This window comes from Talpa europaea, assembly GCF_964194135.1.
Source record: "Talpa europaea genome assembly, chromosome: 4".
Classification (NCBI taxonomy): Eukaryota; Metazoa; Chordata; class Mammalia; order Eulipotyphla; family Talpidae; genus Talpa; species Talpa europaea.
The window spans coordinates 52603441-52675529 of NC_140070.1; the positions used below are offsets into that span (position 1 = coordinate 52603441).

The 72089-nt window shown below is 42.3% G+C and overlaps 1 protein-coding gene across 1 annotated transcript; it reads left to right on the plus strand.

Moving 5' to 3' along the window:
* Window positions 1–9081: 9081 nt before the first annotated feature.
* GRK7 (G protein-coupled receptor kinase 7) lies at window positions 9082–42190 on the plus strand (the record flags this gene model as incomplete). The annotated part of the gene is made up of 4 exons (XM_084231390.1): window positions 9082–9693; window positions 11004–11441; window positions 33811–34085; window positions 41854–42190. The coding sequence occupies 4 exons, from the start codon at window positions 9082–9084 to the stop codon at window positions 42188–42190; spliced, it is 1662 nt and encodes a 553-aa protein (XP_084087516.1).
* Window positions 42191–72089: the final 29899 nt, after the last annotated feature.

The window sequence follows — 72089 nt, forward strand, 5'->3', positions numbered from 1 at the left end:
AGGAGAGGTCTGCGCGCCACGTGGGACCCTCCTCCGGTGGCCGGGGAGCAGCCCGGGATCGAACCGGTGCTGCAGAGGCTGCGGGCAGCTTCACAACCCAGCGCTCAACCGCTGCGCCACTGGGGAGGCCCAACTAATAAACAATTTTAAGATAAGCTAAACTGGACGGGATATTAAAGAAGTGCCTAAATCTCAAGGCTTATCACATGAAAGTTTATTTCTGGGTATTAGGTAATACTAAGGAATTATTGGTAATTGTGTTAGGGTGAAAATGGTCTGATGGTTATGCTATTTGTTCTCAGATATTTCCTCTGACTTTGCCCTCTCTGTTGTAACGCAGGGCACTCACTTCCCTGCATCCCTGACAGTACAAGTTGGCTCAGGCTGCCATCACAAAACATCATAGACTGAGCAGTTTAAATGACAGAAATTTGTTTTCTCAGAGTTCTGGAGACTGGGAGTGATATCAATTTCAGCATGGTGGGGCTCTGATGAGAGCTCCTTCCTGGCTTGGAGATGGCCACCCTCTTGCTATGTCCTCACATGGGGAGGGAGTGGGAAAGAGAGCGTCCTCTTTTTATACGGCCATTGACCCTTTCAGGGCCCACCCTTATGATTCCATTTGACCTTAATTACCTTATAACACTCCATCTCCAAATACTGTAACACTGGGGTTAGGGCTTCAACATGTGGATTTGGAGAGTGGAGGTGGAGAGGGGACACAATTCAGCCCATAGCACTTGCCTTCTGGTTTCTAGGGAGCTTCTGCCAATGGATACAGGAGGCCAGGACACTCCTCCCCTCCACTGCGTGTGGTATCTGGCAGTTCTCCCATGTTTCAGCTCCCACTAGATGACTTTGCCTGCCCTTGCTCCAGCTACTGCCAAACAAGTCTGAAATTATATTTTGTGGCAAAATTTAGGGTCCACCCCAGTGGAGTATGACCTCATCTTAACTTGATTATGTCTGCAATGTCCTTATTTCCAAATAAGGTCACATCACAGGTACTGGGGTTTAGGACTTGAACCAACTATTGACCCCATCATGGCACAATACTGGTTCCACCTGACCACAAGCTAGGTGACTTAAAACTGTGACATATTCTTTCACAGTTTAGGCAGCCAGAAGTCCAAAGTCAAGGTGACAGCAGAGTTGTTACTTCTGTAGGCTCTGAGGGAGCGTCTGTTTCATGTCTCTCTCCCAACCACTGGGGTGTTGGTTGTGAGAATCCTTGATATTCCCTGGTTGCTGGATGCCTCACCGCAATCTCCATTTCCATCTTCACATCACCTGCTTTCTGTGTCTTCCGTATCTCTGCATTCAAATCTCTCCTTTTTCTCATAAAGACACGCCAGTCTTGGGCCTCCCTGGTGGTGCAAGGGGTTAAGTCTCAGCACTATGAAGCTATCAGTAGCCACTGAAACATGAGTTCGATCCCCCATCAGAGAGGTGACCCACATGGTGCAGCAGACCTCTCCTGTCTCGCTCACTGTGCCCCTCAGCAATGTATTTCAGTAGATCCATCTGTCCTGCCCCTGACTCTGTCTCTGGCAAATCCTTTCATCCCCTGAATCTCTGGCCTGCACCCTAACTCTTGTATGTATAAATAAATAAATAAATCTTAAAAAAAAAAGACACACCAGTCTTTATCATTGGATTTAGGGTCCACCCCAGTGGAGTATGACCTCATCTTAACTTGATTATGTCTGCAATGTCCTTATATCAAAATAAGTTCACCTTACAGGCACTGGGGTTTAGGACTTGAACATAACACTCAACCAACTACAGGCCCCATCATGACAACATAATGGCTCTGCCTGACCATACACCTCCTTCTCCCTCTGTCCCTCCAACCCAAGGGATGGGAGCAACATTCTGCTACAGCTAATCTCGCTGCCTCACTAACCCATTTGTTTCTATTATATAAAATATAAAAGTGGGGCCTCCCCAGTGTCACAGCAGGTTGAGCACAGTGCTGTGAAGCTGTCCACAGCCTCTGCAGCACCGGTTCAATTCCCGGCCAGCCAGGGAGATTCCCACATGGCGTGGCAGACCTCTCCTGTCTTACCTGCTGCTCCCCTCAGCAGTGCATTTCAGTCCTTCTGCCTGTTCTGCTCCCTACTCTGTCTCTGGTGAATTCTCTCACCCTCCTGCGCCTCTGGCCTGCACGCCAGTGTTTGTATAAATAAATATATCTTTAAAATTTTTTTAAATAAAATATAAATGTGCATGTATGTATGTGTATCTATGAATATTTGTAATGCCAAAGTAATTATAGATGCAATAACATGGGATTTTCTTTAAAATACTACAATAGGGAGTCCGGGAATATGGTAGCAGAGTGAAGATGCCAGACTCAACCCTTCCAGATACAACTATATGGTAGTAAAACAAAGAGGAAAAAAAAAACTCCTGAGGGAGAAACAGACAATCACAGCACAAACTAGGAGCAACAGCCTGGTGAAAAGGGGTAGGGAAAGCTTTATGTGAACTTTGCTTGTAGTGATAAATGGGTAGTGTAACCACACAGCAGGGGGCGGCTGCTGTGCATGGTCCTTTCCAGCTGTTGACTCAGGACATCAGGACCCCTGGGACCTGGCACTGTACTGGATAAGGGGATGCATGAGTTGACAGCCAGGATGGAGGGTGCATAGTTGGAGTGTTGCAAGGGTGGGCTACAGAGTAAGGATTACTGGCTCGAGCCTGAGGCTTTCAGTGTATAATAGCTGGAGCCTCCATCAGCCAGAAGCAAGTCAAATCACCTGGATCTCCTCACAGGGGAGGTTATAATTCAATATCATTTGATAAGATTCAGGATCCTTTTATGATTAAAACCTGTAAACAAAATGGGACTAGAAGGAAATTCCTTCAGTACAATAAAGCTCGTCATATATCACGAGCCAATAGCCAATGCTCAATGTTGAAGGACTGAAAGCTCTCCCCTTAAGATCAGGAATGAGACGAAGATGCCCACTCTTATCATTCATATTTAACTTAATATTAGTGGTTTTGGCCAGAGCTATCAGACAAAAACAGGAAATACAGGGATCCCAAATCAGAAAAGAAGTGAAACTATCACTATTTGCAGGTGATGTATATAGCAAAGCTTAAAGATACCTTTAAAAGTTTACTAGAGGGCCTCCCCTGGTGGCGCAGCGGTTGAGCTTTGGGCTGCAAAGCTGCCCGCAGCCTCTGCAGCGCTCGTTCGATCCCCGGCCCCCAGTGAGGGTTCCCACATGGCGTGCAGACCTCTCCTGCCGCGCCCGCTGCTCCACTCAGCAGTGTATTTCGTCGGTCTGTCTGTTCCATTCCCTGCTCTGGCTCTGGTGAATTCTCTCACCCTCCCATGCTTCTGACTATACCCAGTGCTTGTATAAATGAATAAATAAATCTTTAAAAAAAAATAAAATGTCCTATAAATTATTATTATTAAAAAGGTTACTAGAAACAATAAATGATACAATCCCTATGGCAAGGGAATTAAAAACAGAAATAAACAATTGGGATTACCTCAAGTCAAAAAGCTTCTATACAAAGAAAGAAAATACAAGATGATTAAAAAGTGACCCTATTGAACTGGAAAAAAAATATACAATGTGTAACTGATAAGAGATTAATATCCAAAATATATACAATTCATACAATTCAATGAATTGAAAAATAAAGGACCCAATTAATAAATGGGTAGCAAATATAAACAGACAATTCACCAAACATCATATCCAGAGGGTCAAAAGTTGTAATGAGAAAATATTCATTTTTGCTTCGAATAAAGGAGATGCAGGTTAAAACTACAATGAGATACTCACATTCATGAGAATGGCACATATTAAAAAGAGCTTCAACAAGTGTGGGGGGGATATGGAAAAAATGAACCCTAGTACACTGCTTGCTGGGGGAAAGGTAAACTTATGCAACCATATAGAAAGCAATCTGGATTTGTGTTAAAAAAAGGTGGGGTAAAATTCCAAATGACCCCCCAATCCCCATCTTGGGCATATATTCAAAGTTATGAAACCATCAACAGAAAAATCCATATGTTCCACAATTTTCATAGCAGCATTATTTATAATAACTAAGACATGGAAGCAGCCTAAATGCCCATCATCAAACAACTGGACACCATGGAATATTCCACAGCTATAAAAAAGGATGAAATACAGTCATTTTTGAGAAAATTATGTGTAGCAAAGAAGTCAGAATAATAAAAACAAATACCGCACATTTACATAGCAGACAATTTGATAACTTAAAATATTTTTTTAAAATAGTGGATATCAATAAACATCCTCTGAAGTTAAGGTAGATGAAAGAGTAGATGAAAATGAAAGAAAATTGGCAAAATGATGATAATGTTGATAATAAAATTGGGTGATGAACATATATATAGAAGCTCATTTTATTATTCTCTCTACTTGTACGTATGTCTGAGATTTTTCATAAGAGAAAGAGATCTCAAAAGGGTATGATAAAATGGTGAGCTTTACCCCCTGTATGATTTTTTTTTAAATAATAAATTTTATTTTTATATTCCCCATACAATTGCAACCCCCCCATTCTGACCCCAATCCCTCCCCTCCCGCCCCCCACCCCCCAAAAAGTGTCTCTGGTTCATAGTTTTTTGTTGATTTTGATTTTCACTTTCTTATAGTTATTCATTTTCCTGGTCCCTTATTTAAGTTTTCTAGATTCCTGCTATGAGTGAGACCATCCGGTATTTTTCTTTTTCTTTCCGGCTTATTTCGCTGAGCATGATCCCTTCCAGCGCCATCCATGTTGCTGCAAATTGCATGTGTTTATCTTTTTTGAATGCTGAGTAATATTCCATGGTATATATGTACCACATCTTCTTGATCCTGCATGATTTTTATACTTACATCTCTTAAAATATCCAGGATAGCATTCTTTTCTAATTTCACTCAGAAAACCTCAATGGTCTCTAGGACGCTATTGAAATATATTGACAGAACCACCCATTGGTCTCAATATCCAGTATTTCAATAATAAAGACAAAGTGCTTGTAAACTAAATTTTTGTGGGGAAGTTCTGTGACTAAGTTGAAACAATAGTGTAAAATTTATCCAGCTCCATCTCTTTTCTCTGTTTAGTATTAAACAAATTTTAGCCAACAAAATATCCTTGATGTCTTCAAATTATTAAAATGAAGTGTGGCCAGCTATTGTTGGAAAGAAAGCTCCTTGTGTTCTTCCTTTCAGTCGAGGGTTTGTACTAAAGGAAAGACGCAAAATCTTCAATCAGGAGCTGAAAAATAAACTGGGTTTGCTAATGCTAAGATATTTTTTACTTCAGATCTTCCACTGCTCAAAGTATCTTGTTTTTAAGCCATATAATATCAATTGTATTACTCATAATTTCTGATCCTCAAAGAGGTGTGCTATTGGAGCATGCACAGAATTGTGTATTGTAAAGGAAGATCATGTTCTTACTAGGAATATTTTTCTTATCCTAGGATCTATTTTCAAATTAAAAATCCTTAGAGAAGCAAACCAAGGATACTCTATTATTAATCACTTAGCCTAAACTTTTTTTGTTGTTGTGTTTCAAGTGTGTCACATCAGAGCATTTTAAAATTTAAGACCATTAACACCATCAATAATGTTTTAAACTACACGATGAAAACTGTAATGGACCTGGATAAAGAACATTTTTTCTTTTCTCTAGGTTACAAAATTAGTCTAAAAAAACTCCTTTGATGTTTATTCCTATCAGAAAGTTGAAGTTTCTTTTAAAATGAAATATTTCCTCCTTCCACATGACAGCGCTTAGTCTACTTTTTTATGGCAGGATAGTGTAAACCATTTAGCTGCAGTAGTTTATTATTAGAGATCCTGCATATCACTTAATAAATCTGATCTAGGGCCTCTCCGGTGGTACAGTGGTTGAGTGCTGGGTTGCGAAGCTGCCCGCGGCCTCTGCAGCGCTGGTTCAATCCCCGGTTGCCCAGCGAGGATCCCGCATGGGGCGCAGACCTCTCCTGCCGCCCGCTGCTCCCCTCAGCGGTGTCTTTCGTCAGTCTGCCCGTTCTGCTCTCCGCTCTGGCTCTGGTGAATTCTCTCACCCTCCTGTGCTTCTGACTGTATCCCAGTGCTTATATAAATAAATAAATAAATCTTTAAAAATAAATAAATAAATAAATAAATAAATAGATCTGATCTACCTGTCTTCAAGTTCCAGCAGACTCAGTGGCTTTCCAAGGTCATATGAAACCCTGAATTTGTTGCTCAATGCCCAGAGGGCACTGTACACAGGAAGCCACCTTCTTCTACATCCTTTCAATCTCTCCTGCCTCCAGTCTACATATTAGAAAAGCATAATTTTGGATCAGATTTTTATATTGCTAGTCATCATTTAAAAGCTGTGCTTTTTGATGACTTCTTTGTGTCAGGCACTATTTGGCATTTAATTCTCTCAAACTTATGCAAGAATCCACATTTATTATCTGTTTTCAGATAATGAGACTAAGTCTCAGAAAGGTTAAGTAACCCGCTGAAGTCACACCGCTAGGATTTGCTAGAGCCAGGATTCAGTTTTCTCAAGTGGTGTTGGAAAATGCACGTAAGCATTAGGCCACATTCCTTCCAAACTCTCTGGTGTATTCCTTCCTTGGCTAAGGGTATCCTGTATGTGTACAGCACTTGGCTTTGCTTCTAAGTTAAGGATTCAGCGCTATTTTTTAATTGGATATTCAATTATTATTTCATCAAACTGGGAAAAACTCCAGACTCTGATTGTTAGACCATAAAGTGTTCCATTTTAAATAAATTTTTCATGCTGGTAAAACTTTTTTAAAAATTATATTCTCCTTGGCATTGTCAGTGGGCAATGTAGAGTGGTTTGATAACTTCTAAACTTTGTGTTCATCTAAATTCTGTTCTCATTAGTCAGATAATTTTTAATTAACAAGAGAGTGTTGTTGTTGTTGTTTTATCCCAGATAGTCTATTGTATTGATAAGGAAAAAAATATGTTTTCACTTCCTCTTACTTACGAATGACAAAACTACCTCAAGAAGGGTCAGTTTTGAGCTGCCCAGTAAGGTAGTCACTGGCCAAAGGTAGTTACTGAGTATTTGAAATGTGGCTAGTTTGAATTGAGTATAAAATACACATCAGATTATTAAAACTCAGAAGACAAAAGGATGTAAAATTAGCATTTTATATCAATTACAGGTTGAAATGAATGTTTTTGAGATATTGAAGTTAATAAAAGATATTGTTAAACTTAATTTCATTGCTTTCTTTTTACTTCTTAAATGCAGCTGCTCAAAAATCTTACATTACACGTGACTTTGTATATTTCATTGGACAATCCTGGGCTTCGTGATAACTCGGGGGTAAAAGAAAGTATTAGAATGAAGGAAATCAAGCAGTTCACAGCATATATAGTTATCAGCGAAAAGCATTCTTTTTTCAATATCAATGTGATGACAATTCTACCATTTTCTCAGAGCTCTGCCCTGTTAGATTGCTACTGTTTTCATAAGACCCATGGGGAAAGGCATTTCCTCTTCAGGAGAGATTTATTCTCAGACTGATTTTTCACTCTCAGAAATCTGGATGCAGGATGACATAACAAGAACAAAAAAAAAAGCACCAACGTTTCTTGCATGGTTTTCAGAGCAGAAGGCTTGGTTCCCGGCAGCGGGCCCACGTGCAGCGCACCCCTCTCTGACATAGGGGTGATGGTTTACAGCACAGCAGTGCAAAGGCAAAGGGCACCCACGAGTTCCTTACATAATTCTTGGTAGCGTGAAGCCAAGTGTGTATCTGCTCTGGGGAATGGTCGGCAAGCTCTGACAGGCAGACCGAGGCCATCCTGACGATGTTTTGACACTGTGTGCTAAAGGTTGTTTGTTTGGAAAAAGCCTAACCAGCCTCGTCCTCCCTCCTCCACCCTCTCTCTCTTTTCTCTTTTAAACACTCTGGCATATTACTGAATGACTTTGTTTTTAAACTGCCTTTGCCTTGCTTTGTGAAGAAAAAGCTTGAGTATTCTTTCCCTGTAGGACACAAGTATTATTTTTGGAGCAGAGGTTCTTAGCTTGATTTCTGTCTAAATCAATTTCTGTTTGCTGTGAGGTCGTGGTCTGGACGGCTCTGAGTGAGCTCTGTGGGGGAAGGCTTCCTAGCCACCTGAGGGAGCGTGGGCAAAGATGTAAGGGCCACACCTAAAACTTCTCTGCTTGGGTCTCAATACAAGCATCCTTTGCATTCAGATTCTACTTGTTCAATTGTGCCCTTGGAGCAGCGCCACGTGCTGTGAAGTGGTGTGTTTTCACTGCTCTTATCACCTCCTGGGATGTCCAGAATCAAGCTGACGTCTCCCCCCGTTCCCCCGCGGCCCCCCCCCCCCACTTTCTTAACCTAAGTATTTTAGGTCAGCCTCCTCCAAGCTATGAAAGCCGTATCTGAAGGATCTCTGCTAGCTGCACGGGGTACAGCTCGCTGTGGGAAGTCACAGCCCCCCGAGGACAACTGCTTGAGTCCTAAGGGCCTCCGTGAAAGTGTCTCAGAACTCAAAATTCAGAGCATCCCCTCCTGTAACCTACTCTGTTGTCAGGTTGCTAGACTCAAGGAAGAAAACCTCACCAGCTTCTCACAATTCCTCTTTCTGTTCTGTTATTCCCTCAGAGTTTATATAGCTTGATCTTGTAGGAAATGTAAAATTAGAATAGTTTATAATTTAAACAGTTTTTTAAAAATTCCTTTTTTTTTTTTTAATTTTCTATGTGTTTGGGGGAGCAGGAATGTGTGGAGAAAGACCCTGGTGGTGAACAAGTAGACCTGCAGGTGGCCCAGGCAGCTTTCCCTTTGGTGACCTTTGGTGTGCCCTTCCCTGGCTGGCTATACATAGCCAGCAAAGCTTCTTACAAGAGAAACCTCCTTCTGCCCCCTCCAACAATCTCACCCTTGGGCGAAGGGACTCCCTGCAAATCCCTGGGAAGTTACTGAATCTTAGAAGAGCATCAGCCAACTGGCCCTGAACCTGACCGCGTCCCTGTCGGGCTGCAGCCCTCCCATTCATCCTTTTCTTGCCCTGGGGTGTACCTCTGTGCTCAGGCATGGTTGACATGGGGGGCCTCGACAACCTGATCGCCAACACGGCCTACCTGCAAGCCCGACAGTCTTCAGACAGAGACAGCAGGGATCTGCAGCGCCGGTGCAGGGGCCTGAAGCTGCCTGGGCTGCAGTGCTGCGCCCAGCTCCGCCAGGCCCTACCCCAGGACTTCGACAGCCTGTGTGAGCAGCAGCCCATCGGCCGCCGCCTCTTCCGGGACTTCCTAGCAACTGTACCCACTTACGGAGAGGCCGTGGCCTTTCTTGAGGAGGTGCAGAGCTGGGAGCTGGCTGAGGAGGGCCTGGACAAAAGCAGTGTGCTGCAGGGGCTCATGGCCACCTGTGTGGCCACCCCAGCCCCGGGGCACCCACACACTTTCCTCAGCCCTGCTCTGGTCACCAAATGTCAAGCAGCCACCACTGAGGAAGAGCAAGTGGCCCTGGTGGCACTGGCCAAAACTGAGGCCATGGCCTTCTTGCAGGACCAGCCCTTCCAGGATTTCCTAGCCAGCCCCTTCTATGACAAGTTTCTGCAGTGGAAAGTGTTTGAGATGCAACCGGTGTCAGACAAGTACTTTACCGAGTTCCGGGTGTTGGGGAAAGGCGGCTTTGGAGAGGTAAGTGTCTCTGAACGGCCAGGTTGAGGGGTGAAGTATACACCATGAAAGAATTTTGTTTTGCCTCTTTCCCCTCTTAATCTCAAGGGAACTAATTTATGTAGAAATAATTTCAGTGCCAATGTTCATTCCTCCCTCCTGTCACAGTGAGAATTGAAATGAGGATGGCACAGCGGAGTAAGTGTGGGAGTCACTAAGCACTTTCATCGTGGGGTCTACACCGGGAACACACTGAGATGTTCTGGGAACTTTGGACTATGATAACAACATAGATGGGGGACCTCCCATTCCTCTTATTTGTGGTAATGGAGGAAATTTGAGAAAAACTTCAGATGTTTAAGAAAAAACTCTTCTTGACTGACGTTTTACACTACTGCTATGCCCAGGTCTTTGTTTCTCTAAGTAGAAAAAATATTTTTTGAGGTAAAAGTCACATAAAATTATCCATTAAGCATTTAAAGTGTCCATACTGTTTTGGAGGTTCGTCCACATTGCAATAGATACCAGCACTTCATTTCTTTTTATGACTGAATAATATTCTATTGTATGACTGTTCTATGTGTCATTTATCCGTTCATCTTTTGATGGACCCAGGGTGTTTCCACTTTTGACTATTGTGAATAGTGCAGCTATGAACAAACATTCATGTACAAGTATTTGTTTGAAGACCTGTTTTCTCATTCTCTTTTAAATGCTCAAGAGTGGAATTGCTGGGTCATATGGCAATTCTCTTTTAAACTTTTTGAGGAACCACCACATTCTTCCACATTTTACATTCCCACCCAGAAATGCATGAAGGTTTGAGATCTCCACTTCCTTGCCAACAATTTTCTTTTGTAATACTGCACCTTGTGAGAACAGAGTGGTACCTGGTTGTGATCCTAGCTTCTTCTTGAGAATCTTTCCTTCTTAGAACATCTCTTTTCTCAGAAGCTGTGTCTTTTAGGCCTCCTTGGTGGCCTAGGGGTTAAGTCTCAGCACTATCACTGCTATGGCATGAGTTTAAAGCCCAGGCAGGGAGCTAAACCACATATGGTGCAGCAGACCTCTCCTGTCTCAAATGCTGCTCCCCTCAGCAGTGTATTTCAGCAAATCCATCTGTTCTGCTCCCCACTCTGTCTCTGATGAATCCTGTCACTCCCTCCCTACACCTCTGTCCTATACCCCAATTCTTCTACTCAAAAAAAAAAGCCTGCATGTTTTTCCCCTTGCCTGATTTCTCCCCCTTTTACCCCCTTTATCATCCACTCTTCACCTCCTTTCCAGTGCATTCTACTTCAGTCTTCCTCTCCCTTTCTTTCTTTCCTAAGGTATGTGCCGTCCAAGTGAAAAACACTGGTAAGATGTATGCCTGTAAGAAATTGGACAAAAAACGACTGAAGAAGAAAAATGGTGAGAAAATGGCTCTCTCTGAAAAGGAAATCTTGGAGAAAATCAGCAGTCCGTTCATTGTCTCTCTGGCCTATGCCTTCGAAAGCAAATCCCATCTCTGCCTGGTCATGAGCTTGATGAATGGGGGTGACCTCAAGTTCCACATCTACCATGTGGGTGTGCGGGGCCTGACCATGAGCAGGGTGGTCTTCTACTCGGCCCAGATGACCTGCGGTGTGCTGCACCTCCACTCCCTTGGCATCGTCTACAGGGATCTGAAGCCGGAGAATGTGCTTCTGGATGATGTCGGCAACTGCAGGCTGTCTGATCTGGGGCTGGCTGTGCAGGTGCAGGAAGGCAAGCCCATCAACCAGAGGGTAAGTGACTCTATCTGCCTCAAGTGTGAGAGAAGGGAAGCGCTGTTCTATTCCCCGGGCGAACAGAGCCTTACATGCAATTCCTCTATGTTCTTTTTCCTAAAGCCCTTAAGTTGTCATCTTGCCTTCAGTGGAGTGGTGTAAGAGGATTACCTTAGTCGGTTATTTGGGGGCTAATTTGCTCTTCTCTCATTGGAGCCTTCTTTGTGAGCTGGAAATGGTCTGTGCTGAGCCACAGTCAAGGTCTAGGCAGCTTCCACTAATAACCATCTCCCAGGTGCCATGTTCCTGAGGCAGTAAAGCCTTAATTGGATAAGAAAAAGAAGTAAGCCTTAACACTTAGCATATTAAAGTAAATATCTCCTGTTGAATGTGGAATGGGAATTAATATTGGATAAAGCTGAAATTTCAAAAGAAAATATATAAAAAAATACAAAGGCAACTAATGTTAATTTGATTAATTTGTCCCCAAGTGACTTGTAGAGAATTCTTTTTTTTTTTAAAGTGAATTATTAAAGTAGGGAGGGAACTCAATGGATTATAGTGGAAGGTTATTTGTGCTTTGGTTGTGTGATTTGGTAATAATATCTGAAAGGGATCATGATTTTATACTTCTAAAACACAAAGTTATAAAGCAGAGTTACTTCAGTTAAAAAATTTTTAAAAATCATAATTTCTCAATTATGTTAAGTGAACAACACAAAAACTTTGGAACTCTGACAGTTCATTACTATGAGTTTCTGTACACAAAATTGAGAGCTTCCCCAGGAAGACAAAGGCCCAAGTCAGGTTCTTAAATATTCACATAAAACTTTATTTTTATACTGTTTTGAAACTTGCAAGGCAAAAAGAACAGTCAGAAAAGGAAGTGAGAAAATTCATGGCAAATTTGGGAACTGTAAGAATTTTAGACAGCTGTAATATAAAGGATGTTGACAAGATTTGTGGCAGGCAGATCATGTGAAGGCATGGAATACTTTCTTGTGGGGGACAAGGAGCCCTTGAAGGGTTTTAAGAATAGGACTGACATGAGTAAATTTGCGTTTTGAAGGTAGATGGGAGGCAGAGAAGCTAGTTAGTAGGCTAAGGAGTAGTCCAGTGTCATATGATGATGGTGGCCCATCACATCAAACAGCAGGATTGAAGAAGTAGGAGTAAATTAGAGCATTTGAAAGGAGATTTGATGGGACTTCAGGACAGCTGGGTATGAGGTTAAAGGAAAGAGAAGGTCTCTAGCTCCAGTGCCCTGAAGGAGGAACAGAAATTGGCAAGTGATTGTATTGTACATGAAGATCCTGAACAACAAACAGGTAGAGATGGTCAGTGGACTTTTAAACTTATGGTTCCAGTGCCATGGAGAAAGGTCTGGGTTACACAAAGGGAGTTGCAATCATCATGACTTGGGGAAGCAGCTGGTAGCATTGAGTCCCTTGGAAAGCTGTGTTAAGAAACATCAAGCTGGAGGCATGTGCCTTGAAGAGGTTAAAAAAGTAGAATGAGGGACAGGAGTGGCATAGTCATAGGGGTTGCATCAGCTAAGGGTTGATTTCAGCATCATATCATAGAAAACCCAAATTACAGTGGATCAAGACAAACATTTATTCCTGTTGAGTAGTGAGTAGTGTAAAAATAAGCAGTGGCCAGCAGTGGCCAGCAGTGGGGAGGATGGTCACGAGAAGTGAAACCAGGGAAGAAAATGGAGTGAAATAAATTTGGTGCTGAGGCCAAAAACAAGAGGGAGAGTATTGATTCTCTAGGAAAGAAAGAGGGTAACAGATGGGGCAGTAACCAAGGAAGAGGGGCGACCAGATGGAGGACTTCAGTAACACGATCTCCTAAGTGGGTGGACAAGTAGGTTGGGAAGGAGGCAGAGTGTTTACCTCCTTGGTACATCACTGTGGAGCAGGAGTCTTGTGAATCCATGCCTGTTTATGCATGGATTCATGCTGTTTAGGTTTTACATTGTCAACCATGCAGAATAAAAATGTTTCTCCTAAAGTGTCCCTTATGCTAATTAGTGATATAGCGCCACCTTGATGGTGGCTGAGGAGACATAGTGTCATCTCTCCTTTATTAATCCCTTCTCAGAGAAAATTTTTAAGGACATTTCTTCCTGTGCTGTTTAAGAGCAGGTGCCTATGTGTACCTGTTTTGGAACCTGTGGGAATCTTTCAGGAGTCTTGATATTGTCCACTCTAACAAATGTGTTTGGTAGAGAAGTTTATTGTTTAGAAACTTCTGGCCCTTTCGCCTTTCCTGAGTCCCTCTCATCCCCTGAGACCAAACTTCAGGGTTTAGACCAATTGCCCCAATTCAAAAAGTTTTATCAGTCCCCGGGCCTGCCACTATAACCCAGGGGACCAGCAGGAATAGTTGGGGGAGAGGGAGTAGAGTCAAAGAGCAAGATTGGAAGCCATGAAAAGAAAGACAATTGAAAGGAAAGCTTCTCTTGACTGCTTACCCCTCCACAAAGCTAAAGAATTCCCTACTTATTGTAGCTACCACATAAAAAATTGGGTTCAAAAGTGGATTTAAGGTTAATATATTCACAGTATTTCATAGAAGAAATGAAAAATGACATATTCACAGGACTTCTGTAACCCCTAACATTCATTTCTGGTGTCAAGACACAGGCACACCTCACAAATTTTGCAGGTTTGTTTCCAGACCACCCCAGCAAAGCAGTGCCACAAGAAAATGAATTTTTTGGTCTCCTGGTGTGTATGTTTATATTGTACTGTAGTCTATTAAGTATAATAAGTGTGATAGCATTATGTGAAGGAAAAAAATGTATTTACCTTAATTTAAAAATACCCTATTGCTAAAAAAAAAAAATGCCAACCATCGTCTGAGGCTTCAATAAGTCATAATCTTTTTGCTGGTGGAGGGTCTTGCCTCAGTGGTGATAATAGCTGAGTAGTCAGGCTGGTAGTTGCTGAAAGTTGGGAAGGATGTGGCAATTTCTTAAAATAAAGACAGTGATGAAGTTTGCCAAGTCCACTGGTTCTTTCTTTTACTACAGATTTCTCTAAAGCATGTGATGGTGTTTGATAGTATTTTAGCCACAGTAAAGATTCAGTATTAGAGTGAAATTTCTCCACCCTTGCTCTAATCAATTAAATTTATGTAATATCCTAATCCCTTGTTGTCATTTCCACAATGCTCACAGCATATTCACCGGGAGTAGATTCCATGTCGAAAAACCACTTTCTTTACTCATCCATAAGGAACAATTCCTCATTTGTTAAAATTTTTGATGAGATTACAGCAATTCAGTTACCTCTATAGGCTGCACTTCTAAATTCTAGTTGTCTTGCTGTTTCCAGCAGCTCTGCAATTACTCCCTCACTGAAGTCCTGAACCCCTCAAAGTCATCCAGGAGGGTGGAATCAACTTCTTCCAAACTGTTGTTAATGATGATACTTTGACTTCCTCTCATGAATCAGAAAAGTCCTTATGGGCTTCTAGAATGGTGAATCCTTTCCAGAAGGGTTTCAATAGACTTTGCCCAGGTCCATAGGAAGGATCACTACCTATGGCAGCTACGTCTAACAAAAAAACGCATTTCTTAAATAAGTCTTCAAAATTGAAATTATTTCCTGATTTTTGTGCTGCAGGATGGCAGTTGGATTAGCAGGCAGGAAAACGACATTCATCTCCTCACACATCTCCATCAGAGCTCTTGAGTGAACAAGTGCATTTTCAATGAGCAGTAATATTTTGAAAGGAATCTTGTTTTATGAATGGATTGTCTCAACAATGGGCTTAAGCTGTTCAGCAAACCATGTGGTAGACAACTGTACTCCCATTCAGGCTTTGTTTTCCCTTTTAAAGAGTACAGGCAGAGAAGATTAGCATAGCTCTCAAGGGACCTAGGATTTCCAGAGTGTACATAAGTATTGGACTCAACTTAAAGTCACAAGCTGCATTAGCCCCTCACAAGAGAGTCAGCCTGCCCTTTGAGGTTTTAAAGTCAAACACTAACATCTCCTCCTTAGCTATGAAAGTCCTAGATGGCATCTTCTTCTATTATGAAGTTGTTTGGTCTACACTGAGAATGATAGTTCAGTGTAGCCACCTTCACCATCATAATACTAGATCTTCTGGAAATCTTGCTGTAGCTTCTCCACCAGCATTTGCTGCTTCACCTTGAACTTTTATGTTATGGAGATGACTTCTTTTCTCAAACTTCATGAACCAATCTCTGCTAGCTTCAAACTTTTCTTCTACGGCTTCCTCATCTCTCTCAGCTTTCATGTAGTTGAAGAAAATTGGGGTCTTGCTCTGGTTCAGATTTTAAGGGAATGTTGTAGCTGCTTTGATCTTCTCTCCAGACCACTAAGACTGTCTCCATATCAGCAATAATGCTGCTTCATTTTCTTAACACTCCTGTGTTCATTGGAATAGTATATCTAAGTTCCTTCTAGAACTTTTTCTTTGCTAACTTTTTGGGATGAGAAGTCTAGCTTTCATTTTATCTCAGCCTCTGACACACATTCTTCACTAAACTAAGTCATTTTTTTTATTTTATATATTTTTACATCATTTTTCATTGTTATACAATGTATATGCATTTTCATCTTGGTTATAGTCCCCATAAAATTCCCACCACCCGTGTTTTGATGCTACTCCCTTTTCTACCCCCACCCCTTGCAGTGTGTCTCTGGTTTATAGTTGCCTATTGATTTTGATTTTTACTTTATTATAATTAATCTTTTTCCTGATCCCTTATTTGGGTTTTCTAAATTCCTGCTGTGAGTGAGACCATCCAGTATGTTTCTTTTTCTTTCTGGCTTATTTCACTGAGCATGATCCCTTCCAGCTCCATCCATGTTGCTGCAAATGGCATGAGTTTATCTTTTTTGATTGCTGAGTAATATTCCATTGTGTGTATGTACCACATCTTCTTGATCCAGTCATCTATTTTTGGGCATTTGGGTTGTTTCCATAGCTTAGCTATTGTAAATAGTGCTGCAATAAACATTGGGGTGCAGGTGTCCTTTTGAATTAATGTTTTTGTGTCCTTTGGGTAGATACCTAGTTGTGGAATTGCTGGATCAGATGGAAGCTCCATTTTTAGCAGATTGAGGAACCTCCACACAGCTTTCCGTAGTGGTTGGACCAATTTGCACTCCCACCAGCAGTGCAGGAGAGTTCCTTCTTCTCCACATCCTCCCCAACATTTCTTGTTGTTAGTTTTTTTTAAGATGTGCCATTCTCACTGGTGTGAGATGGTATCTCATTATAGTTTTGATTTGCATTTCCCTGATTACAAGTGATGTTGAACATTTTTTCATACACCTGTTGGCCATTTGCATTTCCTCTTTGGAGAAGTTTCTTTTTAGCTCTTCTGCCCATTTTTTTTTTTTAAGATTGTTATTTATTTATACAAGCACTGACTACAGTCAGAAGCATGGGAGGGTGAGAGAATTCACCAGAGCCAGAGTGGAGAGCAGGACAGGCAGACTGACGAAGTACACTGCTGAGGGGAGCAGCGGGCACGGCAGGAGAGTTCTGCGCACCATGTGGGACCCTTGCCGGGGGGCTTGGGATCAAACCAGCGCTGCAGAGGCTGCGGGCAGCTTTTCAGCCCAGAGTTCAACTGCTGCGCCACCAGGGGAGGCCCTCTTCTGCCCATTTTTTGACTGGGTTATTTACTTTGCTTTTGTTGAGTCACCTCAGCTCTTTGTAGATTTTTATGATCAATCCTTTATCATTAGTGTTGTGTGCAAAAATTTTCTCCCAATCAGTGGGGTGTAACACTAAGTCATTTCTAACTTTTGATTTAAAGTGAGAAAGGGGCAACTCTACCTTTCACTTAGAGACCACTGAGGCATTACTAATTGGCCTAATTTAAATATTGCCTTATCTCAAGGGATAGAGAGATTCTTGGAGAGGGAGAGAGACAGGGGATTTGCTAATCGGTGTCAGAAATTATTTCTTGATAATAACAGCTATTAACTGTTCCCCAAACAATTACAACAGCAACATGAATGGTCACTAATCACAGATTATCATAAAATAGTGAAAAAGTCTGGAATATTATAAGAATTACCAAAACATGACACAAAAACACAAAGTATGTGGTGCTGGGGAAATGACACCAAAAGACTTGCTCGACATGGGGTTATCACAAATTTTCAATTTGTAAAAAACAAAATATCTGCAAATCACAATAAAGCAGGTGCAGCAAAACAAGGTATGCCTCCAAAGAATTACAGCGAACTTTCTGAAGACGTTAAAAAGGAAACCCGGCTGATCATGAGTTTGCTATCGGCAATGACTTTGTGCAGTCCTTCCAAAGGAGACACAGCAACATGGCTTTGTAGACTTGGCTTGATTCTTATTCAGCTACTCATCAAATCTTGTGTAAGTTAGGATTGCTTTCTGTTGCACATAACAGAAAACTAGATTTTGATAAGGATTCAGCAGCTCCACAATTTTAGGGCCAAAATTCTCTTGACCTCTTCCTCCTGTGACAAAAAGATTTTGCAACTCTAAACATCAAGTCTGCATCACAGGAGAAAAGAAAGTGGGGAAAAGGAGCAATGTCAACAGACTCTGCTTCCTCCCCATTGGCCAGGACCATGGAGCATGTTCACCTCTAGCTGCAAAAGAATGAAAAATAGAAATTTTCATTTCTAGCCTCTGTTTTAGGGGATGGTAAAGGAAAAGGGGAGTGAGATTTGGTACTGGGAATGCCCACAGAACTATCACACCAGCTCCCAGGAAAAGAGGAATATTGATAAGGACTAGGAAATCTGATTCAGCTTCTTAACTCATGCAAGCATTAAAAATAGGAAATAAGACCTCCTTGATGGTGCAAGGAGTTAAGACACAACCTATGAAGCTATCTGCAGCCACTGCAACATGAGTTTGATCCCCTGCCAGGGAACAACCCACATGGCACAGCAGACCTCTTCTCTCTCTCCTGTTGCTCCCCTTAGAAGTGTATTTCAGTCACTCTTCCTGTTCTGTTCCCCAGTTCGTCTCTGGAATCCTCTCACCCCCCACAACTCTGACCTGTACCTAGTTCTTGTAAGTATAAATAAATAAATCTTTAAAAAAACAACTAGGAAATAATTATTTCAATGGGATGGTAGGCAGAATTCTAAGATAATTCCAATGACCCTTTCTCCTGTATTTGGGGACATATGTGAATATGATGAGAGGTCACTCCTCTACTTATATGACTTTATAGAGCAAAAGGATTTTTAAGATAAGGTTATTATGCAGTAATTAACTTTGAGTTAATCAAAAGAGAAATTATCCAGATGGACCTAACTGAATCACAAGAGTGATGGGTATATGGGTTAGAGATCACAGATGAATAAGTTTAGCGAGAAAGGTCTGTAGAAGGCTGAGATAAAATGAAAGTTAGACTTCTCATACCAAAGCATAAGACGGCTTCAACACATCTTCACTGTTTTGTGGATAGAGGAAGTCATGTGATAAGGATTGTGGGTGGTCTCTAGGAACTGAGAACTCCCAGTGGCAGATAGCCAGCAAACAAGTGGGCACCTCAGTCCTACAACCACAATGATCTAAGTTCTGCCATAACCATATGAATTTGGAAGAGGATCCTGAACTTCAAATGAGAATGCAGTTTGGCAGAATTCTTGACTTTAGTCGTTTGAGCTCCTGACCACAGAACCCACCATGAGAGTTTATCCAAGAGGATTATTTTAAACTACTAAATTTGTAGCAATTTTTTGCATTGCAATAAAACACTCATACAAATTGCTAATTATTAATGAAGGAAGGTAGCTGGGGAAAGATTTTTTGCATCAAAAATTAATGGGAAAGCAACAAAGTGCTGGATATTGTTAGAAGGACAATGTTTTCCTTTTCGACAGGATTCAAAACACCTACCACCTTTTATAATAGAAATTGAGAATTCATGCTTCTTCCAAGTAGGTAACACTTCTCAAGGTATGAGCTGGAGTATCACAAGCCCTTTCAAACTACTGGGGAAACACTAGGTGAAGATTGCTCTATAGACAATAGGGAGCCACTGAAGGTTTATCAACAGAAAAGTGGCATGACCAGAGTGATTTTTGGGATGATGACTCTGACACTATTAAGATGAATTGAAGGATAAAGCTACTGAGATTGAGGAGGATTGGGGACAAACAAAGAACTATTGAAATGAGCCACACATGAGGCAATGAGACTTGAGATAGGCCTTGAACAGTGTTATGTGCTGAGTTCATCCCCTAATCTCTCACTTAGGCTTCAGCAAGACCCAGATCTGTACTTACTTAAAATGTGACTGTCCTCAGTGAAGGAATGAGGCGGGCACAGAATCACTCCTGGACTGTGGTGACTGAGGACAACACCCCAGAGGAAGAAAGACAAGGGCACCTCAGCCCAGATTTAGAAAGTCTGAGGCAGACATGTGAGGAGAGGCAGAACACTGGTCTGGGAGATGGAAAACCTGGATTGCTGTCCCCCAATATCGCTGGTTTACTGCCTCTCAGACTGACCTCAGAACATATTTAATCTCTGAGATTTTATGAGTCTATGAGATCGTCTTTGAATTATTAGGAGGAAAAGACTTGTAAATGCAAAAGATTAACATGGAATAAATTACTATGATTTGCTTGACTAACAGTCAGAGTTTTTATGGGGAAAAAAGAATGTTACTTAAGAAAGTGAAACTAAGGGTTCACACAATAAAAAGTCCAGGTGTTTGAAGAGCCCCAACTCTGCCTTCCTCAGCAGAGAATGGCCACATTCTCAGGGTTCTGGCATGGAGGCTCCCTGCACCTCCACACATACCCTGCCACTGATACTTACCCCTCTCTCTTTGTGGAAACTTCTTTATAAATAGTTCCTTCATAATTCCTGGGGAAAACTCTTAGTGGACAACTCTGGTCATGTGCACAACTACAGCCAGTGCCATTGGTCACGGCATTGTCCTTTGTGGGATCATGGGGAGGATCGACCCCACCTAAATCTCAGGACTGAGAGGAATGTGTTCTCCAGAGGAACACAGGGTAGGAAAAGATATTAAGCCAAAATAGTGGATGCCCCTAGTACCCGCTGTGACCTCAATGGTTTGGAAAATTCAGAAGATTTTTAGGCCCTTAATCAAGGGATGGTGGATCTAGAACCTTTACAAAAAGATTCTGTAAAGTAAGGACTATTATTAATTCCATTTTGTATATAGAGAAATTGAGACTCAGAGGTTAAGTCACCCATCCAAAGTCACCTTGCTAGTATGTAGTAGGAATCCAGGCTCATCAGATTCAAGAGCACTTACACTTTCAGCTCCACCTTGTTGTGGTCACAAGGGGAGGAGAATGTCACCTTTGGTTTTTAATGTTATATAAGGCTCTCCACTAGGTAAAACTCAGATTTAGTGCATGTGATGGTATTAGCGTATCTTTCTCAGTCTGGTTTGATATGAACACCAGCCACAAGCCTGGTTGAACCTCTGACAGAGTTAAGACTTCAAAAAATAAGTACACGCCACCCCCCCCGCCCACACACACACACACACAACTACACAGGGGTTAATGTGGCTAATATCTCAGAGCTAGGACCCCACATAGACATGAGGTGATTAAATGTGGTCCCAGCTACTGTTCACATTCACTTATAAAAACGTGGTCAATGAGATGACAAGCAGACAAACACTTCCGCTTGTTCTTGGCTAATATCAACATGCACCAAATAAAACCAACTCATCACTTTTTAAAGACTCTGGGAAAATATTATAGTAAAATCTGACAATGGGGTTCATATCAGGACGTCTCAAATTCAGCATTTTATGTGAAAACAGTGACCTTCAGATTTATGTACCATCAATCCTTAAAACTTGCTATATTTTTAGAACGGAAATGAGGTTGTCAACAGTGACCATAGGTTTGTGATATGTTTGGTCATCTTGTCTGCCTTGAAGCTTCTGGCCAACTCCTCCCATTCAGAGGGACAATGGATGACAGAGGTTGGGCATTGAGCCTTTATTGTACTGAATGTAACCTAGAGACATACCAAATAAGTGATGTTTAAAAGATCTCTGAAAGTATTTCATTGGAAGTTAACACCTATATATATCTCACACATCTTGACCCTTTCCCCAGTTTTTGAGAAAAAAAAATTAATTTTTGAGAAATTAGTTCTGAGAACAAATTTAAAAGCTATTCTGGTTACTTTCTGGTCTTACATTGGTCTCCCCTAAAATTATTACCACTATCACTGATTAGATTTAGTTCTTAGTAACTTTTCACCATTACAAAGCTTTCAAGTTTATTTTCAAAATATTTACCACTACTGAGGACATTCAAAAATATTCATACAGTCTTGGCATTGTTTTTAACATCCCTTTAATCAAAAAGTATTTATTCATTCAACATGTTTATTGGCTTTTCACATGCTGACTATGCTAAAGCTGAGAAATAGAATGATGGACAAAAATGGGCATCATTTCTACCCTCATGGAGTTTACAGTCTAGTGGGGATGACAGTACTTACTTAATAAGAATGTAAAATTTCAGTTATGAGAAAAGCTGTGAAGACATGGTACATAAGGCTCTCTAAGGAAGATTTGACTTCACATGTGAGGATCGCATGTCTTTCACAGGGGAAATACAACTTATTTAATATCAGAAAGACAGACAGGAATTCACTCAGCAAAATAGCTGGGGTATTGCCTTAGGCTGGGTTCCCAGAAAACAGACTGAAACAGATTTACATGTGGAAGATTTCCGAGGAGCACTCTCAAGAGCTACATGCATGAAGAAGGCAGGGTTGGCCAGAAGGAGCCACTGACTCACAAGGCGGTGAAACTAAGACCTCAGGCGATCCTTCAGGCAGTTCTGGAGCTGGGCTGGCCCTCAGAGTTGCCCAAATGAAGGGGGCAGTTTGAGCAAGGCATTTCCCTGCAGCAGAGTCATCAGTCAATGTTGCCAGCCAAAGCTGGTTACATAATTCTTGGGGCTCATTGCAAAATGAAATGTGGGGTCTCTTATTCAAACATCAAACAAAAGCTTCCTCCTTTCTTCTATGCTCAAGTCAAGGTGTTTTGTTTTTTGTTTGTTATTAATGTTGTGCCCCTTTACCCTCAGAGTTAGTGGAGCCCCTCAAAGACACCCAGGGCCCCACTCCACCACAGGACCTGAGGAAGAGTGTGCCTGACCCCTACCCTGTCTGCACCGGGGTAGAGCAGATATATGGAGTAGGGGGCAGGGTGGGTGGACAGACAAGCACCCATCTCTGGGAGGCAGGAAGGTGGCCAGAGACGGGACTGTGACTGACCCTGGGCTCAAAGCCCCTGGCACATGTTCATCGCTTCACTGGACTTAACTGACAAAGCACAAAGTTTGGCATTTGTCAAGACAGCCTGCACACAGCATTAAATGCCAGCACCGGCTGCACTGAGCACAGGGCTCTGTTCAACTGCCTTGGAGGTCAGCCTGGTCCTAGCAGCTGGGGAGTGAAGGCCAGAACCCCGAGAAGTGTCTGGGCTGAGTACCCCACAGCCACTGCAGGGCAGGGTGTTTCAGACAGTGGGAAGCGCCAGTGCAAAGCACCTGCTGCTGTGGGGAAATGAAGAGAAGCCAGCATATGAAAGCTCAAAGCCAGAGGAAATGTAGTTCACATGAAGCCAGAGAGGTGGGAGGGGTCAGGCCAAACCCAGATGACAGACCATAAGAAGGACTTTGAACAGATTTTACCAAGGGGGCAATATGCTTAGGTTTCTGTTTTGAAAAACTTTCTCCCTCTGAAGTGAGCACAGGTCAGGTGGATGATGGTCATTTGTCATCTGGGTGAGAGGTGGTGGCAGCTCAGCCCACGGAACAAGCAGGGGAGCCAGAGAGCGCACACTGGATGAATTGAGACTTCAGAATGACTTGGGCCCACACATGGTTTGGGTAAGGGAGAGAAAGGTGTCTGGAGTGACTTATTAGTGAGGTTTCTCAGGAACAGACTTGGACTTGAGTTCGACAGGAAACTGGGCAAATAAATGCCTGCCTTCCTGAAGCCCCAGGACAGGGAAGAGACCAACACGGTAAAAGGGCAGTGAGAACATAGTGAGAGCAGGGTTGTGGAGTTGGATGCATAGGCAGGGCACCCAGTCCACCGGGTCAGGGGGTCAGGAAGCGCTTCCAGTAGGAGATGGCAGCCAAATGAACTCACAAGGCAAATAGAAGGTAGCCCGGGGAAGAGGAGAGGGAGTAGGCCATCAAAAGGATCAGCATTAGTCAATGATCTCCACTGAGGGTGAATTTGCCACTCCCAAAGCCACTCAGGAATGTCTGCTAGTGTCTGGAGACATTTTGGTTGTCATGGATGGGGAAGCACTACTGGCACCTGTCGGGTAGGAGTCAGGGATGTTACTAAACATCTTACAATGCACAGCACAACCCTCTCACCACAAAGAATGATCTGGCCTATGTGTCCCTAACGCTGCAGTTGACAAACCCTAGCCTAGAGCAAGAGACCTAGGGCCTCAGTCATAGAATGGGAGGCTCTGTGGCTGTCTGGAGTGTGGGGTCATGGGATGGGTAGTGACAGAGGTGCAGCTGGAGAGTTTAGCGGATGTCAGGCCTTAGGGGACTGGAGGAGAAAGACGAGGGCATTTGAATCTGATGCTAAGAACACTGGGACCATTGATGGCCTTGAGGCAGGGAAGGGACCAAGTCAGCATTAGAAGGATGGCCAGAAAGAGGAGTTGAGATGAGGGTAAAAGGGGAGAGAAGCAGAGGATCTGGGAACTGGGCAACCCAGGGACCAGAAGGTTGCTGCCTATATCAACCTTTTGTTGTGTGTCAAGCTATCTGACATCTCATGTTGGAAGATCCAAGTTTCTGTTCAGATTAAGTGCCACTAATAAAATATGTCCTTTGGGGAATCCACGAAATGGAAGGAGCTCATGTGACAATCCTGCTTCTGCTTCTGCATAGGTTCACCCCTGGCTTGGAGTGTTGGCCATGGGGACAGTGAGGACCGAGGACAACCTGCACTCATTGCATCAAGCCATGTGGCTACCTTCTTCTGATTGGCACATATATCCACATAAGCTGGTCCTAGACCTGTACTTGACCCCAAACAAGTCATGTTTCATCTCTGAGCCTTGTTAATACCGCCTGGCTCTTAAGATTGATGAGAAGGTTAAGAAACAAGGTAGAAAAATGACTTTTTTTTAAGCAGACAATCACTTGGTTTGCTCTCCAGAAGTGGTTGCTGATAGTTATTATATCGGAAGCTGAGCACCAGCCCTCCCCACTGTTGCTTGGCTTCCGCCTCACCTGACAAGCATAATGGCTGAGCCATGAGCCTTGTGGCTGCACTCTGTGCTCTAAAGAGGCACCAGAAACCCAAGGCTGCAGCCAGTGGGCAGTGGGCGAGGGCATAACTAGCTTCTGGGCTGAGTCAAATAGCCACGTGCAATTGTCTTGTTTCCTCACAGTCACAAGGAGCTACATTTGTGGTCTTATTCCCAGCATCTTGGAGGCATTATGGAAAAAAAGGCCTTAAAGGGCTACAGATAGATTCAGAGGGTCATGAAAGCACTGAGGAGCACACCCCAGTGAAAGAGTCACAGCTATTGCTCTTTGACCAGGTGCCAGGCCCATCTTTCAATCTGATGTAGTCTTAGTGGCTTCTGAGTTTTTCTTTTTGTGTAGCCGCCTATGAGACAGCCAGTGCTAGGTTCACACCTATTGAGTTATATGCCAGGCTTTTGAGAGCCACTCAGTGTGTCTAACACTTGAATCTTTATGGGTCCTATGAGGTAAGAGCTGTGAGACTCAGAAAGGCTGAGTAACTGGCAGGAAGGCAGCCAGTTAATAATTGGTAAAACTGAGATCTGTCCCCCAGCAAAATGACCAGACTGTATAGCTGCAGAATGCATTATTGCCAGAATCTCTCTTTTGAATCCCCTGTGGGGCTCTCTGAAACAGGTGTCCTCCCAGGGATGTCAGGGAGAGCAGGAAGCCACTCTGGTGAAGCTCACTCTCCCTGCCCAGGAAGTGGCTGGCAGAACGAGATAGGTTAGGCAGCAAAAGCAGGCCCTGGTGCGGCCAAGCACTGTAGTTGGGGAGGTTGCAGCCTGGGGCCCAGCACATGGGCGGAGCCTCTGGAGCTAAGTCCCCTGGGGTCTCAGGCTGCATTCCTCCGAGGTCTGCAAAGGCCACCACTTAAAGGCGCAGAGAAGCAGCTGGGAATGAGAACAAAGCGGCCAGGCCCCCCTCGGAGGAAGGAAGGAGCGAGCCCCAGGAAACAGCTGATAGCGCTAAGCTCAGCTTGTTTTTTTCCTCTGCTCAACAGTTCTCCTGCCACGGCAAACAAAAGATGTACATTCTGATTCCCTCTTCTGTTTGGATTGTGCTGTCGAGTGGATCTGGTTTGTGATGAGCCAGAGGGAAGAGGCATCCGCGGGCGGTTTCTTGCTCTGCTGGCCAGTGTGTTGGGCCTCTGCCACCAGGAAACGAACAGAGTTTCCTTTTCTACTTCTTTTTCTCCCACCGGGCTCTTCAAGTCCAACCTAGCCTGGCCACACCAAGAGCAGACAAGACGCATATCTTTTAATGATAGAACTTAACGTTGCCAACTTTTCAGAGTCAATAGGTGCTGGATATTTACCAGTGACCTTGACCTAGAAGGACCTGCAGGCGCATGCCACACACTCTTTCTTGTGGACATGTGGAACTATTAAGATGTGAGCTGTGCCTGCTCAGCTCACTGAAAGGCCCTTCCCTGTTCTCATCACTGCCAAGGTCACGGTTCACTGCCCTTCAGAGACACATGGGAGTTCTCAGAGTGCAGGATCCCTCAGCCTGGGCTCTGTCACGTGGCCCCACAAGGATAGGAGTGAGTGACAACTATAGGGTAGAGGAAGCCAGAATCTAACAGCTAGTGCAGTGCAGTGCAGTATCTGCACAGGGCCCCACAGATTGGCTCTGATCCTGCTCCCACTTAAGTGTGTCTACTTTCTTCAATGTCTACACAGCTATAGGTGACAGGTGGCTCTGAGCCTACAGTGACTAATAAGTTTCATGTACTGACTTTGGGTCATGGACTCTTGCTGCCTCCAGGGGGTGTGTGAGGGGTGGGGGAGTCAGGGAGGAGTGCAACCACTGCCTAGCTTCCTAAACCCTGTGAGGTCTGATGCTGGATGCCCTGCCCTGCTGGGTATACTTGTTTTGCCCGACCAGATGTTGACTATGCGGGTCTGCCAAAGGGCACTATAAAGCCAAAAGCAAACAAAATGAAGGAAAAAAAAAAACCTCCACTAAGAGTTCCGCGGCTGACGGCTGGGTGTTCCCTAAAGCCCCGAGGATGGCAGTGTTGGAGGTTCTGGTCACAGGAACTGAAAGTGACTGTTTTGATGGCCCCCGAGACTGATGTTCCAGGGCCCTTTGTGACCGCAGGAGTTACTGTGCCCTCGAGAGGTCAGCGTGGCCCGACCCTGCCTTATGCTGCTTGGCCGGCTCTCTCCTCCCACCCCGCTCTGAGGAGGCAGTTCATATGCAGAAGACAAATGGCATAAAGGGCAGGCAATTAATTTTTTCAGCTGGAGGCTGCAATGGAATTTGGGCGCTCCGACTCTGGCGTGCACTTTTAATTCCATTCTTCTCCTCTGTGAAATACCTCCACTCTTCAAGGAGGTTGTGGCCTTCAAAATTCCATCACTGACATTTTCTGTCTTTAGGGCCAAGAGGTAAAGTCAGTCCTGAAAATTATTTGGACTGAATCTAAGGCTGCCGTGCATGCTGTCTCCTGCTCTTTCCACTGCACCAAAGGGCTATAATGTTGTAAATAAATTCTTCATTTATTTCTGTGGGGAGGGAACAAGGTGGTCCCAGAGCATGGTGCAGGATCTGGTCACCACCTCCCAGCAGCCTCTGTGGGCAAAACAGCCCAAACAGCCCAGTGAGAAGCAATACATGGAGAACTTCTTGGGACAGGAAGGGGAGCCGTAGAACCAAGAATGGACCAAGACAAGAACTTAGTTCTTGGCGGATGGGGAGAAAGAAGGAGGGAATTTAGTCCTGAAGGGAACTTAGAGGATAAGAAAAAGCCACTTCACCTACTTCCATAGATGCAGTGTAATGTAGTATTCAATGCACAGGTTTGTAGGTGAATGTGGAATGGGTAACCTGGAGCAAGATTTTAACCTCTCTGTGGTTCAGTTTTCAATTTGCCAAAATGGGGGATAATAAAATCTCTGTCACATGGGGTTATTGGCAAGATTAAACAAGAAATTCACATATAACACTTAAGAAAAAGTTTAGCATGTAATAATCAATAAGTATTGTCCATTGTTATTTTCAACTTTTCTCCCAGCATAACATAAAATCCTCTGCTCAAGACAAAGCATGTTCTCCACCCCTTCCCTCTTTTACTGAGCTACTGATATTTATCCAGTGTCCTGATTAGTGATTTTGTTATAGGACAGGGAGAGGGGCAGCCCAAACCCCGCAAACCTGCCTATTCTAAATGGGTTCTGCCATCCGCCGCATCAACACAAAACACATGAGACTTTAATGGGAAGGAACTTTAATAAAACTAGGAAACAATACAGGTAAGGCAAAGAGTCTAGTTTCTAAATGAAGCACCCAAAGTTACCCGTCCCCTCGTGGGTAAAACTCCATCCATATGGGATCGGCCCAGAACAAGGCCCCAAAGCCTGCCACAAGTCTAAAGCATCTTCCAGTGGGGACCCACAGAAAAGGGTCACAAACAACCGGACAAGCCCGGAAGGAAAAGAGTAAAATCAACATCAAGATAAAAGCTGCCATTGTCACCTCCCCACGGGTCTCACCCACATCTGTGTCACCCAGTCCACGACCAAAAGACAAGCACAGTTTCTTCACGTGTCTCTAGGCTCCATGCGCCTCCTCCAGGTCTCCTGGCTCCATCCTGCTTCCTTCCTTCCTCAGTCTCTTCAGCTTCTCTTCTTCCTGCTCAGCTCCACCCTCCCTTGGGTGGGGCAGGGAACCTCCCCCTTTCCTGGGGACCACCCTGTTACAATTTGAATCCTTAACGTCACTCACCCCTGAAACTTGTTCATTGGAAGAATGCCACATAAGGAGCAAGCTCACAATAAATGTTAGTGACTAGAGCTTACCAATCACCACTGTCTGAATTAAATTATTTGGATGTTGCTTATAGTCTTGCGTCAAACCTCTCCCATCACAGCAGAAGAGACTGAACCAGGAAGAAGCTTTTCTGGTAACATATGGCCCAACTAAGAGTTTTGGAATAAAAGCCTACATGCAGAGAAACTTCAGCCCCTTCCTCACCTCACCTCCCAGAATGAGAACAAGCAGGCTGTCACTGCTGAGGTGAGATAAGGATCTCCTTCTGGGGAAACTGAGCATCCTACTAGAAAAGGTTTCCAGATACTTGCTGGTAGTGTCCCCACTGAAATCACTTGGCAGTGTCACCCCACAGCAAAGACCAGCAGTTGACAAGCTTCTAGTCAAGTTTTGGTGCTGTACACTTATATTTCAACAAATCATCAAACAGCATTTGTCATTTGAAAACAACCATCCAAAATTAAAGACAATGCCAAAACAAACAGAAGAAATAAATTTGTAGAAAACAGAAATAATGCTGGAGTAGAAAAGTTTTTTTTTTTTTTTATGTAAGATTAATATCTTTTGAGACTTAAGGGAGGATATTACTTCCGTGAAACAAAAGCCCATAAAACAAAGGCCACTGTGAGAAGAGCAAGGACACTTAGGATTAACAAATGCATAAATACGTTTGCAAAGCAGCATGGATTAATCTCAAAAACATTGCATTAAAAGAAGTCACCCGAAAAGAATACCTATCATGCAATTTCTCTTGCATGAATTCCAAGAACTGACAAAACTAATCTCTTATAACAGAAATCAGAAAGTGATTGCCTGTGAAGTGGAGAGAATTGGCTAGAAAGAGCCACAAGGGAACTTCCTGAGTAGATGGGACTGTTCTAAATCTGTTTGGCATAGTATTTACTTGGATTTGTTAGATTGTCAAAATTTATCAAACTGAATATCTAAGATCTAGCTCCATTATTCTATGTTAATCATATGTCAATATAAACATATTTGCAGAAATGAAAAAGTTCAGTAGAAGGATTGAGCCATCAGGTTCAGCTGTCAGTTTACAGAAAACACAAAGAACAGAAGAACATGTTAAATGACACCACAGGGATGGTCTTAGCAAAATAGGACTGTGGGAAGCTTGACAGTTTAGCCAGATTTTGTTTTGCAACAAAATCTGGAGAAGTGGGTACTAAGGAGGGGAGAGGGGAGACAAAGAAGGAATTTACATATTCAAAGAGATTTAAGAGACATATCAATCAGTCATTTATCATATTGTATGAACCTTATTTACATCCAGATTTAAAGAAACTGTTTAGAGGACAAGTGTTTTTTTTTATATATATATTTTAAATGTCACATACATAGTGAGCATTATATTTTTATTTTGTAAAGATTTATTTATTTATGCATTGTATTAATTACTGATCATTAATTGCATTAATATAATTAATATATTAATTGTATTAATATGATTAATAAAATACTGGTCATGAATTATATTAAATATTGGTCATTTTATTAATTAGCTTATACTCAATCATCAGAGAGCTAACCCTCTTGGAACTGGTGGCAATATCTTTTATATATTTCAAAGTAAACTCACTCCCCTTTGCCTCAGTCCTCAGCACCTTCACCTTGTAAGCCTCAAATCTCATATTTATGGCCAATAATCTATGTGCAAAGGAGATTGGTAGGTGGAGCACTTAGCCTTCTAGTCTCTATAGCAGAGGGATACAAGGGAAAAGAGAACCTGGGGGTAGGTTTTGCTACCTTGTCATACAGTGCTTCTTGATCTCATCCACATATCCCTTGCCAGCCTCTCCTGCCACCATTTCATCCCAACATATCTTAGATTCCAGAAAAGTCAAATACCTTAAAGTTCCCTGATTCCATCTGCACATGCTCATTAACCTTCTATGTGACAGATTCTTCCTTCTGATTCAGCCCAGCTGTCACTGTTCAGTGAAGTATCCCCAATACACACACACACACACCCTCCAGCACCCCTATGCTTATTTCACACTCCCATTATGATGCCTTTTACCCTACTTTATTAAATTAACACTTTGACACATGTCTACCAGGCTGTTTATCATCAAGGGCAGGGGTCCAGGAGTTATATGTCTTGTTATCCCTAGAACTCACTACAGGACATGGCTCAATATTTATTGAATTGTGGACAGAAAATATCTAGTTACCATCTTTGCTGTTCTTTATTTAGCAAATGTTTGTTGGACATGCACCAAGGCTCTGGTGTCAGTTCCTGGTTTGGAGACTAAGGTGAGTTAAGACTATATCCTGGGTCTCAGGTCACTTTTGTCTGGCAACTGTAAAGCTGGACCCGTCGCCAAGACAACAGATATAACCAGGACAGTCCCAGGCAAACCGGAACATTTGGTCACCCAAATTATATATCAGCTTCTATGAAAACAGTAGTGCCGTGCTGACTCATGCTCAGCCAGTCAGACCCCAGTCACTTCCAGAATTTTCTTGCACTGGCCAATTACTACTCATTAGTGCTTGTTTTTCATTGTTGTTAACATCAAAAATTATCCACAAAATTAAATGTTCTTAAGAGTTTACATATATTATACCCACATGAAAAAACATAACTTAAGCAATTAGACATAAAATAATCATCTATGAACAACTAAAATACTTTCCTACCCATTTTGAAACTGAAATGCATATTTGGTGGTTTTTTTTATTTCCAAATTTATTTTTGATTCATGTTTTGTTTTTAATTTTTAATTTTTTACATAATTTTTCTATTTTTAAACAATATTTGTTTCCCTCAACCTCCTCAGGGAAATGCGTATTTGTAATCAGTGTGTAAAGTCCTTTACATATATAAATTTCTCAATGATAACAATAGACTATGGTCTATTGTCTTTATTGATGGGCGTTTGAGTACTCCCAGCTTGTGACCCTTATGAATAATGGAGCTGTGGGCATCTGGATACAGGTTCCTTTTTCTTTCCTCTGAGCAATGTATTTGAGGTATAGACTCCAAAATAAAATAAATGGTTGAAGGGCAGGAGCAGTTGACAAGTCATATTTTCTATTGCTCTATGTCTTACTCTAAAAATCTCGGTCAATTACAAAGCACATCTGTTTCTCACATCTCTGTCAATAATTTATATTTTCATTTTAATGTGCAAACAGAAATTTATTGTCACTTTAGGGTGTTACATGGTTTGCATTTTTTCACTACTGCAGAGACTACATATTAAACTTTTTTTTTTAAAGATTTATTTAATTATTTATACAAGCACTGTGCACAGTCAGAAGCTCGGGAGGGTGAGAGAATTCACCAGAGCCAGAGCGGGGAGCAGAACAGGCAGACAGACGGAGGACACTGCTGAGGGGAGCAGCGGGCACGGCAGGAGAGGTCTGCACGCCATGTGGGACCCTTGCCGGTGGCCGGGGATTGAACCAGCACTGCAGAGGCTTCGGGCAGCTTCGAAGCCCAACGCTCAACTGCTGCGCCACCAGGGAGGCCCTACATATTAAACTTTAATCAAGAGACACTTAGTTTTTGTGGAAACATTGTAATGTAATTATAATGCATGCTTTAGATAGTCATTAAATATTTGTTGAATGAATGAATGTATTCAATTCATATAAACAAAAATACAAACTGAAAGAATTCCTTAAATTTATATGAATGATCACAAAAAGAAAAATATGGCACGATTCCACTTATATGAAGTATCTAGAATAGTCAAACTCAGAGAGACAGAAGATAGAATGGTGGTTGCCAGGGGCTGTGGAGGGAAGTCAGTGAGGAGTTGTCCTAAAACAATAGCTTAAGTTTTGCAGAATGAAGAGTTCTGGAGATTGATTGCACAATGTAGATGTATTAAATATGCTTGAACTTTACACTTAAAAATTAAGATGGTAAATTTTATGTGGTGTTTATTGTAACACAATTAAATATGTACACATAAGTATATCTATATCTAGCTAGCTAACTATAAACTTCTTTTAAAAACCTAGTGGTCACTTGAGTCAAGCTTAAGAAAAAATTCTATGCACTATTCCTTTTGGTTGGACTGGATTTCTCTTTACTGGATTTATCTAGCAGTAAATTCCCAAAACAACCAGCCCAAAGTGAAAGAGGAGAGGCACCCATTGTAAGTTCTCTGGGCCTTTTCTTTTTTTAAAAGATTTATTTATTTATGCATACAACAATTGGGGTGTAGGCTAGAGGTGCAGGGGTGGGGTGTGAAAGTTTTCACCAGAGACAGAGTCGGGAGCAGAACAGGCAGATCTACTGAAATACACTGCTGAGGGGAGCAGCGGGCAAGAAAAGAGGGATCTGCTGCACCATGTGGGTCAGCTCGCTGGCTGGGGATTGAACTCATACTGAAGTGGCTGGCCACAGCTTAAGAGCTTGATAGTGCTCTGTCTTTAACCCCTGCACGACCAGGAAGGCCCAGTTCTCTGAGCCCCTTAGAAAACTTGGAATTCTTCCTTTGGCCACATCCATGCCAATCAAGGGGATGTAGCCATCAAGGGGATGTTCAAAATGGAATGTCCCACAAATGCTGCCTTGGCAACATTATGTTACCCTGCATACAGTGGGCATTGTTGTAAACAAACAAGTAAAAGCCAAGATTCTTGCCCAGAGAATTAATGTTACATATTGAACAAACTAAGCACCCTAAGAACCAAGACAGCTCCCTGAAATGTGTGCAAGAAAAGGAGCAGAAATAAAGGAAGCGAACGAGAAAGATACTTGGCTCAGCTGAAGTGCCAGCCTGTTCCACCCAGAGCGACACACTGTGTGAGAACCCACAGGAGGAGCCTGAGCTGGGGGAACCCATGCCCTATAAATTCATGGCATGATAGGTATGAAAGCAAAATAAAGTAAAAGACGTCTGGACTATAAAAGAATCCTATCCACCCAATTTTCAATAATCCGTAAATAAAAAGCAGAGCCAGAATTTATGGGATCTTAGAGATAGCTACTTGAACTCTTCACATTAGGTAAGGTGAACAGACTTAAAAGAGGAGAGGTGACTGTCCTGCAGGAGCCGCCATGACCATCTTTTTTGTAATACGCCCCAGCCAAATCCTCTTTCTGTCCATTAATCGGAATGGATCATATGGCCCACGTGGATTGCACCAGAAACGTCTGGGAAAGTGAGGAATAGAATAGGCCAAACACAATAGGTTAACAGCATTGCCACCCCAACCTAATTAGAGTTCACGTAACAAGATACGAAAAGGAGAATGGTTATTGGACGTCCATCCTCAACATCTGTTCCACTCACATTAATGTTTTTGTTTGGCTTTGCTTTTTGTTTGGGGTATTACAGGCTGGAACCCATGGTTATATGGCACCTGAAATCCTAATGGAAAAAGCGAATTATTCCTATCCCGTGGACTGGTTTGCAATGGGATGCAGTATCTATGAAATGGTTGCTGGACGAACACCATTCAAAGATTACAAGGAAAAGGTCAGTAAAGAGGATTTAAAGCAAAGAACCCTGAAAGAAGAGGTCAGATTCCAGCACGATAACTTCACAGAAGAAGCAAAAGATATTTGCCGACTGTTCTTGGCTAAGAATGCAGAGCAACGCTTGGGAAGCAGGTAAATCACCACTTGATGCAGATGATTACTGATGTCAGCATTATCCAGAGGGATTTGGAGACTACCTTGAATTAATGATAAAGCCTTGGGATTAAGTAGTAGCATTATTTTTCTTTTATTATTTGCCTGTTGTATAGGTCAGTATTGCCCATATCTTCAAACCTTATGAATACGTGATACAATTTATAAGATATATTTCAAACTGAAAAAGCAAAGTACAAAACAATATACATTAAAAGAAGAAAGAGAATACATGATTCAAATACTGGTGTAGACTATTTCAAGGAAAATAAATAAGGAATGTATATGATTGTTGCCGCTATGAAAGGAAATTATAGGCTGGTGACAGGGATGCAAATGAGGATTTCATTATATAACCTGATTATCTTTTGAATTTTGAACCATGTGAATAAATTATTTTTAAAAAGTTATCAATACTGATAGTCCCAGAGCTAGAAAATTCTTCTCCTTTTAAACATCTTCATAAAATATCACCAGTCAACAGATATCTAGTGAGTGCAGATGATTTTGCCAACTATATATAGAGTAGAAATTAGTTTTGAGAACCTTCATGTTTTATTGCTTGCAATGAAATAGTAAGATAAAGATATTTTAGAAGGGAAAAAAAAAAGCAAAGTTAACCTGTGAAATGACCCTTAGCAGTGGGACACTGTGTTACTTAGGGAGAAAACCAAAAGTTTTAGAGCCACAAACATAGACACATTCCAGCTCTGCTATATACTAGTCATTTTACCTCAAGCAATTGAATTACTGAGTCTCAGTATCCTTATATCTAAAATGGGCTTCTATGTATGATCGTTTATGTATTAACCTGACTAGGCCACAGTACTCACATATATCATCAAACTTTATGTTAGATATTTCTGTGCAGGTTTTTCTGAGGTGAAGAACATATAAATCCATAGGCTCTGAGTAAAGCAGATTACAGTCATATGTGGGTGGGCCTTATCCAATCAGTTGAAGGTGTCAATAGAAAAAGACTGACCTCTCAGGAAGAAGAGGGACTTCTGCCAGTAGACCCCCTCTGAACTTAAACTGCAACTCTTCTGTCTCCAGCCTAACAGCCTACCTTGTGGAATTTGGACTTGCCATACCACTACAATGGCTTGAGCCAATTCCTTAAAATATGTAAACCTCTCTCTCTATTTCTGTGTTTGTGTGTCTGTGTCTCTCCATATATGTATACATACACACACACACACACACACACACACACACACGTGCTGTCAGAGAAGAAAAACCTTTCCTCTACTCTCTTAGGTTTGGGAATGAAAGCTGCAGGTTAAAGCAAAAAAGAGATTAGCAAGAGAAAAGATAGATTTTTATTTGTTCCCATGCATAGGAGGTCACAGAAAACTGTGACTAGGAGATGGTTAGAACTGGAGGCTTCTATACTATCATAATAAAGGAGGAGGTGGGGAAGAAAAGCACACTTACAGGATAACAAATGACTTCTTAGGTATGGTGGGGAGGAAGGACGCCTATGCGGAAATAAATTACTTTTAGGCAAGATAAATGGATCCTTGGGAGAACAGATAGGAGATGTGATAGCTTTGTAACAACTCTATTTAGATGTGGCAGTGCTAATTTCTGTCCCTGGTGGTAAGAGGCCATCGTCCCTGTTTCTAAAACTGAACCTTCCTGGGAGATGATTCATCTATGGAGTTCTTTTGGGAAGCTCTGATTTTAAGCACATAAAGGGAGGTCAAAATTTACATCTTGGACTCTCAAATGTCATCAGCACAAAATGAATTTAAATCCATGGGGTCCACGTTGTGCTCTCTGGACCCCTTCAATATTCGGTAGGTTCTGTTTCTCTGGGAAATACTAACTAATACAGAGGGATATTTTGGGGTTTAGATACAATTTGTAAATTTATATGTAATATATGTTAGGAATCATTCAATAGGTGAGAGCAATTATTATTAATGTTCTAAGGGGAATATCATATAATTTCACTAAGCTATGGCTTGAATGTCTTAAATTACTTGGATAAAATCTTCAAAATCTAAAAACATCTACACATATAGAAGTTAGAACCATAGAGTAGTATAACTGATTTTTAATGTCACACCAGAACTAAGACAGCTAAGTCACTAACTCTTCCAGGCGGTCACAGTGGAGGCTCTAGAACAGGCTGTCTTAGCTCAAAATATTTGAGCATGGAGCTTTTCATTTCTGACCTGACTTTTTAAAGGAACCAAAAAATGCACTGGTAGTAACTTTCAAAGCTTGGCAGATAACCAAACTATGTAATGAGTATTGGAAAGTATAGGGTACTCTACATTTATGTGAATTAAAATGTGAAACTGATTTTTCTGTGTAGATTCCAACATTGCTGTATTAATATGTTCAGAATAGAATGTTATGGTAACAATTGAAAGGATATAAAGAAAATCATCCCATACCTCTCTGGGTTCTTCAAAGCTGGCAAATCATCACATGCGCATCAGAAAGACTGATAAGAGAAAATGCCAAAAAGAAGTTTCATAACAACATGTGCACTTCCTCTATACATGGGAGAGACCCAGGAAGGCCAAGTAACCCACCTATATGGCTTCAGACACCTTCTTAAATAACCTCAGCTAAGACAAAGGTCTTGAGGGGAGGGGAAAAGTTAGTTATGGGAGGTTACCAGAGAAGACAGAGTGAGCAAAGGTAAAACTACTAAGCAGATTTAAGTTCTGCCTTCTCCAGCGAAAAGAGTGAAGGAGATCAGGTCTTCCCAAAACAGTGAGGGAGGAGCCTTTACAGAGAGAGATTTTCCCTTGCATAAGTAAATGTCTCCTTCAAAAAGTCCTTTCTATGAAACAAACCTTCTTCCATAGAAGACCTTCTTTCGGGGTGCTAGATTTTTGCTCCCTTACACAAACAAACCCCAAAGTGTCCATGACTCAAAGCTAAGGAATTATTTCTCATTCATACTAAGTCCAGTGTGGGATCACCTACTCTGCAGGGTATCTTCCTCTGAGCACAGATTCAGACACTTAGGCTGCTTCCGTGGTACAGCTTCATTGGCGCCAGTGCCTTCCAGCTGCCATGGTAAGAGAAAGCTCAGAGAACCTAAGTTTTTCAGAAGCGACCCACTTCACACATGACTTCATACACACTCAGGCCCCGCCCCGCACGCAGGGTGCTGGCCAATGGTGTACCCAGGAAGGAGAGAACTGGATACAGTGACCACAGACCATCTCTGCCATCCAGGCTGTCGAGGGCAGGGGGTATAAGAGGGCACAGCAACAGTGGCCGAGAGTGGGAGAAGTGAACTGTCTCTCTGGACAGTTCCCAAAAGGGAATGTCATCCACATGGTGTGCTTGCTCAGTTGTTTATAAGTACACTTTAGGTATATAAAATTAAATATTGGGGACCTCCCTGATGTTACAGGGGGTCTCAGCACTATGGAGCTATCGGCAGCCACTGAAGCACAAGTTGGATCCCCAGCCAGGGAGCTACCCACCTGACACAGCAGAACTCTCCTGGCTCTCCCAATGCTCCCCTCAGCAGTGTATTTCAGTCAATCTGCCTGTTCTGATCCCCACTCTGTCTCTGGTGAATCCTCTTGCCCCCTGCACCTCTGGCCTGCACCCCAGCTCTTAAATGCATAACTAAATAAATCTTAAAGAAAAAAAGTTAAATATTGACAAACTTCTTCAGGAAAAGCCATCTTCAAGCCCTGGATCTTTGCTTGAAGCTAATCCATCAAGCAAAACCTTTTTATAAGGCATCTGTTGTGATGACTGTTTTGAATAAAATTGTTTACAACATTAGCGAAAAGGCATATAAAAACCAGCTGTTCCATGAAATAGAAAACCTTCCAACATTTTCATTCCAACTCTCTGTGTTTTTAAAAAATTCATTCATATACAATAACGTTTGATTAATATAGCGGGTGTCCTCCAGAGCTGCACCATGGCCCCGTGTGTCCTACCGCCGAAAGGCCAGGTCCCCGCCCCTCCAGCTGTTTTCACAAGCATTTGAAATAAATTAAAACTCTTTCTTCTTTTACACATCCCTGCAGAGGATTTTCTCTTTGCCCTCCTGGGTCTGTGAGCTAATTTTGCAGAGAAGTCAAAAGCTTTCCAGAGCATCTCACGGGAGCTCCAGGTAGTCAACTGTGGTGTTTCCGATAAAATGAAAGATAAAGACCTCTTGGGTATGTTGCAAGTTTTATTCTGATTAGTCAATGCAGCAGAATGAGAACAAATAATCACAAGTTTCTGACTGATGTGCTTCGCCAACACCCAATTTCAGGCCAAGACCCACTGTTCCAGGCAGACCAAACCCCACATGTCATCTCGTGTATGGGCAGGTAGTACCTTTTCTTCACTATTATAAGAAAATCATTGTACTTCAGTGTGTGTTTTAACACAAGAGCCTCTGTTCATGCACTGACAAATATCCTGCTCCTGCAAGCAGGAGTCTTCCTGCTGCTGCTAGTTTGGCCAAAGATGCTTAATTAAGCAATCACCTCTCCTATTTGTCCTAAGTGCACTGGGTGGTAATGGGCAAATGAGCCCTGCTGGGGAAAGATTCAGGAGCAAAATAAGTTTCATGCTATTTTTATTTATGGAACTGTAGTCACTAATGCAGAAGATCAAAGTGATCAGCTCTGGATGGCCCAGAAATAAGAATAGGGGCCTCCCTGTGGTGCAAGGGGTTAAGACACAACCTATAAAGCTATTTGCAGCCATGCAGCATGAGTTCGATCCCCGGCCAGGGAGCAACCCACATGGCACAACCCACAGACCTCTCCTGACTCACCTGCTGCTCCCCTCAGCAGTGTATTTCATTCAGTCTGCCTGTTCTTTCCCCACTTTGTCTCTGGTGAATCCTCTCACCCTCTGCACCTCTGGCCTGTACCTCAGTTCTTGTATGCATAAATAAATTAATCTTTAAAAAAAAAAAGAAATAAGAATAGAAGGAATCGTGGTTGGAAAGCCTAGCCTTTTGAGGTTAGCTCAGCAACGCCAACATTTATTGGGAAACGGCATAAGGAGCATCTAGTTGGGGATGTTAAGGAACACAAAGACGGTTTTACAATAGACCACGGTTCCCTTGCTATTAGTAACTAGTTGCAAAAGGGCTGTGGTCAGCCCTCCTGATGGACAAGGCGAGGCCATCCAGGCCTGGCTGCTTGAGATGTTAACTTGGAAACTGTTCATCCTGATGTGAAGACTGGCCTGGCAAGTTTCCTGGTCTAACAGAGTCCCCAGGTGCTCTCTGTTTGTTAAAGCTGCACAGAGTCACTTTAAGGTGTCCTCCTGACCTCTGGGACAGGGTGTTCATGCTTGCCAGCAGCAGCATCAAGGTAGCACTGGCACCTGGGCCCAGTCCAACTCTTTTGTTCTCTTGGAGACACAGGTCTGACATTCATTCTTGATCTACTTGGATGGAATGGTAACTCAATCTTTGTTCTACCACATTTACAAATACCTCTGATTCTTCCTCCTTCCCCCAACCCCAAGAAAATCCCTCTGATACCTTTAAATAGTGAATGTTGCCATGTAAGTTGTTATGCCTCAATAAGCCTAACTTGTTTTAAAAATCCATCCTCAAAGCTTCAACTTTGAAGGAACCCTCCCCAAGGCTTGCACTCTACAGGATGGAAGGCATGGAGACATTGGTCAGTAAGTTCTAGTGGATGGCAGACCTACCTTTTCCTTTTGTCACCTGTTGGAGGCTTGGTGGCTTTTGGAAGAGAAGAGACACATGTAGTATCTCATGATGTCCCTCTTCATATCTGTCTTTTAGTTGGGTCCTAATAGGAAAAATCCAGGAATTCTGGAAGGGGTAGAACTGAATCAGAACAATCTAGGGAATGGCTGGATCACACAGGCCTCCAACTGAGTTTCTATTTAATATAGTTATATTTGATTATGATTTTTTCCTTTGAAAAATATAGCTGTATTTTCTGGCTTTCTCAGATGCATAGCTATTTATAAACATGTGGTTCAAGATGCAGTTAAAACAAGGTTGTTGTGATAGTTGAATATGGTCACATAAATGAAGAACTTAAAGTGTTAGGCTGAGAGAAGATTCTGAATAACCGTAAGTTATTCTCATTATTGTTAATATACTGCATTTTTGTCTCTAATCATCTTACTGGGTGGAGTCAGCCACTGTCATCACCTGACATAAGGGAAGTCTCTGAAGGGGATGTATGAGAGAATATCTTCAATCCTTTTCTTAGAACCTTTTTGATTACAAGAATAGAAAAAAGAAATATCAAGAATGTGATTCATTTTTATTGAGATGGATTTATGGCAGAAATAGACTTCTTCCAAAAAGAAGACATTTCTTATTCAGACCGCTGTAGTTATTTACATAAAAGAAAAAGGAAAAAATCACTTGAATTTGATGTGACAAAATAGCCCCCTCTTTATTTTTTTAAACCTGGAAATACAAAGAATAAAGAAGTGGTTCCCAAAGATCCCCACCTCCAGGCTTCCATGTAATCCCTTTCCTTAAGTGTGGGCTGGACTTACTGACTTGCTTTTAACCAATAGAAAGTAAGTGATGAAATGTCACTTCCACTATGGGCAGCCACTGCAACACAAGTTTGATCCCCAGCCAGGGAGGTGACCCACATGGCACAGCAGACCTCTCCCGACTTGCCCGCTGCTCCCCTCAGCAGTGTATTTCAGTCAATCTGTCTAGTCTGCTCCCCATTCTGTCTCTGGTGAATCTTCTTACCAGCCCCCTGTACCTCTGGCCTACACCCCAAGTCTTGTATGCATAAATAAATAAATCTCTAAAAAAAAAAAAAGAATGTGCCTTTTGTAACTAGATGTCTCCCCCCCATGCCACCCCCACCCCCACGCACATCATTTGCCTTGGGGGAGCCAGCTATAATTTTATATGGCAAGTGCATTGTGAGAGGCTATGACCTGCCAATAACCGCATGAGTGAACTCTCAAGCAGATTTCCAGCCCTCCTACAATCCCACTCAAACTTCAGATGAGACCACAACCCTCACCAACATCTCTACTGCAACATCTTAAGCAAGACCTTAAGCCAGAAGGAGCATCCAATTAAGCTATGTCTATTTTCTTGACCCACAGAAACTGTGAGAGAACAAATGTTGTTTTAAGCCGATAAATGTTGGAGCTGTTTGTTCATAGCAATAGGTAATTAATACAAGAAGTCACACAATTGGGAACATACAGTTTCCCCCTAATTGTAAGGTAAATATTGAAATAATTTCTAGCATAGGAAGGAAGGGTTGATAACAAATAACATTGAGCACTGAATGTATTATACTCATTAGTGCGACTGAAAATTACTAATGAATTTTTTTTTTAAGTCTTTAAAGATTATTGTGGCAGGTAGATGAGAACCCTTAGAAATCCTAAAATATGCCTACCTTATTCTATGTGACCAGAAGTCAGAGCAAGAGGTAGTGACTGGAAGTCACAGGCAAGTAGGTTCTGGCCTCACTGAATTTTCCTGGTGTTTTGATGAAACACCGAGAATAAAAGTCATGTCAACTACCTAACTCAGTAAAAATTACAGTTACATGAGAAGGTTGTCTATAAACAGTGAAAATGCCACTGTCTGTTAATGGTAGAGTTTGGGTATGTTTTTTAAGTTGCTGTTTTTCAAAATTATTCTTTAAGTCAACACATTGTCTTTGCAATTAAGATGAAACACAATGTAGGAGAGAATGCTACATGCTACTTATAGTTCAAACATTTCCTATTTTGGTTGGTTACTGTGGCTCAGGCTGACAATCTCCTTTCTTCACAGAGAAAAGTCTGATGATCCCAGGAAACATCCTTTCTTCAAAACCATTCACTTTCCTCGCCTGGAAGCTGGCTTAATTGAACCCCCGTTTGTGCCTAATCCTTCAGTGGTTTATGCTAAAGACATCGATGAAATTGAAGACTTCTCTGAGGTTCAGGGGGTCGAATTTGATGACAAAGATAAGAAGTTCTTCGAAAGGTTCGCAACAGGAGCTGTCCCCATAGCGTGGCAGGAAGAGATTATAGAAACGGGACTGTTTGAAGAACTAAATAACTCCAACAGGCCTGCAGGTTGTAGGGGAGGTAACTCACCCAAGTCCAGCGTGTGTTTGTTGTTGTAAGTTGTTCTCTCTACCAGACAGACAGCCGGAGTCTCAGCTGACAATCTCTCTGTTGTTCCGAACATGAACATCTGTTGAAAGAGACCGGACCAACCAATTACAGAACAGTCCAAAGGACAGGAGAGCGCTCTGCTGGTAAACCCTTCCTTCCTTCCATCCTTTCTTCCCTCCTTTCCCTTCCTTCCTCTTTCCTTTTATAAAGATGAATAAAGTCTCCATTTTCACTGAGAACTTAGAAAAGGAACACTCAGGTTTATTTTGATAAACTAAAAAGGAGCCCTCCACCATCATGTCCCTGAAAATTACGCAGTCTTAGGAACAGAGATTGGAACTTTGTGGTGTACTAAGAAAATGAGCCTTTGCAATTCTTAGTAAATAATCATTTCAGTTTTTCTTTGTTTATATCCTTTCTTCCTTTTATCTTTCTGTATCTCCTGTGCTTCTATACTTATGAAAAGGATGTTTGAAGATGGAAATAAATGTCTTGATTTTCCTCCCCTACAAAGGAATGAGTTATAATGGTTTGGCAATATTTGAGATAACGGGATACTTTTTAATTTACTGAAATTTTCTTTTTCGTATTTTGAAATAGTCTATTATTATAACGCTGAAGGATTTTAAATGGAAACATACATGAGATATGTGAGTTAAAGTATTCTGTAAGTTGAGTCCTTTTAGTAATATGCTACAAGTTGCTTACACATGCAATTCCATATGCCATTGGTTTCCAAACTGCTGAACTTTGGAATCACCTAGAGATCTTTTAAAAATATTAATGTCTGGCTCCCTGCCCCAGATTTAATTGACATAGGGTACAGTCTGGGCATCTCAAGTTTCAAAAGTTCCCAAGTGATTCTAATGTACAGCAAAGTTGGGAAACCATTGCCATGTAGATTTCAGTGTAATTACAATATGAGCCATTGTTTTGGTTGCTTAAAATTGCTATCATGAATTTGGACAGCAACTTTTCAGATGTCAGAAAAACATGTAATTTTGGCAATTGCAGTGTAAACAAAACTGATGATAATCTATTCATTTTGTTGATTTTCTTGTCTTTGAACATGTTAGTTCCTCTCACATACCTTGAAGGGTAGTCTCATGGCTGTTTCAATACCCAAAAGAGAAATAGGAGCTTAGCAACTGATTTGAACAAATGATGGCTTTCATTTCGGGTGACCAGCAATTTTTTGCAGAATTGGCACTTCTCAAATGCACAGGCGAGAGAGAATTCTATGGCTGACAAAAATATTTTTAACACAAATATAAATCTGAGTAATTATGTATTTTTTAAAAAGATATATGTGGGCTAAGGAAATTTCACTTGCTCCAGGAGTGAGACAATCATTTGAAGTCATTTTCAATGTTTCGTCCCTTGAGCAAGGGATACAAGAGTTACAAATAACATTGTTGTTAACCGGAATTTTAGTTAACCAGAATTCAACTAACAGGGATCATCAATCACAGTGTTAACTGTGTCTGGATCAAGTGGGGAAAAAATACTCTTGGAGCTGAGTCCTGGGTCAGTGCACATGTCACTCAGCCTCTCGCTCCTCCTTTGCTTCAGTGTGTCCCTCACTCACTCCCTCCTCTCCCCCTCCCCCACCTGCCATGCTCCAGCTTTACCCTGGAGACACTGCAGAGTCCTCAGTTACCACGCAGGATACAAGTGTTTTCAGCAGATTCTTCTACCTAAGGCAAGAAAGTATATTAAAATTTGAGAAAATATAGCACAGTTCCTTTTTTTTTTTACCAAATTTTTTACATCATTCTTCCTTTTTGCACAACGTATGCTTTCTCCTCTCAGGTATAGTCCCTGCAGAATTCCCACCACCCATTCACCCATGCACCATCACCATACTCCCTAGTGCTCTTCCCTCCCCTGTTTTGATCCTTCTCGCCCTCCTCCCCCCCACCAGAGTAACTCTGGTCCCACCCAATAGTAAAGCCACTTTCTGTAATGTGGTTCTTGGCTGCCTTGATCTGAAGGAGGATCCTATGTTGCTACAGGAGGGACTGAGTTTATAGCACAAATCTGCTTGAAATTTTTTTCCTGATAATTGCATGTGGTATCAAGGAACAACAACAAAAAAACCCAGCTAACAGGAAGGAAATGGAGTAGTTCTAGCAGCAGCTTAGAAAAGTAACTTATGTTGCTTCCTCTTTGTAATGTGGCGGGAGGCCATGGGGTAGTTGAAATGAACATCCTGGTGATTTTAAGCAGATTTAAATATGATAAGCACCAGATATTAAAATGATTATTTCATATTGCCCCTGACACTTAAGTCTCTTTATCACAGAGGGCTAAGAAGTAACCCTTTGGTTTCCCTCCTTCCTGCTCCAACTGTTAGTGGTTTTTATTACTAGCCCATTTTAACAAAAAACTAATTCACAGTTGAAAAAATCCAATTAGCCAAAACATCGCTGTGGTGGCGGTCTTAGGATTTAGCTTTGTAAACATCAGACATTTAACAATAAGATCTTTTTGCATTGGTTCCTTACAGTGTCCACTGCTTTTAATAAGCTTTAAATACAAATCTTTGTCTCATCTCTCAAAACTACCTCAGGAATATAATTAAAGAAGTTAACGATATTCAAACAATCACCACTTAAGTATGTGTTCATGTCTCATTACACAGGAGCCCTATACAGGGTGTTGGGGATCCCACAGAGAAATAAGACAACCCTCTAAGAAAAGGCATGTGGGACCGTGCAGATGCAGACTCCTGTTGCTGTTATTATTCACATTTTTTTAAAATGAGGAAACAGTTCATAGTGGTTTGTAGCTTGTCCAAGGTCACAGCTTGCAGGTTTGCTGTAAAGGCTTGACATAATGTATATGCAACACGTAGCCTGCAATCATAGTGCATAATCAATTGAAGTCCATGGTTAGTAGCAGCTGGTCCAATGATTCTACATCAGAGGACAAAACTATTAAGGGCTGAGCCCGGCCATCTTCATTAAGAGTCACAGGAGGCAAAAGAAGGAAGGGGGCTGGGTCCCTGGGAGTGGTTGAAAAGGAAAGCTGGGTACTGCAAAAGAAAATTCTAATGAGAATAAATGGAGGTATTGGGGTCCTCCCAGGCCTCTCCTCACAACAGGCCAGATCAGGGACCCATCTGGACCATATCAAACTGAAAGACAGACCTAAACAGGGAAGTGAAATGTTGGCAATAGAGAGAAATAACCAAATGCAAAGGAATATGTGCTGTTTGTGGGAGTCAAGTAAAGACTGAAATATCACACAACCGGATATCTCAAGGGAAGGAATTTATTTCTGAAAAGGAATGATGCTTGCTTATTTTTAATAAGTTAAAATGAGGTTATGTTTTTACAGAAAATTTCTATCATTGGACAAAGGAACTGAAAACTGTCCCCAGGTCAGGCCTTCTCTCACCAGTTTTGGACCCAGCCACCACCACCACAGATGTAAACAAAAAGGACTTTGGTGCAACAAAAGAAAAAAAAATGTATTTATGTTAACTAACAGGGTAGAGAGGGAAGGAAGAGGGAGACGTTTCAGTTCTAATGGTGCCAGGTGTAGCTGCAGCTACAGGAAGTGGCAGGGTATGGCAGGAGCCTGCAGATGCTAAAATTACTCATCCCCTTGTGGACAAATGCCCAGTCAAATCAGCTCGGCCCAAAGCAGGGCAAGTGAGAGCCTAAAGTTTGCAACAAGTCTAAGGTACCTCTGGTGGGGAACTGTTACAAGGTGGAAGAGGTGCACCCCAGGGCCCCCAAACCTGCCTTCTCTAAATAGGTTCTGCCATCCATCACATCAACACAAGCCAGATAAGACCTTTAATGGAAAGGGACTTTAATACAATTAGTGAACAATACATAAAAGACAAAGAATATAATTTCTAGATCAAGCACCCGACATTACCCGTCCCCTCGTGGGTAAAAGTCCACCCAAACTGGATTGGCCCAGAGCAAGGCCCAAAAGCCTGCCCCAAGTCTAAAGCACCTTCTGGTGGAGACCCATAGGAAAGGATCAGAAACACCAGACAAGTCTGGAAGGAAAAGAGAAGAATCAAGATAAAAGCTGCCATTGTTATCCTCCCCATGGGTCTCTCACCCGCATCTGTCTCAAGCAGTCCACAACCAAAAGGTAAACACACGTGTCTCTCTGGCTCTCCATTCTGCTTCCTTCCTTCTCCAGTCTCCTCTCCAGCTTCTTCTCCGCCCTGCTCAGCTCCACTCTCCTTTGGGTGGGCAGGGAACCAAGAACTTTCCCTTTTCCTGGGGACCACCCTGTTACAGAACCACAAGAAAGGGCTTAGGCAAGTCCCAGAAAGCTGAGACAGACAGAGAGCACGAAAGGACAAGCAGACAATCCACAATGAGGTCAGGATAACAGTTGCCATTATATCTGCTAAGGATCAACCTCGCCACATGTCTGTCACCCACTTACCTCTCTTCCGTGTATCTTCTTCAATCTGTCCCCTCCAAGTGTCTCCTTCCAGCAGTACCAGCGTGCAAGTGAGAACCAAAAAGCAAGAGAGTGTCCCTCACCTGCATTCTGTGTTACATAGGTGCACCTCGCCTCTCAGTTCCACCCCTAGTTCCCAATAGCTCCCCACACAGGAAGTCTGGCTCATGGTATACGGGGACTTGTAATCCAAGGTGGCTTCATCTAAGTGGGGACAATGAAAATAGTGCCTGTTTAATGCTCTCCCCCTCTTTTGTGGAAATTTGTCTGTTACAATTCTTTTTTTTTTTTGAAGACTTATTTATGCATACAAGAACTGGGGTACAGGCCAAAGGTACAGGGAGTGAGAGGATTCACCAGAGACAGAGTGGGGAGAAGAACAGGCAGACTGACTGAAATACACTGTTGAGGGGAGCAGCGGACAACACAGGAGAGGTCTGCTGCACCATGTGGGTAGCTCCCTGGCCACGGATCGAACTCGTGCTGCAGTAGCTGTGGATAGCTTCATAGTGCTGTGCTTAACCCCTTGCACCACCAGGGAGGCCCCATCTCATTCTTTTGAGAAACATTGGTGCTTGCCATGTGCCAGGCTCTACTTTGGTTTTGGAGGAAATACTTTATTTTGTCTCTCTAGGATTTTTAGATTGGAAAGTGCTTTTATTCTCCCTGTATATCAGTAAAACTTTCTCTTTTTAGGTAGAGATAAATTCTGGTCTTCCCATTTTTTCCCCCAAGCTTTCTGTACTGAATACATCCTTCTTTTAAAAATCAGGGAAAAGTATATTATTGAATGTGTCAGGGCATAAAGGAAATCAGCCCATACCCTTCTGGCTTCTTCTAGGTTGGCAAATAATCAAACAAGTATCAGACATATTGATAAGAGAAATATTGTATAGAAGTTTAATAATAACATGTGTAACTTCTGTGTGCATGGGAGAGACCCAGCATGACTGAATAACAGCTCAGACACCACCCTAAATAACTTAGCTAAGACAAGGGAAGTTAGGGGGAGAAAAGGGAAAATAAGGGCATTTTGGAGAAAGCAAAGGAATGCAGATTTAAGTTCTGCTTTCTCTAACAAAAAGAGATAAGGCCATTAGGTGTTCCAAGGAGTGGCTCTTACTAAGTTCACAGATAGATATCAAAAACAACTTCCACCCAGCCTTCAGAGCTCCTCCTATGAAATAAACCTATCGCCAAAGACATTTTTGGGTGGCAGATTTTTGCTTCCCAATAAAAGTAAGTCAAGACAGGGGACCCCCTGGTGGCACAAGGGTTAAGTCTCAATGTTATGAAGCTATCCAGCAGCCACTGCAGTACAAGTTTGAACCTCGTTGAGAGAGCTAACCCACATAGCAACGCAGACCTTTCCTGTCTTGCCATCTGCTCCCCTCAGCAGCGTATTTTGTCAGTCTGCCTGTTCTGTTCCCCGCTCTGTCTCTGGTGAATCCTCTTACCCCCTTACCTCCACACCTCTGGCCTACACCCCAGCCTTTATATACATAAATAAGCAAATCTTTTTAAAAATATATAATAAAGCAAGACCCGTTATAATGGGATCTGAGGCGGGGCGGGGGGGGGGGTACGCTCAAGCTGACTCACAGTGGCCAGTCTCCCTCCATTCCTAGGACCCCTTCATCCACCCACCAAGGGCACCAGCCTTGGTACTTGGGAGTAAGGCAGAACTCAGGTGTCAACCAATAGAGTTGACTGGACTGGACCCTATCCAGTCCCCTGGATAGAGTCAGCAATTACTGCCTAAGGTTGGGCCAGACTAATGGCTCCACATCCAGACCATGAACTGTGGTTGGCAGTGTCAAAGTTCTGATCAAGCTTCAGAAAAATGAAACAAAGGACGATATAGCAAGCTTTTCATATGCTATTTCTTATAAAGATCTTGCTTTATGAAGTAGTTGATATTTGAAAAGAGGAAAAATCAGAGACCCTATGACCACCCGTGTGTGTGTGTGTGTGTGTGTGTGTGTGTGAAATTTTACTGACTCATGAGTTCTCAAAATCTGGGAACCCCTGGACTAGATGACCTTGAATGGCATGCCAATTCTGCAGAAATATTTGTGCTTCAAGGAAAAGATACATTGTCTAGAGGAGAATCTGCAGACTTTTTCTGTGAAAGATGAGATAGTAAACATTTTAAATTTTGCAGATGGCAACTACCTAACTTGCCTTTACAGTGGGAAAGCGGTCATGAACAAACAGGTAAAGGAAGGAGAGAGAGTATGGCCAAATACCATAAAATTTTATACAAAAAAAAATGGTTGATGGCACTGGATTTGTCCCAATAGTTTACTTATTTTAGTCAAAAATTAAGATTTGTCATTAAACTGTGTTATCTCTATCCTGTAGGACCATTTTGCAACACTATAAGTTTTAGATAACTAATGGGAATGCAAAGTAAATTTTGTCTACAATCTTTATAGTTTCGGAGATCTCTGAGATCTCTGACCTTGACTTCTAGATTACTATCTTCTCCCTCTGTCTGCCCTTGGCCTTCCTCCTCTGAGTATCTGTGTCTCAATTTCATTTCCTTAAAGGACACCAGTCATATTGGATTAGGACCACCATAACAACTTCATTTTAACTTAATTACCTCTTTACATGCTCTAACTCCAAACATACTCACAGTGTAACGTACCTAGGGGTTAGTACTTTAACCTTTAACATCTGACTCAGCTGGTACTACCTTTAAGTCAGTTTTCTATCCATTTACTAATTCATTTCTATATTCCTTTACTATAAATAAATTTAAGCCTTAAAAAAGATGCCTTTAGGGCCTCTCTGGTGGAGCAGGGGTTAAAGACAGCATGCTATCAAGCTAAGGCAGCCACTGCAGCACAAGTTTGACACACACCCCCTCCCCCCCCAACCAGCCAGGAAGGTGACCTACATGGCAGAGCAGACCTCTTCTGTCTCGCCCTCTGAGGCCCTCAGCAGCATATTTCAGTAGATCTGCCTGTTCTACTCCCCACTCTTTCTGGCAAACCCTCTCACCCCCTACCCCTGCACCTCTGGCTTACACCCCAGTTCTTGTATGCATACAAAAATAAATCCTAAAGAAAAAATCCTTGAACTAGTTGTACCTCCAGTTTCCTCATTAATGAATTAAATAAAAATCTTTCACATATGTTCTTTCTTTCTTTCTTTCTTTCTTTCTTTCTTTCTTTCTTTCTTTCTTTCTTTCTTTCTTTCTTTCTTTCTTTCTTTCTTTCTTTCTTTCTTTCTTTCTTTCTTTCTCCTTCTTTCTTTCTATTATCCACTAACACAACCCAGAATGTAAACAACCATACAATCAAGGAAACTGAAGCATAATTTTGAATTCTTGTTTCATAGGCAAAAATTCTCAGCTAAAACCCTTTCTCTTTCTGTTCTTTCATGGAGCACACAGCAGAGCGAAGAGGCCGGGACGAGAAAGCTGGTGCTCAGGAGGGATGGCAAGCCTGGAAATGAGCTCTGGTGGCAAGCCCAGGAATTTGGTTGAAGTGCATGGAGCAAGCTGACTATTATATATTTTTAAACCAAGTCTCCTCGGCTTGTCTCTCCCCTGTGCATTGCCAGCTGTCATGTACATTCCTGCCTGGCCCACAGGTGCTGCAGGCAGCAGGAGAAGCCGTCAGCAAGGGACAGCAGGGACAAGAAAGCCAGAGTCAGCCAGAAGAGCCAAGGAGAGCTTTAGAGTTCACTGTTTAGTGATGTGTTAATACTCCCAAGAAATCAGTGCAGATGTACACACAGAAATCACACCCAGAAGAGGGGGCACTATTTTAGTGTCTCTGTATTAACATCTCCCCTCTGAGGTTTGCCACTTAAAATGCAAGATGTCCAATTAAATTGGAATTGCAGAAAACAACAAATTCTTTTTCTAGTAAAAGTATGTCCCAAATGTTGCATGGGTCATGCGGGCACTAAAAGTTACCTGATGCCAACAAATACAGATAATTGTCACAGGTTAATCTGTGGTCAGGATTAAAGGATATACAGAAAAACTCCCAGTACAGTCCCTGGCACAACTGGAGCTCCTTCTGCATTGCCTGAACCTGTCAGATCTGTCCTCCAAGACAGACTTTGAATTTTCTTTGGCAAGTCCACATGTGCTCTCTCTCACCCAAAGAGTTGGCCAGACAGGGTTATCAGCTTCATCACCACTATTAATATCAATTCTTTTAGAAAGACTTATTTTGGTTATTTATGCATACAAAAACTAGGATATAGGCCAGAGGTGCGGGGGAGGGGGAAAAGGGGAGGGGGCGTGACAGGATTCACCAGAGACAGAGTAGGGAACAGAACAGGCAAATCTACTGAAATATACTGTTGAGGGGAGCAGCAGGCAAGACAGGAGAGGTCTGCTTTGCCATGTGGGTAGCTCCCTGGCCGGGGATTGAATTCATGCCGCAGTGGCTGGGAAAAGCTTGATAGTGCTAAGACTTAATCCCTGTGCCACCAGGGAGGCACCCTATCAATATCAATAAGAATCAATAAGAACAATGTAATGAAGCCTTCCATTTGTTGAGCACCTACTATATGCAATGCACTGTTTGGTATATTACTGCCAGTGCTTAAAATCACCCTATAAAGTACATTTTATCCATGAAGAAAGGAAAGCTCCGGAGTTTAGTGGGCTGTCCAAGTACATAGTAAGTGCTGAGTAAACCCAAATCTACCTGACAACTCTTGGCTATGAGATTGCTGGTTTCCCAAGGTAGGGGCTGCTTCTGTCCCTTTTCCTTACGGTGTCTCCTATGGGGCTCAGAGTAGAGTTAATGGACCAAGTCCAAAGAAGAAATAATTTATACACACACACACACCTATAAATATACATTTATTATATATTATATGTAAGTATATATAATTTATATATATAATATATATGCTAGACCTTAAATGGTCTAGGAATGCAGGGACTAAAGTGAGGTGAGAAAAATACCTCGGGCAGCACTCACTCTCGGGGCAGGCAGACGGCATCAAAATTTGCGCAAACCTAAAGCCAATGTCTCTTTCCGTTGTACCAATTTAGGCCCACTTCTCGTCCTGTGGACTAGACAAGTCAGGTGTAGATTCTTAGAAAAATCCCTTTGAGGGACCTCCCTGGTGGTACAGGTGTTAAAGGCTTGGCGCTGTTGGGCTGTGGCCAGCCACTGCTGCACAGATTCAATCCCCTACCAGGGAGTGACCCACATGGTGCAGCAGACCTCTGCTGTCTCGCCTGCTGCTCCTGTCTCACCTGCTGCGTGTCTCATTACATCCTCCAGTTCTGCTCCCCATTCTGTCTCTGGTGAATCCTCTCACCCCGTACCTCTGACCTGCACCCCAGAGTTTGTATGCATAAATAAATAAAAATAAATCTAAGTCCATTCATTCAATAAATATTAATGGAGGCCTTACCATGTACTAGACCTCAGTGTAGGAATTGGGAATCAGCCCAAGACAGAATATGCCCGAGCTGACTATCTCCCTCTTTGCCTGGATATTCTATTAGCAAATATCGGTTGATAATTTTTCCTGCTTCTCTTGTTCCCTTTTATTTGATGTCAAGCACCAAGAAACCCAACTCCCATGCAGTATTTAGGAACCAGAAATCAATTTCCCCTCTTTCTTTCCTCTTTAAAAAATTTCTTCCAGGAAAAAAAAAAAAAAAAATTTCTTCCAGGTAGAGATCATGCTCAGCGAAATAAGCCAAAAAGAAAAAGAAAAATACCGGATGGTCTCACTCATAGCAGGAATCTAGAAAACTTAAATAAGGGACCAGGAAAATGAATAACTATAAGAAAGTGAAAATCAAAATCAACAAAAAACTATGAACCAGAGACACTTTTTTGGGGGTGGGGGGTGGGAGGGGAGGGATTGGGGTCAGAATGGGGGGGTTGCAATTGTATGGGGAATATAAAAATAAAATTTATTATTTAAAAAAAATTAAAAAAAAATATTAAAAAAAAAATTTCTTCCAGGTTTAAACTTAGTTTCATTCTTCAAGAACTTGTGAAATTCAGACTAGTAAAGTCCTTGCAACAGCTCCCTAAAAGTGGAAAGTTACAGGCAGCTAAAAGACACTTCCGGGTTGGATCTGTCTAACAGATGCCAATGCAATGAAGAGGTGAAGGCCACTCTTGTCATAACTAGTAACAAAGCAGACCATGGTGAAATAGCAGCTCCACCAAACAAGCATTTGGATGCCCTTGTGGGCTCCGAGCTTCCCAAGGAGTGGTGTGCCCTCAGGCCCTCTCCTCAGCTTGGTGGCTTTCCAGACCAGGCCCATAAAACAGCACAGCAGATACTTGGGGGCAGAACTTTGCCCAGACATGTGGAGTCTCAATAGTGTTACTGTCAGTGCCTTCATCAGCAATATTCCCTGTCATAGCTCAACATTAAATCAACTCCAAGTCATGTAGGTCCAATAGGCAAGGTGACCTGCTTCTGCCTCCCACAGTCCTGTCTTAGGCATTTTCTCATTCTCTGTGCCCTATCCCATTGTGTGCAGGGGAGAAGAAAGGATAAGAAATAAATCTGTCCATTTGATTTTGCAACAGGAATTTAAGAAGACCGAAACCAATAGCTGATATCTGGTTTCTTTGAGGATTTAAATGACTTGTCCCTGAAATAGAGCCCGGTTGATGAGTGATGACTTTGCCAAGGACCAGTAGAGTCTGCCCCAAGTTTTGGTTCCATTTGCACAGTGTGGACAAGACTGTATCAGAAAAAGCAACTAAAGGATCCAAACTGTTGCCTATGGGGGACACCAGGCAGAAAGTTGAGAGATGCCAGGAAAGCTGTGTGCAAGGACCCCTCTATGCCCACCCCCATCTGAGAGCCAGGGGCTAGCACCAGGCCAGAACAAAAGGGAAGGAATTCAGAGAGGGGAAACACTATGTAATCCTGCTACAGAAGTGTTACACACTATCCTGAGAACTTGAACAGTTTCTCAGCAGTGGGAATTCAAAAAGGAGATGAAACTAATGAGGGTGTGGCTTGGTAACAGCACTTCCCTTTAGAGGGATCTGCCTTCTCCTTCAAGCACTGATTCAAAAGCAAAAAATACAAAATGCACAGAGCTAGATACAAGTGTCTGCCACAGGCTCCTGAGAAAGACTTCATTCTGAGGGCAGTTCTGTCCTCTTGGCTCAAATGCCACCTCCAAGCACCTGCCGCAAACCTAAGACACAGACCCAAAGCCACAATTAGGAGCTGCTGGATGTCATAAAGAAGAATTTGGAATTCCCTATTGCCCTCCAAATTCTCCCTTTTTAAATTGTTGTTTTGGTTTTTTCAAGAGAATAAATCCACTTCTATTTATTGGCTTTTCAATAAGTTTAAATCCTTAAAGGGAAAAGCATCACACAGATTCTGTGTCCCATGGCCTTAGCAGGAAGGTTGCTTCAGAATTTGGGGCAAACCATGCCACTGTGTCCACAGGAACATTACCTTTCCCCAGATTACTCTAGTTTTACTCAGTTTGTCACCAGGAGTCATTGTGGTGTTCTCTGCTTTGTACACATAAGCACACCTCTTGCCTAGTTAGAATTCAGTTTAACCTCAAGCAAAAAAAAAAAAACCCTCAATTTTGAAAAGAGCTGTATGCTCCCTCTGGTTCCAGAGACCCCTCTTGTTGCCAGTAAGAGTGGCCTTGGCCCATACCCTTCCAGCCATGTTTTAGAAGTCCTGATCCCGGCCATCCTCCACAGGGCCCAACGGAAAGAGACCTTTTTAAAAATTTTAAGTTTGGAGGATCAGGCATTGGGGTGTGTGGTTGGGTAAATAATAACTCCCAAATATATCATGTTCTATAAATGGTTGTTTTATAGAAACTCTGCAGATGTGATTACTTCAAAAGTCTTCAGTAGGGAGATATTCCCGCTTAATAATCACAACCATCCTAAAAGAGATACAGGGAGGGTCTGTCCATGCAGAAGGTTGTGGGTTTCAGGGGAGCAGTTGCCATCGATGGAGGTATGACACTGGAGATGGAAGAAGGGGTCACAATTCAAGGACTAGAGGAAGATACAAAACTGAAAAAGGCAAAGAAGTGGATTCTCCCTAGAGCTTCTTGAAGGAACCAGCCCAGTCAATATCTTGACTTTTAACTCAATAAAATCGTGAATTTCTGGAGGCTGACCTGGTGGCCCAAGGGGTTAAGTACAGCACTGTGAAGCTATCAGCAGTCTCTGCAGCATGAATTCCATTCCCAGCTGGTCAGGGAGCTACCCTCATGGCACAGCAGACCTCTCCTGACTCGCCCTCTGTTCCCCTCAGCACTGCATTTCAGTCAATCCGCCTGGTCTGTTCCCCACTCTGTCTGGTGAATCCTCTCACTACCCCCAACCCCACACCTCTGGCTTGTACCACAGTTCTTTCATGCATAAATAAATAAATCTTTAAAACAAAAACAAAAACACGTGAATTTCTGGTCTCTATAGCAGTAAGAGAATAAATTTCTATTGCCTTAAGTCATTGAATTTGTGGCCATTTGTTCCAGTAGCCACAGAAAAACTAATGCAAGGTCTAATGTGTGTGTGTGTGTGTATTTTGTGTGTGTCTGTGTGTGTATAGAAGAACTGGCAATGTAGGCCAGAGGTACAGGGGGTGAGAGGATTCACCAGAAACAAAATAGGGAGGAGAACAGGCAGATTGACTGAAATACACTGCTGAGGGGAGCATCGGGGGAGACAGGACAGGTCTGCTGCACCATGTGGGTTAGCTCCCTGGCTGAGGATCAAACTCAGGAGGTAGCCATGACAGCACAGAGACTCAACTCCTAGGCCACCAGGGAGGCCCTCAATATATTTTTCTGTCCATGGAATTTAAGAATTTGCTGAGGCCTTAGGAGAGTCAGGAAAAAACAGGGGTCAATTATTTTGTAAAGGAATAACTATGAATTTCACCAATGAGTAAATAATCTTCCTGTTCTCTGACTCTACCCTGCCTTAGGCTTTCTAGTTTTAGACTTTGTGAGGGGGAAAAACATAAAGGAACAGAAAAATATATGGCAGCCTACCCAACAGCCACCTCTACTTCCACACAAATGCCAAATATTGCTCAGGAAAGCCCATGTTCTCGCTGTGGGGATGAATCATGATTAGTCCAACACCCTCTTTGCTATGATTGGTCTAGGCATGGTCATGTGACCTCACCCTGGCCAATAAGAAGTAAGCAAATGCTTGTCGGGATGATTTGGGGGTGAATTTTTATTTTGACCTAAGTAAGAAAATCACACGAAAGAAAGTTCTCTTGCCCCCTTCTTATTTTTAATGTATAAGTTCTATTTTAAGAGGGCATTGATGCCTGTCTTAAGACCACAGGGTTTGAGCTTGAAGACAGGAACTAAGTCATGAGGGTGCTGCGCTATAAGATGGAAGGGCCTGGGTTCTTGATGATATTACCCAACTGTCAAACCTACCAAGTGACCCTTCTACACGAGATTTCTTAAGAAGATTACAGACTTCTTTAGGATTTTGATTTGTATTGACAGCTGAATTTCTGATTATGTGCAGCCAAATTTTTTATCTAAAAAATGAAAGGGTGGGGCCTCCCTGGTGGTGCAAGGGGTTAAGATGCAGCACTATGAAACTATCCACAGCCACTGCAGCACAAGTTCGAGTCCCAGCCAGGAAGTGACCCACATGGAGCAGCAGACCTCTCCTGTCTCGCCTACAGCTCCCCTCAGCAGTGTATTTCAGTCAGTCTGCCTGTTCTGTTCCCCACTCTGTCTCTGGTGAATCCTCTTACCCCATTCCCCCCCTGTGGCCTGTGCCCCAGTTCTTGTATGAAGAAAGAAAGAAGGGAAGGGAAGGGAAGGGAAGGGAAGGGAAGGGAAGGGAAGGGAAGGGAAGGGAAGGGAAGGGAAGGGAAGGGAAGGGAAGGGAAGGGAAGGGAAGGGAAGGGAAGGGAAGGGAAGGGAAGGGAAGGGAAGGGAAGGGAAGGGAAGGGAAGGGAAGGGAAGGGAAGGGAAGGGAAGGGAAGGGAAGGGAAGAAAGAGAGGAAAGAAGGAAGAACAAAAGCCAGAGTGACGCAGGTCAGCCTTTACAGAAGTGTATGTCAAGCCTATGTTGCTGCCAGAGCCTCCAAAATGAGAGATCCTGAGGTCTGGCTAGAGGACTCCCTGCAGGAGCAGGGTGCATCCCCCACCTTTGACTGGCAGAACTGCCTCTGCCCTCTTTGCTCACAGTACATCCACTCAAAAGCCCTGGGGCCAGTTATCCAAGCGACAGATAAATGCTACTTAGGGCACCCAAACCATGAGCAATGCACGAGATAAGTATCTGAGTAGTCATCACAGGAAAAAGTATTGTTTCTTTAACTTTCTTACCCTAATTTAGAATTTACTGTGATTTGGATTAAGTACTATGTGAGGCACAACATTTGAGGGTTCACAATCTCAAGTGATTGGAAACAACCCTGAAACCAACCTGCCTAGGTTTGAATTCTGTTTTTGCACTTGCTCGTTGTATGAACTTGGGCAAGTTGTTTCACTGGGGAGTGGGGAGAGCCCAGTTTCCCTACCTATAAATATAGGGGTAATGACACTCCTAATAGCTCTGACCTCTTAGGGTTGTTGGAGGTTTAAATTATATATAAATATATATAGTTGTGGAGACAGTACCTGGTACATAATAAGTGCTATATATTTATAAATTATCAGTGTTATTACTGTTAGGACCCATAAATATTTCAATGTGGCCCTGGCTCTCTGCCCCTGGTCACAGGGTTGTGACTTGACCAAGGCCTCTCAAAAAGAAATCTCTGGGTGTTATGCTGAGGAGCTGTGAGCTACCATGCCAGAGCCTCAGGTAGGAGGCTTGGAGAAGGAGTAGGCCTGAGGCTACAGGCAGTCACCTTGACTTGGGTCTGCTCTCCGGTGGGGTCACGAAAGTCAACAGCTAACCACATTCACTTATTAGAGGGTTTCTGTCGGTTACACCAGAAGCTAATCTTTTTGATTTCTTAAAAGATTTATTTATTTATGCGTACAAGAACTGGGGTACTGGACAGAGATGCAGAGGGGTGAGAGGATTCACTAGAGACAGAGTGGGGAACAGATCAGGCAAGTTGACTGAAATACACTGCTGAGGGGAGCAATAGGAGAGACAGGAGAGGTCTACTGTGCCATGTGGGCAGCTCCCTGGCTGGGGAGCAATCGAAACATGCTGCAGTAGCTGAAGATAGCTTCATAGACTGTGTCTTAACCCCTGGCACCACCAGGAATGCCCCAAAATCTACTCTTGACTGGGATGTTGGTCTGATAAAGACGAGCCTAGGTCTGTGCAGAACTGCTCTGGCTTATTTCTTATATGAATGAAAATGCAGTGCTTTGGACCTTTGTGAGTCTTGAACTAATTTATTTTTATTTGTCCAGCTGTTGGAGGAAAGTGAATAACTCTTCATATAATTAGTCTTGAAAAACAATTTAAAGTAATGGGATTTGGGCCTCCCTGGTGGCGCAGCGGTTGAGCGCTGGGTTGCGAACCTGCCCGCAGCCTCTGCAGCACCAGTTTGATCCCCAGCTGCTCCCCGGCCACCGGAGGAGGATCCCACATGGCACGCAGACCTCTCCTACCACCCGCTGCTCCCTTCAACAGTATACTTCGTCAGTCTGCCTGTTCTGTTCCCCACTCTGGCTCTGGTGAATTCTCTTACCCTCCCACGCGTCTGACTGTACCCGGTGCTTGTATAAATAAATTAATTAATTTTAAAAAATAAAATAAAAATAAAGTCACTTGCTTTAAAAAAATAAATAAAAAGTAGTGGGATTTTTCCTTTTAAAAAGTAATACAAGATGAGGGCCTCCCCGGTGGCGCAGCGGTTGAGCGCTGGGTTGCGAAGCTGCCCGCAACCTCTGCTGCGCCAGTTCGATCCCCGGCTGCTTCCCGGCCACCGGAGGAGGGTCCCACATGGCGCGCAGACCTCTCCTGCCGCCCGCTGCTCCCCTCAGCAGTGTACTTCGGTCCTTCTGTCTGCTCTGCTCCCCGCTCTGGCTCTGGTGAATTCTCTCACCCTCCCGCGCTTCTGACTGTACCCAGTGCTTGTATGTATGTATGTATAAATCAATCAATCAATCAATAAATAAATCTTTAAAAAAAAAAAAGTAATACAAGATGAAACAAGATTGGTCATGAATTAATAATTGCTGAAATTGATGGGTACATGGTGGGGCCAGGGCACCTAGCACTGTTTTTTTTTTTTCCTATTTTTATTTATGTTTTAATTTTTCCAGAACAAAAGGTCTAAAAAAAGCATAATATGTTCAGTGTATAAAATTGGTAAAACAAACTAAATACAAAAATGAAAATACTAATCACTATATTGAGATAAGCACTGTTTGTATTTTGGTGGATATATTTAGTAGTTTTGTTATAGGGCAGCCCCCATACAAAACAGGGTGCCTGACTGTGGGTCCTCACCCACGCACTTAATAAGGACTTATCAATGCTCTACTGTGGCACACGCGAAAGGTTAATAAAAGGTTTATTTACAAGGGAAGGGGAAATGAGGAAATGTACAGCTCAGGGAGAAAAGTGGGAGACAAAAGTTTTAAATGAGTCCTACCCGATCCGCTGATCTGGAATCCCAAATGGCACTCTGAGAGCTGGCCGCAAGCCAGGAGCAGTGAGGCCAGGAGGCGAGCGAAAGCGAGCCAGCCCAAGGCCCACGTGTTTGGTTTTTATACCCAACCTGGCCACCCTCAGGTCCCAGCCACCTTCCCTTGGTGGTGACGGGATTTGTCTTTCCCAATGTCTTGATGGCTTTAGTCTGGAGTGGGAGTGGGGTCCACAAAGCCTGTATGGAATTAGCTCAGGACATCATTTCCCCCTAACAATTTGATTATATATTTGGTGGAGCTGGGGTTGTGCATGTACAATTTGATAACCTGTTTTCATTTCATGTTTTATTTTGACATGTCAAAGTAATTCCTTGTTAATCATTTTTTTTACAACTGTATTTCCTACCATAGATGTGTCATAATAAACCAATCTTCTGATTTATCCTTTTGTTTCCTTTCTACAAATAATCCCATAATGAATATCCTTGTAGCTAGTTATCTTGCAACATCCTTAATTATTATTTATCTTTGTTCTAAGATAAACTCCTAGAAGTGGAATTTTGGGGTATAAATAATTCTAAGGCTTTTTGACAATATTGCCAGATCACCATCCAGAAGGTTGTAGCAGGTCACACTCCAAAGAGCCATGATAAGATAATCGAAGACAAACAACACCAGATGGTTGAGAGCCAGCAGCCACCCAAACCTGACTGTCAAGGACAGGTACTACTTGCATGCCTTCTATTTCCATTAGGGAAAGAGAAAGAATGTAATTCTAGAAAGTTCAACCCTAAGATAGCACCACTAGTCAAAAACTTTCTGGAACTTCTGTGTTGCAAAAGAGCTATTGTGATACCACAGTCCAAATAACAATAAAAGCTAACATCTGTGCACACTTACTCCATGCTTTCCATGAATTTATCTTTCTATCCCCTCCAACCCCAAGGTTTTGGTACCATTATATCCCCATTTTACATTCAAGTTAAAGGGGCACTAAGAAGTGAAATAACTGGAGCAAGGGCACACAACAAATACTTTGAAGATCCCAGGTTCAAATCCAGGCAAATCATATCTAAAACTCAAATTCAAACACGGATTATTAGCATGCTCCTTATTTTCTATTGTGGGAGGGAAATTTAATTGGTAAATTCCTTTCAGGTCAGACCAGTCCCCGCCCAGTTTTTCAGGAGCATCTACGTGACTAGAATCTTGTCCCTGCAATTCTGTGCCACCACCCATCCCCAAGGCTGTCCCTGCTCACCTACCCTAATGGAAGGATTTTTATCAACTTCAAAGTTTTTTAAACTTGTTTTCTGACTAATGATAGAAATGACTATTCTTGAAGCTGCTCTTTCTGGGTATAGCCTGAGGAGACAAATTCCTCCTTAATCTATTCAGATTTGGCAATATAAACTTTTACCTCTTAATACCACTGGAAATAACAGACCCCCCCCTCAATTGTATGTTCTGAATTGTTATTAATTGACAGCTCTTCCTGGAGTGTTCCTGTCAGAAGAATCCTGGCTGTACCTGAACTATTATTTGCTTAAAACAATGAAAGTGCTCACAATGATGAGGAAAAAATTTCTGGGCTGGAAATAAAGTAATCACTCAAATAATCCCCAGATCTCTTTGTAACAAACCAAGGCTGAATTTTAAATTCTCTTCCTTGAGTCTTCGAAGATGACAAAACAGTGAACTATGTCGCCTGGGCAGAGACAATGCCCTCACAGGAAGGGAAGACAGACAAGGGTGATAAAAGTCCCTTATGATAAAAGCCCCTTCATTTCAACGTTTTCCCAGCCCTAACCTACACTTAGAATTTTTTAAGAGAATGTGGTCATTAAAAAAACAATACCGCCACCAGCAGATTACAATCTCATAATAATACAATTTTTCTGCCAGAAAGGAGCACCCCACCTCATGAATCATCCAACCACTATTCTTTGTTAAGCTTTTTCTTTTTTGTTAGCTCGTTTCCTTAGTTCTATCAGTGGCCAAACTTTTTTTTCTGCTTGAGATTAAAAAAAACAAAACTCATTTCAAATTAATCCCCCCATCTCCAGTGCCAAAGCCTGCCGGCAGCACAAACCATTTGAGGTAGAGTATATCTTGAACATCCATAGCAAAAAAAGAGGGGTGGTTCACAGGTGCTGTGATATCTCTGGGAGGAGAGAGCTGCACACCCTTGATTTTCTCTTCCAGTCACACGGCTCACTTGCCATGGGGTAGTTGCTAAGTTGCCCACTTCTGGTTGAAGCTCAAAAGGCAAGTTAAGAAAGGATGTAAACAAAGCCAGATACACTGGTCCAGCTCCTGCAAAAAACAGAAAGGAGGTTTCTCAAAATATTAAAAATAGAACTATGGTATTACATCAGCAATTCCACTCCTAGGTGTCTACCTAAAGAATGCAAAAACACTAATCCAATGGGATATGTGCACTTCTATGTTCATTGCAGCACTATTCACAATAGCCAAACTATGGAAACATCTTAAGTGCCCAAGGACAGAGGAGTGGATTAAGATGATGTGGTATATACATACACATACACAATGGAATACTAATGGATTGAGAAGTGAAATCTTGCCATTTGTGATAACAAGGACAGAACTGAAGGGATTACGCTAAATGAAATAAGTCAGAAGAAGGAAGACAGATAACAAGTGGTTTCACTCATATGTGGAATATAAAGAAGAAAAACAGAACAAAACTAAGCTGAAATAAACCCTAGAAACCTGATTGTAGAGTTGAGGCTACCAGAGAGAAGGTGGGGGATGGAAAGCTAGTAGGAGGAGACCCAATGGACTGTGCTGGAGGATTATGGGTACCCTGGTAGTGGGTGTAATTACATCTGAAGTGGTGCAAACTTACACCTCTCTGAATTATATACAGTGTAATAAACCAATGTTACCTTCATAAAAAGTGATACAATTTAGAAAAGAATAAAAGAAAGCAGGATAGCATCTTGCTAGGACCATGGCAAAAGGGACAAGTCTCATGATCTTTGACCTGCCAGAAATCTCCATAGCCACTGAAACCAGAAGTAGCATAATAAAGAAAGATTTGGGCACAGCCCTAAAGGCCAGCCCTTTTGGCCTTTCTATGCAAAGGGAATTGTGCTGAAAAGGTAAAGTTGAAGCCAAACAGCCAAATTCTGCCATCAGGAAATGTGTCAGAGTCCAGCTGATCAAGAATAGCAGGAAAAAATCACAGTTTTCATGCCCAATGACGGTTGTTTGAATTTTATTGTGGAAAATGAAGTTCTAGTTGCTGCAGCTGGCCACAAGAATCATGCTGGTCTCTCTTTTGACCTTGTGTAAAGGCAAGAAGAGAAGAGTAAAATCCTAAGTTTTCATGGTGAAAACTCAACAGTCATAAATTTCCACATGCAGGAAAAAATTAAAAGGCAGAATTGAGATTATCCCACACAAACCAATTAAATTGTCTTTCCCTACCTATGTATCCTGGTAGAGAATTCTGGAAGATCTAAATGTTATAAATAATGAAATAATAAAACATTATTTCTGTCGATGTACACCACCCCAACTGTCAGTATCCTGTGACTAATTAGCCTATTGATTCTTCTCTCAGGTAAGCCACAGCCCTCAGACTCTGACTGATTCGCAGACTCTCCTCTCTCTTCACTCATTTCTTTCAATCTTCACTGTTACCATCACCACAGGACTTCATTCAGTTCCTGATCATTTTCTCTATCCCCAGTGGTTTCATTAGCACTGCCATTTTTATACCTTTTTAAAGTCTCAAAATTTTGTGGGTTTTTTTTTTAAAGATTTATTTATTTGTTTATACAAGCACTGGGTACAGTCAGAAGTGCGGGAGGGTGAGAGAATTCACCAGAGCCAGAGCGGGGAGCAGAGCAGGCAGAAGGACCGAAGTACACTGCTGAGGGGAGCAGCGGGCAGCAGGACAGGTCTGTCGCGCCATGTGGGACCCTCCTCCGGTGGCCGGGGAGCAGCCGAGGATCAAACCGGTGCTGCAGAGGCTGCGGGCAGCTTTGCAACCCAGCGCTCAACCGCTGCACCACCGGGAGGGGGGGGGGGGCGAGTCTCAAAATTTTGAACAAGTAAATAAACATTCAGAAACACCTCTCAGAGGTATAAGGGACCCTCACCTGTATTCTATAAGATGCACTGAATTCAAAGTAGATGATAAAAAATAAATAGTCTTCTCTTATATGTGGTCACTGTCATTGGTAAATTAACTAGGTTGATATACGGTGGAGGGATATAGATAAACATATGGACTAGAATCAGACCCACCTGGGTTCAAATTCCACCTCTGATGAGCTGTGTGACCTAGACCAGGTTACCTAAGGTCTTCCTAACTGTAAAATGGAGGTGAGTGAAGTAGCATATCTCACATGATTGTTGTAACAATTAACAATGCTTTTTATAATTAAATATTAATTTAATGGTAAGATATCATACAAATGTAACCATGCATGAAGCGCAGAGGGAGTATCAGCTATTAATATTTTAAGAGGATCACAAAATGCCAGAGGAATGTGAATGATTTCATTAATGAAGTTCAGTCCTTGGTTCATTGAGTTTTCCCAGAAGACAGATTCATCCTTGCCCCTGTAACTGTGTGACCAAGGGGCACCCAGGGGCCCCAAACTGTTAAGGAGAAAAAACCCATTTGCCTGCTTTAAAAGGGTTTGGCCATCCACACACACAAAGGCAGAGAGCATACTCTTAGTGTGCTCAAAGATCTTTAATTGGTGAGCATAAAAAGGGAGAGAGAGAGGAGATTCCCAAACTCCAAAAATTACCTATATCCTCATGGAGAAATGCTGAATCAAACAAGCTCAGGCCGAAGTGGGCAGCTAAGGCCTAAAACTTGCCATAAGTTTAAGACACTTCCTTGCAGGGAAACACAGAAAGTGGTTAGGCAGGTCCTAGAGAGCTGGAATAGAAAGAAAGACCTAGGGGCCTCCCCGGGGGTGCAAGGGGTTAAGCACAGCACTGTGAAGCTAATGGCAGTCTCTGCAGCATGATTTTGATCCCTGGCCGGCCAGGGAGCTACCCACATGGCGCAGCAGACCTCTCCTGACTCGCCCACTGCTCCCCTTAGCAGTGTATTTCAATCTGCCTATTCTGTTCCCTGCTCTGTCTCTGGTGAATCCTCTCATCACCACCCCCCTACCTGTGCCCTGTACTCCAGTCTTGTATGCATAAATAAATAAATCTTTTTAAAAAGAGACCTAAAACTCAAAATGGACCATATAATCAAAATAATGAATAATGACTGTCATCATTTCTGTCAACAGCTAAAGCCACCAGGATCAAGGACCTGGAGCAGCCTCCCTATGTGTCTCTCACCCAAGTATGTCTCTACCCTGTGTGTTTCTCCTTCCTCCTACCCAGTGCCCCACCCCCAATTCAGGAACTCTGTTCATGGCCTGCTGGGAGTTGTCATACATGTAAGAGGGACAGGGAAAATTGTTGCCATTCCTAGGGCTACTGCATTGCCCCCTTTCACAGATTGCATTCTGAGGGGCACCCCCTTAAAATCATATTTGCTGCCAACATATCTTAGACATCCTAGAGTTTGTGCTAACAGTTTCATACTGTTAACATGTGGTAAAATATAACAAATATATTTGTTATAATATATAATACATATATTATATTTTATACATGCATACACGTACACTATATGGTCTAGGTTTAATTGGATGCACTTTTTTCTTTTTTTTTTAATTTAGGTAACATAGGTTTAAAACATGTGCTAGGTATTCTCCTGGTTTCGTATTTGCAGGAATTTCCCTTTATTCTCATGTGTCCTAGGTTTGGAAGTGGTCTCTATAAGTCAAAAAATAAAGTCCTGATTTCCTCTTTCACCCACAGAGGTAAGCCAAGTTTTTAATTTTCCCTGGGGTCTCACACACACACACACACACACACACACACACACACACAATCTTGTATCTGTATCATGTTGAATAATTTATAAAGAACTTTCAAATTTACTCTTCTTCCATCCTTAGAATAACACTTTCAAGTAAGTGGGGTAGCTATCCTTGTCTTCATTCCATGCATGTGAAACTTGACTCATAGAGAAGTCCAATGACTTAGCTGTTCATCCACAATTTCCCTGGGATTCCATGAATTTGGACAGGTCTGTACTCTTTTACCCAGTATGCCTCTCCTCTTCTGCAAGGATCAGCTCAAATATCACATCTCTGTGGCGTACCTCCCCACACAGGCAATGGAACTGTTTCCTCCCCCAGAACTCAGAGGCTGCCTCTGTTGTCCCAGTGCTGGGGGATGCCATGGGTCCTGGAGAGAATGCCCTGGGTCCCAGCTTTGACTCTGGACTCCTCTCCTTGCCTGCTGGGTGACCTTGGGCAAGTCCCAACCAGACTCAGTCTCAATGTCGTCCTGAATCAAATGAGGATATTATTTCTACATGTGTCAGGCACTTCATAAGTTAGCTCATTTGTTCCTCCCCAGAGCACTGGAAGGGGGTATTTTTCTGCTTGGTTTTATAGATTTCTCAGGCTTGGACAAGTTTTGAATTTAGGCCATCTGATTTTAACCAATTTCTTTTTTTTTAATACTACCTTTATTTTATTTTAAGTACAAAATCTATTTCACAGTAGCAGGTAAAGTTGAACAGGCACAAATTTTAAAAGAATAAATAGAAGAAATTTTGCCTTAAATATTTCGCAGCAAACCACTTGCAGTTACCTTTAACTGAGCTCTCTTGCTGTGAAGAATACAACTCATGCACAGCTATGGATGAACAATTTGTACATTTTTCAAGTATTCACTGAATACTAACTTACTTACAGAGAAACATTAAATTGGAAAAAGCCTTCATTGACAATCCCCAGGTATACTCCATTGTGAATGACCTTTTAGAAGAAGTCACCTAAAAGAATATGTCGTTCTGGCTCAAGAATTGTGTTATGGGGCCTCCCTGGTGGCACAAGGGGTTAAGACACAAACTGTAAGCTTGCTGCAGCTGCTGCAGCACAAGTTCAATCCCCAGCCAGGGAGCTACCCACATGGCACAGAGGACCTCTTCTGACTCGCCTGCCGCTCCCCTCAGCAGTGTACTTCAGTCGATCTTCCTGTTCTGTTCCCCACTCTGTCTCTGGTGAATTCTGTCACACACCCCTCCCACAACTCTGGCCTGTACCCCATTTCTTATATGCATAAATAAATAAATCTTTTTAAAAAATTGTGTTATGAACCCAGTTCTGAGTCTGTTGAACACCAAGTCTCCTTTACTTTTCAGACCTCAGACAGGTATTGGCTACTTGTTTGCAAAGTTCTCTGGTAACATGGCATGTCAGTACTCATAGGGCTTGTTGCAGTACTTGCTGAACAGATCTTCCTGTGGGCCATCCTGCTGTGCAGTGCTGGGGAAGAAGTGACTCAGGAGCAGAGAGTGGGCAGAGTAGGCCACACAGTCGCATCAGGACCAAGGTTATCGCACTACCATGACCGATCACCAATTTCTCTTTAATACATTATCCTTCACCTTCTAAAATAGAATGATTCTTTTGTGATTCTTGCTGCCCTGAGTCTTTGAGGGGGTTAAATAGACAAGTATGGAAACAGATTTGTGACTCCTAGTTGGGTCGGTATCCTTTCTCTGCCCTGTCACACATCCTTGATTGTTCTCCACCAGAACGGCCTTAACAAGGTGCAAACTCAGAGAGGTTCTCAATAATCATCATAGGTGGAGAATGTTTGAGTCAACAAGTGACTTACTCTGAAAATACTGACCCTCGATCTTTCTGAAAAATGCTATCAAAAAACAAAATCTATCTGAATGAAACTGAAGATCTAATTGATTTTACTCAATGATTCATGAATCAGACAGCATCTATTTAGGGAAAAGAAAAGCATTATTAAGGAGTTGCACAAAATGGGATCTTTCAAAGTCAGAAAAAGAGTAAGACAAGGTTACTGGTAATAGAAAAACAAGATTATTTCAGCAAAATCACTTTCTCACAAGGGAAGGCAGATTGCTCTTAAGCAGATTACCTCAATAGTGACCAAGAATTTTCACACGGATTGTTTTAAAATTACACTTTAGGTGAATTAGTTTTGGTGAAATTGCAGTTAGATTAGGTATTAAGTCTTGGAGGGACTTGGCACAAATGACTCCATTTGGGCTACTATTTCTTTTTTTTTTTTTTTTTTGTAAACACACCTTTTAATTTTTTTTAACTTTTTCTATTTTTTTGATTTATTATTTATTTATGCATAGAGGAACTGGGGTGTAGGCCAGAGGTGGGGAGGGGGGCTGTGAGAGGATTCACCAGAGACAGAGTGGGGAACAGAACCGGTAGACTGACCGAACTACATTGCTGAGGGGAACAGCAGGCAAGACAGGAGAGGTCTGTGTGCCATGTGGGTCAGCTCCCTGCCTGGGGATTGAACTCAGGCCATCACGGTGATAGTGCTGAGACTTAACCCCTAGGCCACCAGGGAGCCCCACCTTTTAATTTGCATGGGACTGGGAGGTAGGAATGGTATAGAGCAGAATCTGGCATCAGAGGAATTTAACAAAGTGGGGTTGTCAAGTAGTTGGGCCAGGGGAGGCAGCCAACTGCTGGGGAGGATCAGCCTCAAAGTACCGATCCAGCACGGCCTCTACCTCACTCTCTTCGTAGTCCCACACCTGGAGCCGTGTGCCATCTGCCACTCCCCGGATCATGGCTGAAAGCCCTCGGCCAGACCGGGGGCGGAACAGGCACAAGATTTGCTTGTTGAGGGCCACGGCCCGTCCTAGCTCATAGCCTACACCCAAGGATGGCTGGGTCACTTCTGCCACGACCACATCCGCCTGCTGTAGCCAGGCCAGATCCCTCTCATGGATGAGCCTGTCGCCCCCAGCAGTCTCTTCCCTGCGCGCGCCCAGCTCCTCGGCCGCCTGGGCTACTATTTCTTTTTGAATAAACAGATACAAAAACACACAGTTTGTAAACTGTGAAAAACAATATGTACATCTTAAGACTCAAAGAATTATCATAAAGTGAAAACTCATGTAAATATCTCCCAGGTCAAGAAATAACTCAACACCACCAAAAGCCCCACCATGCCCATTCTTTTTTTTAATTTATTTCTTTTTATTTCTTTCATATATCTTTTACATCATTTTTCTTTTTTGTACATTGTATGCATTTTCATCTTGGTTATTGTCCCTGTAAAATTCCCACCACCCATTCACCTGTGAATGGGTGCTCTTCCCACCCTTGTTTTGATCCTACTGCCTTCTCCCCCACTTCCCCCCATAGTATATCTCTGATTTATAGTTGCCTATTGATTTTGATTTTTACTTTACTATGATTAGTTGTTTGTTTTTTTTTTCCTGATGCTTTATTTGGAGCCTCTACATTCCTGCTATAAGTGAGACCATCCGGTATTTTTCTTTTCCTTTCTGTCTTTTTTCACTGAGCATAATCCCCTCCAGCACCATCCATGTTACTACAAATGACATGAGTTTATCTTTTTGATTGCTGAGTAATATTCCATTGTGTATATGTACCACATCTTGATCCAGGCATCTATTTTTGGGCATTTGGGTTGCTTCCATAGCTTAGCTATTGTAAATAGTGCTGCAATAAACATAGGGGTGCAGGTGTCCTTTTGAATTAATGTTTTTGTGTCCTTTGGGTAAATACGTAGGAGTGGAATTGCTGGATCATATGGAAGCTCCATCTTTAGCAGGTTGAGGAACCTCCACACAGCTCTCCATAGTAGCTGGACCAGTTTGCACTCCCACCAGCAGTGTAGTAGAGTTTCTTTTTCACCACTCCTTCGCCAACATTTGTTGTTGCTAGTTTTTTTAATATGTGCCATTCTCACTGGTGTAAGATGGTATCTCATTGTGGTTTTGATTTTCATTTCCTGATTATAAGTGATGTTGAACATTTTTTCACATGCCTGTTGGCCATTTGCATTTTCTTTTTGGAGAAGTTTCTTTTTAGCTCTTCTGCTCATTTTTTTTTAAATATTTATTAATTTATGCATACAAGAACTGGGGTACAGGCCAGAGGTGTGGGGGGTAAGAGGATTCACCAGAGACAGAGTGGGGAACAGAACAAGCAGAATGACTGAAATACAGTGCTGAGGGGAGCAGCCGGCGAATCAGGAGAGGTCTACTACGTCTATGGGTTGCTCCTTGGTTAGGGATCGAACTCGTGCTGCAGTGGCTGTGGATGGCCCTCTTTCGTCCATTTTTTGATGGGGTTATTTACTTTGTTTTTGTTGAGTTTCATCAGCTCTTTGTAGATTTTTGTGATCAGTTCCTTATCATTAGTATTGTCTGCAAAATTTTCTCCCAATCAGTGGGTTGTCTCCTGTTTTGGCTACTATCTCTTTTGCTGCACAGAAGCTCTTTAATTTGATATAGTTGCAGCTGTTTATGCTTTCCTTCACTATCACTGCTTTGGGTGATGTTTCTTTAAAGGTGATGTCATGCAGTGTTTCGCCTATATTTTCTTCCATATATTTTATGGTTTCAGTTCTTATATCTAGTTCTTTAATCCATTTTGAGTTGGTTTTTGTGCATAGTGTGAGGTAGTGGTAAAGCTTCATTCTTTTGCATGTAGTGACCCAGTTTTCCCAGCACCATTTACTGAAAAAATTTTCTTTGCCCCATTGTATATTCTTTGCTCTTTTGTCAAAGATTAGTTGACTGTAAATCTGTGGGTTTATTTCCAGGTTTTCTATTCAGTTCCTTTGGTCTGTGTGTCTGTTCTTGTTCCAATATTGTACAGTTTTGATTATTATGTCATGCCCATTCTTCATCATGACCTCCATCTTCTCTTCTAGCAAAGGTATCCAGTACCCTGACTTTCATGCAAATCATTTTTTTGCTTTGCTAATAGTCTAGTATCCAAAAGGCATCCAAAACACTACAGTTACAGCTTGCCTATTATTGAACCATATACATAATGGAGTCATGTAGTAGGTATTTTCCTGTATCAGGCTTCTTTCACCCATTACATTTATGAAAGCCACCCATGTTCTTTGTGAATATAATTTGTTCTTCTTCATTGCTATATAATATTCCATTATCTGACTATATACCATTATTTATTCTACTGTGAATAAATATGGGCCTCCTCCCAGTCTGGGGCTATGACAAGTAACAGTGTTTTGAAAAGTCTCACTATATTAAGGCCAGTGTTGTTTTCTACTAATCCACAGGTATTTTTTATCTACTCCCAGAAATGATACTGTCTCCCCAACATACATTACCCCGGTCCTCCAATTTAATCTGCGCTTTAGCTTGGAAATTTCAAAACATTACAGGATAAGCTGGGAACCAAAGTCATTGAAAAAATAGGAGGCCAAAAACTTTCCAGAGTCCTCCCTTCCTTTCTGCTTCAGATTTGACTTCTGATAACAAAGGCAACAACAACAACAAAAATACTTAAAAACATGAAAAGAATTCCTGTTCATTTCCTCCAGGACTTGGAGGAAAATAGGGGAGAAAGTGATAAGCTTGTTGGTAATGCTGGTGAGGCTGTATCTAGGCTTCTATAAACATCATGTGAGGGGAAAGTCCACTTCTGTACAAGAAGAGGGATAGGAAGAAGTTACTGGCAGCACCTACACTGGATGGGCTTCTGTTTCCATGCAGGGCTTCATGCAGTTTCCAAATAACTTTGGGGAAGAAGAGCGAGGCCAGAAGGAGAAGGGCTCTTTCCAGCTGCAAGCCATGCAAGAGGATAGTTGGCTAGGTAATCATCTTTCTCCATCAACCTGACTCAGAGAAAATGGGTCTAAGTGAGTTGGAAGAAGGGTATCCTCCTGTTTGTCAAAATGGGCCTAAGTGAATTTCACCACAGAGGAGAGGGTGCTTCTGAACTAATGGGGAGATAAACTAGGGAGGACTTGTAGTTGTTGACTGATGATAAGACTTGAGTAGAGTAACACTTCCCTACACAACCTGAATCAGTCCAGAAAACTCCAACCTCAACTCAAAATTTCCTGGGTCATCTGACTGATTACACATCCAGCTTCTTTGGTTTATTTTGGATTTCCATAGCTGGACTTAAACTTTTCAACAATACACTACTGGCAGAAACATAATTGGTACCATCTTTCTGGAGAACTATTTGGTAATAAGACTCAGGAGCCTGGAAAAATGTGCTTTCCCATTGACCCAGCAATTTTGTGTCTAGGAAGCCATCCTAAGGAAATAGTCAGACAATAACATATAAGAACATTCACCACAGTATTGTTTATAATATGGGAAAACTGGAGGCAACCCAGTTAAATACTTAAATCTCTGTGCATCCAAATAGGAATATTATCAAAGGGTGTTTAATAGCACAGAATGATAATAAATCATATTACAAAATGATAGTGTTACAGATATACCTTCATGAAGGGAAGGCACCATTTTCTCCCCCACTTACATGCAGTTGCCTTGGACTATAAATCCCAGTGTGTCATGAACCAAACTTCCTGAGCAGCAGAACTACTGGGAACTAAGGCTAGAGCTGAGTTGCCAGGTGGACCTATATAACACAAAAGGCAAGTGGGCCCATTTCTTTCCTGCCTTTCTGACTTTCACTCGCAGCCTAGGACTGCTGAAAGGAGATATTTGGAGGAGAAAAGTGGACTGAGACACGTAGAAGAGAAACATGTAGAGATACTTAGAGGAGAGACTTGGAAAAGAGAATTGTGGGGATACTGCTCTTGATCCTTGGCAGAGACAATGGCAGCCACTATCTTGGCTTCATATTTGATTATGTAGTATGTTTTGAATTTTGAGTCTCTTCTTCTGTCCTAGCTTTCCGAAAAATGTCTAAGCCACTTCTTATGGCTCCTTAATAGAAGGTACCTTAGACTTGTGGCAAGTTTTCAAGCCTCAGCAGCCCCACTTCAGGCAAAACCTGTTTGACCTGGCATTTGCCCATGAGGGTATG